Below are 72,089 nucleotides of genomic sequence, written 5' to 3' on the forward strand. Positions count from 1 at the left end.
GCACATGGAAAACTTTAGGTTGTGGATGGAGTGTCCTTAAAATACATTCACTGATTATATTTCATTGAAACTCAGCTACTGGCCTTATAAAACTCATTTCTATTTATAGACTGAGTCTGATTTCTTTATGTTGTTACCTCATCTATCCTCTTAGCCTAAACTCAGCCTTCAAGCCTCCCACGGAGTATCATAATATAGCACAAGAGGTTCTTTCTGCCTTCTTGCATTGTAAATAAGACTATCTTGAACTTTGTCCAAGAAAACGAAGTAAGTTAAAGGCCACACACCATCTTTGTCATTGTGATGCAAGTGTTCAGTTTGCGCTGTCTGCATGAGACCATTACCCGTTTTCTTCATCGTCCCTCCATACTTCTACAGACCTGTGGACTGGGAAGCTGTCCTACAGCTGGCCTGACAAATGCCTATTAACCACATGTGTTGATAATTCACAACGAGCCAAAAGACATTTTGCTGAAGCTGCTATTACTTATTTTTGTGATGGGATGAAGCAAAAGCCTGCAGACTTCTGTCTGAGGTTTTCTATGAGCTCCATGCTGTGCATCTAACTCCCACCCAAATCTCTAATAATTGGATAAAGGAAAGAACAAGTTTCCCTCTGCTCATAAGCCAAAATACTCTATTAACCCTATATTTTGAGTTTTAGATTTAGCCTAGAAAGGTTGTAAAGAGGTCGATTACTAATAGATTTACAGTTTTTTCTAGACTTATATATACATTAGGACCATTGAAATTTAGAGAGTAGGAAACTATGCAAAGAAATTATTCTTAGGGTTTAAAATATGAAATATTATAGATCTGTCTAGTTATTTTTAGACCGCACAATTAGAGATGAGCGAGCACTAAAATGCTCGGGTGCTCGTTATTCGAGACGAACTTTTCCAGATGCTCGAGTGCTCGTCTCGAATAACGAGCCCCATTGAAGTCAATGGGAGACTCGAGCATTTTTCAAAGGGACCATGGTTCGGGAATAAAATGTGTTATTTAATTGAAAAAGAATGTGTTCTGATAAGTTATCAGATGTATGCAAACATCTGCAATCTATTCTTCACTGTTCCGCGCGTATATTATCTCCCGACAAGTTATCAGATGTGAAGAACAGTGAAGAATAGAATAAAAACAGTGAACACAGGATCATTTAAGTGAAAAACACAGTGAAGAACACAGTGAAGAATAGATTACAGATGTTCGGCACATCTGCTTACTTGTCGGGAGAGGAGATACGCTGTCCCGGGATCCGCTTCTCTTCTTCCACTGAAGTCTCCCCGATGTCTCCCTGGTGCCCGATGTCTCCCTGGTGCCCGATGTCTGCCTGCTGCCCGATGTCTCCGTGGTGCCCGATGTCTCCCTGCTGCCCGATGTCTCCGTGGTGCCCGATGTCTCCCTGCTGCGCGCGATGTCTCCCTGCTGCGCGCGATGTCTCCCTCCTGCGCCCGATGTGTCTCTGCTGCGCCAGATGTGTCTCTGCTGCGCCAGATGTGTCTCTGCTGCGCCAGATGTGTCTCTGCTGCGCCAGATGTCTCCCTGCTGTGCGATGTCTCCCTGCTGCCGTTCCGCACGTATCTTCCGACAAGTAAGCAGATGTGCCGAACATCTGTAATCTATTCTTCACTGTGTTGTTCACTTAAATGATCCTGTGTTCACTGTGTTCACTGTTTTTATTCTATTCTTCATTGTTCTTCACTGTGTTTGTTTAATTAAATGCTCGATCTCGAGCAGGGGAAATACTCGTCCGAGCAACGAGCCGTTTCGAGTACCTTAATACTCGAACGAGCATCAAGCTCGGACGAGTATACTCGCTCATCTCTACGCACAATCTATTTAAAAATGGCATTAGGGATTACTTTTTCGGTTTATGATTTTGCTATTTTTGTCTCAAGCTTGTAAAGTCTAGATTCCATTTTCTTCTACCTAGTACTAAAATTCTTAACATTCAAGAATGTTTACTGTTTATCTCACTCGTTGGTGTAGATTTATCATATGCTGGCTCTAAGTGTGCCAATGTATGATGTAATCTCAGGGCCCCTGCCATGCTAAAGCCTCCTTATAAATCTGTGGGGTGACTGCAGTGGCAAGGGGACAGTTATATGCCAGGTCCGGCCTGAGACAGAATGACACCACAGCCTGCATTCGTTCAGGAAAGTGAAACAGAGAGGCTTTCATGCCACTCATATGAACGCCCACTTGGCTTGGAGTTGGAATAAAGGGCAGGGACATAACTACAGTGGTAGCAGCCATAGCAGCCCTGTGGGCCCTGTCATCTGACATGACACTAAAGAATGGAGGATATGTACCATTATATATGTATAATGCCGATGTATGTAACATATATGTGATGTATACGTGTGTGTATCTGTGATGTGATGTATCTGTACATATATATGGTGTATAGTGTGTATATACTGTATGTGATGTGTATATGCTCTATGTGTGCAAGTACAGTATATAAGTGTGTGTATGAGTGAAGAACTGTATGTTTGTATATAGGTCTATAAATATGTGTAAAAATATGAGTGTAACATGGACATTTTAAGGAGGCCCCATTCAGAAGTCTGCTATGGGGCCCTGTCTCTTCTAGTTATGCCCCTGATAAAGAGGGAATACGGGCAGGGGCGTAACTACAGTCAACTTGACTCAATAACGAATGGACGATGTGCAAAATTATGGTCTATGCTGCACATTGTACAGTATAATATGTATATAATATATTTAATGTATATATGCTGTATATGTGTGCATATCTGTGTTGTATATATGCTGCATGTTTATCTGGTGCATGGTGTGTATATACTGTATGAGTGTATACACTCACCGGCCACTTTATTAGGTACACCATGCTAGTAACGGGTTGGACCTCCTTTTGCCTTCAGAACTGCCTCAATTCTTCGTGGCATAGATTCAACAAGGTGCTGGAAGCATTCCTCAGAGATTTTGGTCCATATTGACATGATGGCATCACACAGTTGCCGCAGATTTGTCGGCTGCACATCCATGATGCGAATCTCCCGTTCCACCACATCCCAAAGATGCTCTATTGGATTGAGATCTGGTGACTGTGGAGGCCATTTGAGTACAGTGAACTCATTGTTATGTTCAAGAAACCAGTCTGAGATGATTCCAGCTTCATGACATGGCGCATTATCCTGCTGAAAGTAGCCATCAGATGTTGGGTACATTGTGGTCATGAAGGGATGGACATGGTCAGCAACAATACTCAAGTAGGCTGTGGCGTTGCAACGATGCTCAATTGGTACCAAGGGGCCCAAAGAGTGCCAAGAAAATATTCCCCACACCATAACACCACCACCACCAGCCTGAACCGTTGTTACAAGGCAGGATGAATCCATGCTTTCATGTTGTTGACGCCAAATTCTGACCCTACCATCCGAATGTTGCAGCAGAAATCGAGACTCATCAGACCAGGCAACGTTTTTCCAATCTTCTACTGTCCAATTTCGATGAGCTTGTGCAAATTGTAGCCTCAGTTTCCTGTTCTTAGCTGAAAGGAGTGGCACCCAGTGTGGTCTTCTGCTGCTGTAGCCCATCTGCCTCAAAGTTCGACGTACTGTGCGTTCAGAGATGCTATTCTGCCTACCTTGGTTGTAACGGGTAGCGATTTGAGTCACTGTTGCCTTTCTATCAGCTCGAACCAGTCTGCCCATTCTCCTCTGACCTCTTGCATCAACAAGGCATTTCCGCCCACAGAACTGCCGCTCACTGGATGTTTTTTCTTTTTCGGACCATTCTCTGTAAACCCTAGAGATGGTTGTGAGTGAAAATCCCAGTAGATCAGCAGTTTCTGAAATACTCAGACCAGCCCTTCTGGCACCAACAACCATGCCACGTTCAAAGGCACTCAAATCACCTTTCTTCTTCATACTGATGCTCGGTTTGAACTGCAGGAGATTGTCTTGACCATGTCTACATGCCTAAATGCACTGAGTTGCCGCCATGTGATTGGCGAGCAGTTGGACAGGTGTACCTAATAAAGTGGCCGGTGAGTGTATATTGTACATTGTATATGGCACTGTATGTTTGTGTATATGCTCTATATGTGTACATATGAGTATATAAATGTTTTTATGAGTGACAAACTTTGCGTTTCCATATATATAAATTTGTGTATGTATAGGAGTGTATAAATGTGTTAGACTGTAACCCGCATGTGTGAACATACAAATATGTATATTCTTTAAGTGGGAAGGGAAATCCATTCAGAAGTCGGCTATTGCCCAGCCTCTCCTAGTTACGTACCTGAATACACACAATTTCTGGCTCTGTGCCTCAATCCTTGATGGCCCTGAGAGAGAAACAGGCATGTTTCCTGTACGGCACCCAATCGAAAATCTTTGGAGGGAGCTGAAACTCAGTAGGGGAAATTAATAAATCTAAAAAGCTGCAGAGCTTCAAAGACTAACGTAGAACTATCGTAAAGAGCCTTAGTAATGATAAGTGCTATGGAATCATCTAAAATAAGGCCGACCAGCAATAAATCTACTGCAAATAGAAAACTATGTCTATAGTGAAAATACTATAAAAAGAAAAGTCCAAAGCAGCACAGCTGAAAATGGGTGCAATAGCCGTTGATTCCTTGGCAGTGAATCCCAAACAATCCCCTAGAAAGTGAAGAGGCAGCACTCCGAGATGTGTTGAAAGGGGTGAACCTTTATTCCATGTTTCGGTGTAAATTTACACCTTTTTCAAGTATGAAAATACTACACATATAAATGTATGCCAGAAATATTTACATGAAAATATAAATATATCCCTGAAATGAATATACCAAACACAGATTGCAATAGATACCAATGAATATGCTGCACATATAAATATATACTAAAAATTATTATACTTCAAACATAAATATATATATCAGAAGTAAATAACCACACATAAACATATACCTGCTGTAACGTTTGTGCCAAAACGTCACACTATCCGCAGTTGGCAGAATAGGAGGCGTTGATTTGTGTGTGAACTGTGGCTTGGATTTACTGAACCACACCCTGCTCCGTGCATTTCAGCCCTGCCCAGCAAGGGTTACTAGCCTGATTGACAGTTCCTCCAGTGTGCTGCTGGGAACTGCATAAATACCTGCCTGCTCCCATCATGCCTTGCTGGTCAAACTGCTATCTTGCTGTGTTCACTAGCTTCTCTTGCATTCTCTAGTTCTGGTTTCTGATCTCTTGCCTGTGTCCTGACTTCTCTATGTGGATTGTGATTTGGGTATTGTTATTCCCCGCTGCTGCTGACTCGGATTATATACCTTGCCTTATTGTGTTTGTTTGTCTGTATTGTTACGTGTTCACATCTTACCCAGGGAGGGAACGTCGCCCAGTTATTAGCCTCCGGTTAGGGGGGACCCAATAAGTATGTAGGGACAGATTGGGGGTCTCAGTGTCAGGGCTCACTGTCCTTGTCTGTGTCCTGCCATTACACCTGCATTAAATGTACTGCACACATGGGCTGCATTTGGATCGACACATTTATCACTTGAAGTTCAAATTGGGTTGCAACTGTTTATATATGTCTGTGTTGGCCTGATCCATCCCAGTCTTTTTCCTGGTTGCTTCATTGTTGGCAATCCTCTTGTCTATATCACGTTCCCTAGACAATAGCTAATGTTCACACAAATGTGTGCTCGGCATATATAGATAATACACTGTGACCCCTCAAAATATTATAATTTATACTACAGTACAGTTTCCCCCTCATTAATTCATAATTAACACTAGCATTTCCTCATTCATTTATATAGCACCAAATCCTTGATATATATGTATCACAGCAAATCCCCCCATTATATAGGTAGCCCCACCCAGCATATACAAGTATATAGGTTGCCCATACTAGCACATGATGTCAGTATATACTGACTATGATGTCCCCAGTATATATTTAAGCCAGCACATGCCTCCAGTACATAGGTAGCCCAGGCCAAAATATGCGCCAGTATATAGGTAGTCCAGGCCAGTACATTCCCCAGTATGTAAGAAGCCCAAGCCAGCACATGGCAATCTCCTACCCGCACCTAACCCTCATCCCGGCACTATGTATTCTACCTTCTTATACTGGAGGATCATTTTCAAATTAAGCCTTGAAGTAAGGGCACCACAAATGATACGGAGTCCTGGAACCCTTCAGTATAAAAAAAAGCAAAGTGAAAATGTAGTTACTAGTGCAGGATAAATCTCATATGTAGATGTACATGCAATGGTTTTTATTTCAGAGCAGAACCTGTCTGCTACCAAGGTGCAGATCTGCCAATATTATACAACTCTCTTACTCTTTGTGATTCTAATAATCCACCTGTGTGACATCACATGGCCATGGACCGTATTTTATTGACAGGAAGTAAATGATAAAGTTTCCTACAGAATGTCAGCAAGCAGAAATCTAGAAAACCTCAATGAATTGATACAAGAAGTACATTAGAAAATTGTATAAATTTTATTGTACAAACAGTAACATTTATTTTCTGAAACTGGACAACCTCTTTGAGGTAATGTAGCAAAGCCCGAGGAGTTTTGCTTTCTGATGAAACCTGTATATTCATGTTACCCAAACTATGTGCAGAATGCATCCTGCCCCATCATTACAGCAAACTTTGGGGCTCATTTACTAAGGGTCCGTGGAGCGCATTTTCGTTGGGTTTCCCAGCGATTTCCGTTTTGCACCAAATTGCCCTGGGATTTTGGCGCATGCGATCGGATTTTGGCGCCGGCTTGTACGCAACAGAAATTGGGGGGCATGGCCGTCAGACAACCCGACGGATTCAGACAACATACGGATTTAGCATTTAGAATTGTGTTGCAAGACACGCACATCGGCAGGGAAGACATGGCAGGGAAGCGATGGATGCAGGAGTTCGGCCACACGATCTTCATGAATCGCGCCGGACTTCATCCTCGTCTGACCGTCCGAATCGGGGATCGCGACTGGACCTGGTAAGTAAATTTGCCCCTATGTGTTACTTTTAAATGTATTAATGGGTTATAGAATTTATTTTTAAAAAAACCCACAATAAGTTTGGTGAAATATGTGAGCCTATTTGTCAGAAAAGAGACTTCGGGGGATATTTATCATACGCTGGCCCCACGCCGGCCCACTCCAGTCCGGCCGCGCCCCCCGCTCGGCCGGCCGCGCCCCCCCCCTTCACGCCCCTTCACGCCCCACTGGCGTGAAGGTGGCGGATTGAGAAAAATAATCGCAAAAGCTAGCAATAAGCTAGCATTTGTGATTATTTCAGGGCCTCTGCGCCACTGGCGGTGCGCAGAGGTCCTGATAAATATCCCCCTTCCTCTCAGAACACTAATGATACATTATACATTTCCCGGGCAGTCATGCATGCGGACAACAGCAGTGTATCTTATGTAACATACAGAAAATACAATGTGAATTCGTACGTCAACTACATCACTACATATGCTGTTTATTTCATAGCCTGCACCACTTGCCAAAAACAATATGTAGGTTGCATTACTGATCCTCTCAAAATACATAGTAGCAGACACCTGTCTGACATTATGAATAATCCCTCTGCAGTTTTCAAATGAAAGATAAAACAGAAAGAGGGTGGAGGCACCACATGGGTGGGTTCTGTGGAGCAGTAAAATTGGCAAAACAAGAAATGATTCTGCACACCTTTTGTTGTTGTACTATCAGTACAACACAAACTGCAGTGTTTCTGGTGCTAATGGAGGGCCCGGCGGCATGTTTGGAAAACGCAGAGAGTGGTAGCAAGCACAAAAAATAAAAATCCTCTTATTTAAGAATGGCCCCCATCTGAATCTTCATATTCAATGTTCATTTAAGAAAATGCCAAATAAGGCCTATTTACTAAAAAAAGAGAAAAAATGTTAATCTTAGAAAACCCTAGTAGACCATATTTTTACCATTTTCAAAAATTCTAATCACCCCCCATTTCCTATAACTGATATAAATCTTAATAAGAAGTAAAAATCATAAACATTAGATTAGGTATCACCGCGTCCCAATATGTCCATTCTATTAAAATATATTGTTTTTTTCCTGGTGTTTAACCTCGTAACGGTAAATAGTGTCCAAAGTTAAAAATGCCACTTTCTTGCCATTTTGAAAAATAGAAAAAATTAAATAAAAAATTATCAAAAGGCTGTACAGTCAAAATGGTAGCAATGAATATGTCATCAAAAGTTGCAAGGTATGAAAAAGTTATTAGCGCCAAAAGATGGCAAAATAAGAATTTATTTTTGTACAGTAGGTTTTAATTTTTGTAAATGTATAAAAACATTATAAAACCTATATAAATTTGCTATGACCGAGATCGTACTGACCCAAAGAATAAAGTAGACATGTCATTTGGGGCGCACAGTGAAGGCCATAAAGTCTAAGCCAACAAGAGAATGGCGCAAATGCATTTTTTCCTGCCTCTCAGTACATGGCATGGAATATTAAATACCGTCACTGTGAAGTGCAAGCAGAAAACAAGCCCTCTAACTGGAAAAATAAAAAGTTATGGATTTTTAAAGGTGGGTAGTGCAAAATTAAAATACAAAAAGGTAAAAGGGCCTGGTCGTTAAGGGGTTAAAAGCGTAGCTGTCAAAGGTTACCTTGAGTTTTATAGTCATCACCATAAAAAATGTTTACAGAATATTCTGTATAGCCAATGTAACTCATCTTTTGTACTCTGACATGGGTTGCTTTATATGGTTATAACTAGAGATGAGCGAACATGCTCGTCCGAGCTTGATGCTCGGTCGAGCATTAGGGTACTCGAAACTGCTCGTTGCTCGGACGAATACTTCGCCCGCTCGAGAAAATGGCAGCTCCCGCCGTTTTGCTTTTTGGCGGCCAGAAACAGAGCCAATCACAAGCCAGGAGACTCTGCACTCCACCCAGCATGACGTGGTACCCTTACATGTCGATAGCAGTGGTTGGCTGGCCAGATCAGGTGACCCTGGGATAGACTAGCCGCTGCCCGCGCTGCTCGGATCATTCTGTGTCTGGATGCCGCTAGGGAGAGAGCTGCTGCTGGTCAGGGAAAGCGTTAGGGTGTTCTATTAGCTTACTGTTAGGCAGGAGTGATTCTCAAAGAACCCAACAGCCCTTCTTAGGGCTACAATAACGTTCTACTTTTTTTATTTTAATTTGCATCTAGTACCATTTTGTGAGGAATTAGCAGGGGGACTTGCTACCGTTGTGTTTAGCTCTTAGTGGCACACATATCCATAGCAAAGACCGAAGTGGGAAAATTTAGTAGGGGTTGGATTTCAATTAGGCACGAAGTGTCATCTCATCTGGCATAGTAGTGTGCTTTGATACTTGGCTAGAAAATAGCCATAGGAGAATACAAAGAGCTTACTTACGCCTACAGTAGCGTTCTATATATTTGATTTCTGGTTGATCTGCTGGTGGCTGTACTTTCTGCAGTGCATGTACTAGCCAATTCTGAGCAATTTGTAGTGAGACTTGCGACCGCTGTGTTCTGCGCTTAGTGACGCACATATCCATAGCAAAGACCGAAGTGGGAAAATTTAGTAGGGGTTGGATTTCAATTAGGCACTAACTCAGTGTCATCTCATCTGGCATAGTAGTGTGCTTTGATACTTGGCTAGAAAATAGCCATAGGAGAATACAAAGAGCTTACTTACGCCTACAGTAGCGTTCTATATATTTGATTTCTGGTTGATCTGCTGGTGGCTGTACTTTCTGCAGTGCATGTACTAGCCAATTCTGAGCAATTTGTAGTGAGACTTGCGACCGCTGTGTTCTGCGCTTAGTGACGCACATATCCATAGCAAAGACCGAAGTGGGAAAATTTAGTAGGGGTTGGATTTCAATTAGGCACTAACTCAGTGTCATCTCATCTGGCATAGTAGTGTGCTTTGATACTTGGCTAGAAAATAGCCATAGGAGAATACAAAGAGCTTACTTACGCCTACAGTAGCGTTCTATATATTTGATTTCTGGTTGATCTGCTGGTGGCTGTACTTTCTGCAGTGCATGTACTAGCCAATTCTGAGCAATTTGTAGTGAGACTTGCGACCGCTGTGTTCTGCGCTTAGTGACGCACATATCCATAGCAAAGACCGAAGTGGGAAAATTTAGTAGGGGTTGGATTTCAATTAGGCACTAACTCAGTGTCATCTCATCTGGCATAGTAGTGTGCTTTGATACTTGGCTAGAAAATAGCCATAGGAGAATACAAAGAGCTTACTTACGCCTACAGTAGCGTTCTATATATTTGATTTCTGGTTGATCTGCTGGTGGCTGTACTTTCTGCAGTGCATGTACTAGCCAATTCTGAGCAATTTGTAGTGAGACTTGCGACCGCTGTGTTCTGCGCTTAGTGACGCACATATCCATAGCAAAGACCGAAGTGGGAAAATTTAGTAGGGGTTGGATTTCAATTAGGCACTAACTCAGTGTCATCTCATCTGGCATAGTAGTGTGCTTTGATACTTGGCTAGAAAATAGCCATAGCAATAGGATAGCATTGTTTGGTTTTAAAAACTCAAAAAAAAACAAAAAACACAAAAAAAAACAAAAAAAACAAAAAAAAACAAAAAACACAAAAAAAAACAAAAAAAAGTTAAAAAAAAAATAAAGTTATAACTCTCATTTTAAAAATGTTTAACCCGAGGGCTAGGGGTAGAGGACGAGGGCGGGGACGTGGGCGTCCAACTACTGCAGGGGTCAGAGGCCGTGGTCCTGGGCGGGGTGAGACACCACCTGCTGATGAGGGAGCAGGGGAACGCCGCAGAGCTACACTCCCTAGGTTCATGTCTGAAGTTACTGGGACTCGTGGTAGAGCACTGTTGAGGCCAGAACAGTGCGAACAGGTGATGTCGTGGATTGCTGACAATGCTTCGAGCAATTTGTCCACCACCAGTCAGTCTTCCACGCAGTCCACCCATGTCACCGAAATCGCCACTCCTCCAGCTCCTGCACCTCAGCCTCCTCCCCCCCAGTCTGCCCCCTCCCAGGAAAATTTGGCATTTGAACCGGCATACTCTGAGGAACTGTTTTCTGGACCCTTCCCACAGTCACAAACCACTTGTCCGGTTGCTGCTGAGCAATTTTCCGATGCCCAGGTTTTCCACCAGTCACAGTCTGTGGGTGATGATGACCTTCTTGACGTAGTGGAAGTGTGTAAAGAGGTGTCCGACGATGAGGAGACACGGTTGTCAGACAGTGGGGAAGTTGTTGTCAGGGCAGGAAGTCCGAGGGGGGAGCAGACTGAGGGATCGGAGGATGATGAGGTGACAGACCCAAGCTGGGTTGAGAGGCCGGGTGAACACAGTGCTTCTGAAACGGAGGAGAGTCCTCGACCAGAACAGGTTGGAAGAGGCAGTGGTGGGGCCAGACGGAGAGGCAGGGCCAGAGCTGGTGCATCAGCGCCAAATGTGTCAACTAGTGAAGCTCCCGTGGCGAGGGCTCTTGCGGCGAGGGCTAGATCTTCAGAAGTCTGGAGGTTCTTTAAGGAAACACCGGATGACCGACGGACTGTGGTGTGCAACATTTGCCAAACCAGGCTCAGCAAGGGTTCCACCACTACTAGCTTAACTACCACCAGTATGCGCAGGCATATGAATGCTAAACACCCCACTCAGTGGCAACAAGCCCGTTCACCTCCGGCCGTGCACACCACTGCTCCCTCCCCTGTGTCAGCTGCTAGTCAGCCCCCTGCCCAGGACCCTGCCACAAAAACCCCATCGTCGCCTCCACGATCCTCCACAGCATCCACCAGCGTTCAGCTCTCCATACCCCAGACGCTGGAGCGGAAACGCAAATATAGTGCAACCCACCCGCACGCCCAAGCCCTTAATGTGCACATCTCCAGATTGCTTAGCCTGGATATGCTGCCCTATAGGCTAGTAGAGACCGAGGCCTTTCGCAACCTCATGGCGGCGGCCGCCCCTCGGTATTCGGTCCCCAGCCGCCACTACTTTTCCCGATGTGCCGTCCCAGCCCTGCACCAGCACGTGTCAGACAACATCATCCGTGCCCTGACCAACGCCGTTTCTGACAAGGTCCACCTGACCACGGACACGTGGACGAGTGCTGCCGGGCAGGGCCACTATATATCGCTGACGGCACATTGGGTTAACTTGGTGGAGGCTGGGACCGAGTCTGACCCTGGGGCTGCTCATATACTGCCGACGCCGAGGATTGCGGGGCCTACCTCGGTCCAGGTGTTTCAGGCCTACTATGCCTCCTCCTCCTCCCACCCCTCCTCCACCTCCTCCTCCGAACTACCATCCGTGGGCACGGCGCCATCAGTCGGTAGCTCTAGGCACAGCAGCAGTGCCGTCGCTAAGCGACAGCAGGCGGTGCTCAAACTGCTGAGCCTAGGCGACAAAAGGCACACCGCCCAAGAGCTATTACAGGGCATCACGGCGCAGACTGATCTGTGGCTGGCACCGCTGAACCTCAAGCCGGGAATGGTTGTGTGTGACAACGGCCGTAACCTGGTGGCGGCTCTGCAACTCGGCAGACTGACACATGAGCCATGCCTGGCCCATGTGTTAAATCTGATAGTTCAGCGTTTCCTCAAGACATACCCCAATCTGTCTGATTTGCTCACGAAGGTGCGCCGCATCTGTGCGCATTTCAGGAAGTCCAGCCCAGATGCTGCCACTCTCAGGGCAGCGCAGCGCCGCCTCCAACTGCCCGCTCACCGACTGTTGTGCGACGTGCCCACGAGGTGGAATTCAACACTGACCATGTTATCCAGAGTTTACCAGCAGCGCAGAGCGATTGTAGACTGCCAGATGTCAACTTCCACCAGAACTGGTAGTCAGGTCAGTCAGCTTCCTCAAGTCTACAATGAGGAGTGGACGTGGATGTCTGATATCTGTCAGGTGCTGAGTAACTTTGAGGAGTCAACACAGATGGTCAGTGGCGATGCCGCCATCATCAGCCTCACCATCCCGCTGCTTGGCCTGTTGAAAAACTCTCTGGTCAGCATGAAGTCGGAAGCTTTGCGCTCGTCACAAGAGACAGGGGAAGAATATTCCCTTGTTGATAGCCAAAGCACCCTCAGGTCTGTTTCTCAGCGCATATCGGAGGAGGTGGAGGTGGAGGAGGATGAGGAGGAAGAGGAGGAGAATGTTGGCGAGACACAAGAGGGGACCATTGTTGAGTCCTTCACTGTTCAGCGTGTATGGGCAGAAGAAGAGGAGTTGGAGGAGTTGGAGGAGGAGGAAATGGACAGTCAGGCCAGTGAGGGGAGTGAATTCTTACGCGTTGGTACTTTGGCGCATATGGCAGATTTCATGCTAGGCTGCCTATCCCGTGACCCTCGCGTTCAAAGAATTTATTCCAGCACCGATTACTGGGTGTTCACTCTCCTGGACCCACGGTACAAGCAAAATCTTCCCACTCTCATCCCTGCAGAGGAAAGGAGTGTGAGAATGCATGAATACCAGCAGGCCCTGGTGCACAATCTGAAACAGTATTTCCCTTCTGACAGCGCTAGCGGCAGAGTGCGTAGTTCTGCGGGACAAGTAGCGAGGGAGAGTAGGCGAGCAGGCAGCTTGTCCAGCACTGGCAAGGGTACGCTTTACAAGGCTTTTGCCAGCTTTATGTCACCCCAGCAAGACACTGTCACCTGTCCCCAGTCTCGGCAGAGTAGGGCTGATCTTTACAGAAAGATGGTGAGGGAGTACGTAGCTGACCATACCATCGTCCTAAATGATCACACAGCTCCCTACAACTACTGGGTTTCAAAGCTGGACATGTGGCACGAACTGGCGCTGTACGCCTTGGAGGTTCTTGCCTGCCCTGCCGCTAGCGTCTTGTCCGAGCGGGTTTTCAGTGCAGCTGGTGGCATCATCACCGATAAGCGTACACGCCTGTCGACTGACAGCGCTGACAGGCTGACGCTTATTAAAATGAATAAAGGCTGGATTTCTCAGAATTTCCAATCTCCACCAGGTGAAGGAAGCTCAACCTGAATAATTGATCCACTCCTCCTCCTCCTCATTTTCCTCCTTCTCCTCCTCTTTGTACAGTAAAGCAGAGGAAAATGGCTATTTTTTGACAGGGCCCACTGGCTCTTGCTATAGTACTTCATGCATTTAATTTTTCTGGAGGGCCACCTACCCGGTCCTCTGTTTGAAACAATTTTTGTGAGTGCCACATACAGGCACTCAATCTATTCCATTTTACTGCAGGGCCACCTACCTGCTCCTCTGGTTTGAAACATTTTTGGGACTGCCACATACAGGCACTCAATCTATTCCATTTTACTGGAGGGCCACCTACCTGCTCCTCTGGTTTGAAAAATTTTTGGGACTGCCACATACAGGCACTCAATCTATTCCATTTTACTGCAGGGCCACCTACCTGCTCCTCTGGTTTGAAACATTTTTGGGACTGCCACATACAGGCACTCAATCTATTCCATTTTACTGGAGGGCCACCTACCTGCTCCTCTGGTTTGAAAAATTTTTGGGACTGCCACATACAGGCACTCAATCTATTCCATTTTTCTGGAGGGCCACCTACCCGGTCCTCTGTTTTAAAAAATTTTTGGGACTGCCACATACAGGCACTCAATCTATTCCATTTTACTGGAGGGCCACCTACCTGCTCCTCTGGTTTGAAAAATTTTTGGGACTGCCACATACAGGCACTCAATCTATTCCATTTTACTGGAGGGCCACCTACCTGCTCCTCTGGTTTGAAAAATGTTTGGGACTGCCACATACAGGCACTATCCAAATTAAATTGTCTCCATAGCAGCCTCCACACGTTGTCTCCATTGCTACCTCCAAAAGTCGTCCATATAGCTGCCTCCATACATCGTCCCTTTATCAAACGAGGTGTGTCAGGCAGAAATTTGGGTTGTTTTCATGGATTCCACATCAAAGTTGTTAACTTTGTCGCCACCCTGCTGTGTTATCCACAAAATATACTGGCAAACTTTTACCATTTAGGGATATTATTTCAGCGCTTCTTGCGCATCTGTTTACATTCCCCTCACCCGGCATATCCTAAACTTATAAGAACGCTACTACACTTGATCTTATACAAAAGGTTCTTAGAAGTGCTGTTTGGGGAGTAGCCTAGAGACAGGGGCTTGGATTGGCGAAAGCTCGCCTGGCAGCGGAGCGCCAGCTCCATGCGCATCATGCGCTTCTTGCGCATCTGTTTACATTCCCCTCACCCGCCATATCCCAAACTTATAAGAACGCTACTACACTTAACTTGGTGCAGGCTGGGACCGAGTCTGACCCTGGGGCTGGTCATATACTGCCGACGCAGAGAATTGCGGGGCCTACCTCGGTCCAGGTCTCAAAGGCCTACTATACCTCCTCCCACCCCTCCTCCACCTCCTCCTCCTCCGAATTACCATCCGTGGGCATGGCGCCATCAGTCGGTAGCTCTAGGCACAGCAGCAGTGCCGTCGCTAAGCGACAGCAGGCGGTGCTGAAACTGCTGAGCCTAGGCGATAAAAGGCACACCGCCCAAGAGCTATTACAGGGCATTCCACATCAAAGTTGTTAACTTTGTCGCCACCCTGCTGTGTAATCCACAAAATATACTTGCAAACTTTTACCATTTAGGGATATTATTTCAGCGCTTCTTGCGCATCTGTTTACATTCCCCTCACCCGCCATATCCTAAACTTATAAGAACGCTACTACACTTGATCTTATACAAAAGGTTCTTAGAAGTGCTGTTTGGGGAGTAGCCTAGAGACAGGGGCTTGGATTGGCGAAAGCTCGCCTGGCTGCAGAGCGCCAGCTCCATCCCAAGATCCAACTAACATAGTTGCAGCACCTTTAATCTACTACTAGTTCACTGCCTCCATAATAATAATAATAATAATCTTTATTTATATAGCGTCATCATATTCTGTAGCGCTTTACAAATCATAGGAAACAAATACAAATGTAATGTAACAGAGCACAACATTTGTATGGAACAACAGGAGTGAGGTCCCTGCTCGCCAGAGCTTACGGTTTATGAAGATGATGGGGTAACACGAGGTAAAAGAATATTTAATGGTCAAGCCATTCTTCTTAGGGAATAGAAAAAAATATAATAAATGGAATTGCTGTCGCTTGAACCACTCAGCCGTCATCTTATATACCAGGTCCAGGGTGAATGGGACTGCAGAGAAGTCTGGTGCCTGTTGGTTGCTGGATAACAGATGGGAGGACGACACAGGACGGGTTAGTAGAAGAGTTAAAACTTCATGCAGTTAATGAGTGTTATAGGCTTGCCTAAAGAAATGGGTTTTAAGAGCACGTTTGAAACTTTGGAGGTTAGGTATTAGTCTGATAGTCCGGGGCAGAGCATTCCATAGAATTGGTGCAGCTCTAGAGAAGTCTTGGAGACGCGAGTGGGAGGTCCGCACTAGGGTAGAGGTTAATCTAAGATCACTGGCGGATCTAAGAGCACGGGTTGGGCGATAGACTGAGATAAGAGAGGAGAGGTAGGGGGGTGCAGCATTATACAGAGCTTTATGGATGAGGGTTATTATTATTTTAAACTGTATTCGAAAGGAGACTGGCAGCCAGTGCAGCGACTGGCATGAACTGTAAGCATACATGGTCCCCTTATCAAACGAGCTGTGTCAGGCAGAATTTTGGGTTGTTTTCATGGCTTCCATGTTAACTTTGTCGCCACCCTGCTGTGTAATCCACAAAATATACTGGCAAACTTTTATCATGTACCGATATTATTTGAGCGCTTCTTGCTCACCTCCTTTGGTTCCTCTCTGACACCCATTGGTTTGAAGCCTGAGTCCAATTAGGGTATGTCGCCATGCCACTCTCTAGCCTGCTGCCGCTGCCTCTGCATGCCGTCCCCTATAGTGTCAGGGTCAATTATTGGATGTTTTAGATGCTATCTAGCTTCATTCTGTCACTCTGTCATGGCCATGCTGTTGCCCATAATTTTGGCATAATGGTACGATTAAGCAGCCTCAGAGGCATCCATGCATGCTGCCCCTGCTGTTTCCTGTCCATTTCCGTGGTGTTTCCATCCTTTTCTGAGGTTCCCAGGTGTTTGGCCAAGCTTCCCTGTGCAGAGCCTTGGTCCCCTTGAAAAATGCTCGAGTCTCCCATTGACTTCAATGGGGTTCGTTATTCGAGACGAGCACTCGAGCATCGGGAAAAGTTCGTCTCGAATAACGAGTACCCGAGCATTTTAGTGTTCGCTCATCTCTAGTTATAACTTTTGAACAATGTTACTTATCAAAGCGATTCTGAGAATATTTTTTCTTCACATGTTGTACTTCATTTTAGTGGTAAATATTGGCTGATTAGTTTTGCATTTATGTACAAAAAAAAAATTTGATGAATTTTTTAAAAAATTTGCCATTTTCGAAATTCAAAATAATTGTGTTTTCAGGCAGATAGATTTACTACCTAAATAAGTTTCTGAATAACATTTTCTATATGTCTACTTTACATTTTCATAATTTTTGAAATATCTGGATAATTTATTTTGATGTCACGCGGCTTACAAATCGAATATGGTTTTTCCGTATTTTTGGAATTGACTATTTTGGGGATAAATACTGTTTTAAATTAAATTTTACATGTTAAACAACCCTCTATATAATCAACCCATTTTCAAATCTGCACCCCTCAAACTATCAGAAACAGCTTTTAGGAAGATTGTTAACCCCCTGAGATATTCATATTATCAGGGCCGGTTCTAGACAAAGTGGGGCCCTGGGCAAAACTAAAAGTGGGGCCACAAAATTAAACTATTTTATGACCAGTCACCAGTCAGCAAGAGGCTCCCTTTAGTATGGTAAAACAAACTGTAATTTTGGAGAATTTTATAGGAGATAGATAGCCGATAGGAAGATTGATGGGCAGCACGGTGGCTCAGTAGTTAGCACTACAGCCTTGCAGCGCTGGTCAACATCTGCAAAGAGTTTGTATGTTCTCTCTGTGTCTGCGTGGGTTTCCTCCGGGTCCTCCGATTTCCTCCCACACTCCAAAAAATTACTGGTAGGCTGATTAGACTTGTGAGGCCCATTGGGAAGAGGGACCGATATTTTCTGAAAGCAGACACTTGCCCCATTTTCAAAATAGCATCAAAGAGTTTATAGACATAGGCGCCTTCATGCAACTTTGATTCGAAATGAAACATTCTACAAAAAAAATACTTAAATTTTCACTTTGATGGCAAAAAATGTGCTCCAAACAGAAACTATTTACCTTCACATCTCCTAAATGTAATAGATGTGTAGAGTTCACAAATGTCCCATATTGATATGTTCACATAAATAAATAATCATAATATCACTAAAACTGTAATAACTAGATATCTGCTTTTCAGCTAGAAAATTCACACAAATCTATCATTGTATGTTCCTTACACAATGGTCACCCAAATAAATAACTATATATCCATAAACCAAGCTAATGAGATAATAAAGTCACTTTTAGATGTGCACCATTGTATTAGCTGCACAATAACAGAACCCTCCGCGGATCATAAGAATGAGAGTGAAAACATCATAACATAGGTGTAAATAATGGAGGATGGTGTGAAATAAAAACTTTATTCCAGAACATGTGTGTGTTTTTGGTGTTACATATAGCTTTATGGACATGTTCTGGGTTTGAATGTTCACAAAATATCACAAAATAAAAGGGAATGAGAGAGAAAGTGTGTTCTTAGATAGTTCTGCATAGAGAAGGGTTAAAAACATGAATATTAGTTGATATTATCTCTTCTCTGAATGTAGTAACATTTACAGGCAGTCCCCGGGTTACATACAAGATAGGGTCTGGAGGTTTGTTCTTAAGTTGAATTTGTATGTAAGTTGAAACTGTATATTTTATAATTGAAGTTCTACACAATTTTTTTTCTTTTGTCCTAGTGACAATTGGAGTTTTAAAATTTTTGCTGTAATTGGACCAAGGATTACTTTTTTTGGCTATGGAGCTGGTTGATAGCTTGTTTTTTGCGGGGCATGTTGTACTTTGCAACAGTATCATTCTGGAGTACAAATGTTTTTTTTTGCTCACTTTTTATAGCATTTTTTGTGGGAATCAAAAACTAACTATCACTTGCAGAATTCCACAACACACAGTAGAAAGGCGAGTCATTAATAGGTTTCTATCTAAATTCTGGGTCTTTATGAATCAACTTGACCATGTACAAGGTATGTATATACTAAATCTGCATTTCTAAACAGTGTTGTATTAATTATCTTGAAGAGCATCTTATTAAGTATACATCCCCCATACAACAGTAAGCACCAAAAGTGAACTATAAGTTTATCACACACACACTCACCATACAGCATATACATGTATACAAAGATGCATATATATATATATATATATATATGTATATATATATATATATATGACAAAGTAGGGCGATGAGACTGCCGCGGATGAGATGGACAGGCCGTGCTGCCGCAAGCAGATGGCAGATGGCAGGAGTGGGCCGGGCGGCTTCAGATGTCTTAGGCTGGCCACAGAGAAGATGGACGAGTGAGGTGGCCGGTGTTCAAATCATTGGGGCGGTCGCCGTCTGCGACAAATGAAGTGGTAGGCCAGGTGGCCACAAATGAAGAGGAGCGAGGCAGGCAGGCATGGATGGCAAAGCGGCCCGTGTTACTGCACAAGGGCCCCATTCCGCAGGGAGAGATGGAACTCAGAAAAAAGCATTTATATATTTCGCCTCCGCAGTCCATCTGTGCTGCTGTAGTAATATGACGTCTGTTTACACATAGAGTGGCACACTGTCAATTACTAAATCTGGGTTTGATATGCGTCTTGAAGACCTATTTGTAATTGCTTATATGTTAGTCTTTTAAATCAACTTTTAAAAACACATCACGAGAAGCGGATTTTTTTTTTTTTTTTTTGCTCTGCAGTGTCCGAGCACTTCTGTGATTTAAATGCAGGAGTTGCATACTCTCCCATGAAAAGGAATTGAAAAAGTGTGCAGACCAATAAGAGGGGTAAACCACAGAAGAAACTGTTTTTTATTGGACTGTTGACAGAGACATGGCTTAAATCTGAGACCCAATTTGATTCTTCATTACTAAGCGGTCTCGACATACTTTACCCTGTTATACTTTATAGATGGGGATAATGGGCTGGTTATGTTGTGAACATTCAATTTTATCATTATGAATATTTATAATTTCGCAATATCTCTGGCTTCATGTATACATTTGGAAAACTATTAAATCTGAATTCCCCTTAAAGATAAAATGCGCTTTCTTACATATATGTTTACACCATTAAAGAATTTCCTGATGTTCAGAGCATATTCTTCACCTTTATTTATATATTTATATTGTATGAAGCTACGACATGTTTGGTCAGCCCCTTTAGTTTGACTCATTTATGCCATTAGGTTATAGCCATGCTCTATGCATGCCTTTTAATGACATATTCTTCTTTATATTTTCTCCCTTTCTTCATATATGTAATCTATCTTTTTCTATTTGCATATTTCCTCCTTATCCTCCCATAATACATCTGTGTCCCATTTACTCCTCATCATCTTGTCCCTCCAAACTAACTCCCAGATGCATATCACTGGAATCTATTGAATTACATTTAACTGTGTACATACTCATATTACTGTATTATAAATATATGTATACATGCAGGGTCGGACTTGTGAATACAATACTGATCTGACACAGAAAGAAGTAGGATCTAGTACCTCACAGGTGACATGTCTTCTCCTTCATGTCCAGAATCATCTTAAAATCTGGTTGCAGAATTTTTTGGCAGATGTATTCAGCTCTGGGAAGCAGATCCCCCTCACTGCGCCCCTAAAAATACCACAGATACTTACAGTATAATGTCACCTAGATAAGACAATGTCCCACACTGTACTTCTAAAGAATCTACATAAGAAACTTCTCTGTGCCCCCAGCATATGAAAAATTACTGGGGTTCCCCTGTGAACTATTTTAATGAATTGATTTATCTTTTTAATGTCCCTTCTAATTATTTTTATACATTTCCCCTACTAAAAATGTGTTATATAACAATCTACTTGTTATTTATATACAAAATCTATAAATAGGTTTTTTTACATGTCCTAATTATTATTATACATATAACCCCCTCCAAATTAATAATGAGCATATAACACCCCTTCAATTATACATTTATACAACTTTCCTCCTAGTTATTCATTTACACATAGTATCTACACATTATTTAATTCTATTATTATATAAAGTGGATAACTTGCTGCACAGAGCGCTGGGTACTGGGAAACTCCCTGCTGGCAGGTTCCCTCTACATATAAATAGTTTTTTTTTCTGTATTTTGTCCCCAAACATCTTATATGCTGTCACTTTTATGCATTTTCCAAACTAGGTCTTGTATTCTATATACTGGACCCCCTCATTAATTCTACACATTGCACCCCCCCCCAAGTTTTACATAATGGGCCCCTCATTATAGGGTCTCATAATGGGTGCCCCGAATGAATTTTACATAGAGCCTTCTCATCGTACACTGAGCTCCCCCATGAATTTTACATTGGGCCCCCTCATACACACTGCCCCCGTCCTTATTATACAACCCCCAAAAGAATTTAACATTTGGCCCCTCCAGATTTTAAATAGGCCACCCATACACATTTCCACCCCCCCTCTTCATATTGTAGTTAGCCCCCCATACATATTTCCACCGCCCTTCATAATGTAGTTAGCCCCCCCATACACATTTCTAACCCCTCCAGATTCTAGTTAGGCCCCCCATACACATTTCCACTCCCACACCAACCCTGCATACATGTATATACTTACCCTGGTTGTTTTTTAGTGATACCCACAGATTATATACATTAGGGGTAAGCAGTATTTTGTACAACACATTTTGAAGAGGCTTCTGTATATGTATTTATCCCTATTGGTCATGTGATCTAGATTGAGCAAGTGATAACTAATGTTGACTTTTTAACCCCTAGAAGACCAGGTATTTTTACGAGTACTTGCATTTCCATTATTCACTCTGCTCTTTCTATAAAGCAATCTTTTAGAAATTTTCAGTTTACATAGCTATATTAAGGTTGTAGTGTGTATATACTGCAAAGAATGCAGAATGACAATTATGGGCTATAAGAGGCTCCCAATCGGTGCCCCATTGATGATATCACAACAGGTGGAAGGTACAAGTGTCGAACGTTCATCCAATATGGGAGTCATCCAAGAAAGAGTGAAATTGTATGACTTCCGTCACCTGTTCAGACCATGACTAAGGCCACATGCCAAAATCCATAGGTCTTCCTTTTGTTTTGTTTAACTCCTTTAATGATTGAGCATTTATATTGAATATGTGGATGTACGGATGTAAGGACCATCATTTTTTTTTTTTGTTTGCTACCTAATTTTTAAGGCATTTTTTGTTGACATTGTTAAAAAATTAATAATTGTAAAAGGATATTCTTTCATTTTTAGTTTTTTGGGGTTAGAGAGGCCCCGTCCCAGTACCTCTTCTGACTGAAGATTGCACATAAGGTGGGCCGGCTGGACTGGGCTGGTGACTTGTCATCTGCAGTTAGCAGAGGTAGTTGGATGGACCTAGGGGCACATCATTAACAAATTATAATACAGCTGTCCATCCCTTCCCACTAACCTCTTCTGCCTACAGCTGACCAGCCCAGTCTGGCACGCCCACCTCATACTCGGCCTGCCCTCATTTCTACTTTCACTTTCTCTCTCCACCACCACACAACGGTGTGTATTTTGTGTGTATACTGGATGGAAGTGTCTATATATGCTGTATATAAGCATGTATGTTGTGAATATACTGGATGGGTGTGTGCATATGCTGTATATCGGTGTGTGTGTTGTTTGTATATTGGGTGCGTGTGTATATATGCTGTATATCAGTGTGTATGTTGTGTATATGCTGGATGCGAGTGCATATATGTTGTATATATTAGATGTGTGTACATTTGCTGTATATCAGTATGTATGGTGTGTATTTATGCTGTATATCGTTTGTTTGTTGTGTATATACTGGATTGCGGTGCATTTATGTTGTATATAATGGATGTGTGTGTATATAGGCTGTATAGCTGTGTGCATGAGTATATAAATGATTGTGATTGTGTAAACATGTGTGTACAAATATGTATGTGTATAAATATGTATAAATGTGTATTTTTAAGGCAAATGGGGCCCCATTCAAAGATCTGATTTAGGAGCACTGCAACAGACACTCCTTAAAACTCTGGTATGGTTGCAAAATGCCCCTAAAAAGTCCCAAAAAACAACCTGCAAAAAGAATAGAAAAGAATGATCAAAATAAAGATACATGTTCCCCATAAAAAGAAAAATACATAAAACAATGTGCAAGATACTTTATCAACCTGGATAAATGACCTGAAAACTGCTGTTGTGAATGTGAAAATACACCAAATACCCAGTAAAAAGCCATTTATATACCATGCACACATCGTAACATATATTTGGCTTAAGACAACGCACCTAACACAAAGACTACAAATCATTGGGCAGCAAATAAACAATTTTCTCACACAAATGTTTATTTGATTAGATTTTTTTCAATGCAAGTCCTCTGAAGTGTAAAGATTTCCCTTTCATTGAAACCTGTAGCTAATTGGGCTGGAAGGCGTCCAGCCTCTGCTTGCTTTTATCTTTAAATTCACATTAATTGCTTTGGCAACTCATGGTGTTATGGATGTAAGCGCTGCACAGCTTCCCAGAACCTGAAAGGAGATGTGTAACTGATTAAAAGAAAAAAGGTCTCTGAAAAGTTATTAAGGAATTACAACATAAAGGTACTCAAGGAATGATCACTGATTGCAAGTTGGAATTGGTGCTTTTAATTTAAAACAAGTGTTCTTGTTTCTTATGGTCTATATGATAATGTATTCTCTATTATACATTTATTTATGCTTATGCTTCCATGATGAGTTTATTTTATGTTCCATATGTACAATATTTTTTCAGAAATGGTTGTCGTAGTAAGAGCACCATGAATCTGCAGACTGGGTCATTGGTGGAGAATTGATTAATAATTTCCTTACCAGCTATTTGTCATTATTCCTTTTCCACTTTTTACTCTCCAGAACCTATACCGTTTTTATTTTTCCATTTACAGAGATATATATAAGGGCTTATTATCCACAACTTCTATTAATCCCTACAGTTCATTTGAACATTGTAAAGTGCAACTTGCAGTTCATTGTCAATGTGACCACTACATGAGAATGCTAGTATACTATATAGAACTTTTAGATAAACATAAAAGTATTTGATCTATATTTCTATAGAATCTAATATTTAAATACTAAGCATTAGATTTCGGAAAACCCCTTTAGGGAGTAAATGTGGCACTTTCAGACCAGTTACATATTTGTAAGCTGTGTATAAATGTATGCAAATTATGCATTTTCAATATTTGAATTTTTCATTTTTGGAATTAACTGTCTTTTAATGAGTAACAGTACTCGTACATGGTAGTAAACACTTTCCATATTCCTGTAAATACTGAGTCTGAAGAGTATACTGATTTCATTAATAACATAACATGAGCCGTTTATTGCCAGACAATTTAATTGAACTCAGTCTTTGCAATACAACATTGTTCTTTTTAAATAAGAACAGTGCCAGTAAAAACACAACTCATAACAGATGCAATTTTAAACTAAAAGCCGTGGGAGGAACTGTTGTGTAAAAATAGCTATAGACTTGCTACATTTTCCAAATATAAATGTCTGTAGTCTGAGGTGCAATTTATTTGCAAAACTTTCCATATGAGGAATAAGACAATATTAACTTTTAATGAGTCAGAAAAACTTAGCAATTTTAATAGATATTAATGTAATACTTTCTTTCAGAAGAACAAAATCTTTATTAAAGGCATGCTCTTGAAAAGATCAACCAGACCCAGTTTCAAAGTAATCTTAGTTTATCCTGCTGCTGAAACATCAGTGATCATCAGATTTGGAGAAGCCTATGCAACACCCCTGCCAATACAAGGCAGAGGGGTTGTTGCGGATACGTCCCAATATGTAGCTTGCAACCTGTGTGGAGTCTGATCAACCCCACAGCAGGTCACTACACAACACGGGGAACACTGCAACGGTAGATCCTGCCTGGTAAGGCAGGAGTTAATTGTTTAATGTGATGTCATTCCATCAGCCAATCACACCTGTTATAATATTGTATTGTAAGCTGGGATGCAATTGCAGGAGTAACCACCACCTGAGCAGTGGGAGTAATAAAACCCCTGTCAGGAAAGTTCAAGAAATCAGAAGAAGACTGGAGTTAATCCAGTCAGAGCAGTCAGATCAGAAGACTGACAAGTGTCAGGTTAGTCTGACAAGAACAGTTAGTCTCTGAGAGATACTGTGAGGGAACATAATCCATTTTTATATTCTGTTCTTCTATCATGTATCTATACAAAGATCTTTGGCTCTATTGATCATTTTACACTGATAGCTCCTCTTGAGGGCTATTGGAATGTGGGCATGGTCAATAGGTTCCTTTGTCTCAAGAACCTATAAAAACTGTCTGCAACCTAAATAAACGGGAATTCTCTCAAACATGTGAAGGTCTGAGTGATTCACTGAGCAGCTCGTACTATACAATGATTTGGAACCACACATCACATCGAGATATGGGGATATTTCCCTGACAAAACATGGCGCTCGAACAGTGACCTGGGTTTGCATGACGCCTACCGGACAACTCAGGGATCATCCTTTCAGGACAGACAGACCATGCAGCTGCACAAAAAGGTAAGAAGCTTTTTCTTACAAAATTGCTCTGTCGCTCCTTGATTAGATTGTTCCACGTCCGGTGAGTTGCATGCCTATATTGCCCAGTCCAAAGAATCTTGTTAGTTTATTTGAAAACTCCATGTGATGTGTGGTAGTGTATATGGGTATTGTGTGAGTTTGAACATGTGTGTTTGATAGCGCTATTGTGATACTGTACTGTACTGGTTTTAAGAACGTTACATCCAGGAATTGCCCCTACCTAAAGAGTCTCCTAGACGAGCTACTTTTTGGAACGTAATTCGCTTGAGACAAAGTAGACTGAGTTTGGACAGTCGGACTTTATAAATTTATTTTGTGTGGTAGGTTCCAGAGCTGCTTCATGGAAGGGGACTGCAGTCATTTCTTGACGGGCAAACGGTTTAAAAAAAAAAAAAAAAAGAAAAAAAAATTTTTTTAGAATTAGAAGTGGTTAAAACTGCCCTAAGAAAGAGTGAGGGACTGCGAGTGTGTTCCGGCACTAGAGATATAATATAGAAAATTATGGGGAAAAAAAATAATTTGCTAGGTAGGATGAGAGGCAATTCAGAGGGAAAACCAGACGTACGGATCTTGAATGATAAAAAAAAAAAAAAAAGAGGCTGTAGAAGTATGAGAATGTTGGAAAAGGAAAAGTATGCCAAAAGATGGTTGTTTGTATGTTGGTAAATGGAAAGGTTCTTAAAAGAACAAAGGCTGGTTGCATGATAATGATATGATGGAAATTGCAAGTGGATAGAAGAAAGTTACAGAGGAAGTGACCAGAGGAGGTTATAAAGAAACAGCCATAGGAAATTGTGTGTTGTATGAGTGTTATGACGATGACGGACAAAAACGTTGGACAGACAAAGACAACATTCAGGAAAAGTTCTGCCTCCACCCTAAAATGGTGGATGAATTGATGTATGGAAACAAAGAAACAGACTGGCGGAGACATGTGCATGCAATGTGGCACCTAGACCCAACCCCCACACTGGAATATATCCGGTCAAGACTAGATTTGAAAAAGTGCGGGCTCCAACAGGACAAAGAAGTAGCGTTCAGATGTTTGTCCTGTAGGGGGCAGATGTTTCTCACTTTGATATACTTTAGTAGACCAGTGGTATGGGTAATGATGCATTGCCTAAAGATCTTTGGATTTGCATCTCACAGTCCGCTCAGCTGTATTTAGCTGTATTGCTGTAACTTTAGAAGACAACTAAGATATAGTACCCAGGGAATAAATGTAGGAGACTGTGCCTGCTTATCTAAGACTCACCTCTCAGAACTACAAAGTCCAAAAACCCGGGTAGTAACATATTTGTTACGGATTTTGGTCTTCTGTGGGGAGAGCTCCTGGACGGTTGTGCAGTCCCAATTGGATTCCCTGAGCTGACCCTTGCCAGATACTGTAGATGTTCTATGAGTTTATTCCTTTATACAGTCCTGCAGATTATGGCAAATATATAAATATGTGTTTTGTCTATATCATGTATAGTGCTAGTGGTATTTCATCAGTTACCAGATGTGAGGAAAGCACAGCACACAATTGTGGACATTGTTCATTGTAGGCTTGGACCTGAGAAATCTTGTGATTTATGTTTAATAACATCAGAAATGTAGTGTAAAACTTTATAATACACCAAAAGTTTGAAGGGTGTGGTCAAAAGTTTTTGCAATTTGTGTAGGATGATACAGTGATCTTAGATGTTACAATGGTGTGTTAGATTCCTTCTTTGCTCTCTTGGTATGCTGGGACATGTAGTACTACAGACACCACAGGGAGAAGGAGGGGGCTGCCTCCCCCCTTGTCTCAGTGAACACAGGAGGGGGGGAGGGGAGGGGGAGCACATGTTGGAATGTTAAAAGAAGAAAGGAACAATGAGAATGTGTGTTCATGATAACCCTCATGGCCCATGGCAGATTTTGGGATTGATTCAGTGCAACATCTGTAATTTTATTGTTTTAACCAGGAGTAAAAGCTCCCTATGATCCCATACTATTAGTCCTATTCAGTAGCTATGACTGAGATTATTATTAGGAGCTTTTTAGGCAGAAGTTATAACACACCTAGAAGCCTCCTACGTCACTGTCTCTAGTGATGCTTCTGCTCAGTATGTGCCCCTAGTATGTGCCCCTAGTATGTGCCCCCAAGCATGTGCCACTAGTATGTGCCCCCAGGATGACTGCATAGTTTTATAATTATACATCATTGATACATCGGCATTGGTCCCAAAAACTGTGTTTTTCTGGAGTATATTGTTCACTTTCTATTGTTCTCATTTAAGTTTAAGCCAAGCACCTCAGAGGAGAGGACACAGGCCGGAAGCTCTGCTGATCGTGTGTCACATGACAACCTGGATCCTTCTTGGTTTTGTATCCTACTGCTGCCTGTGTATAAAAAGCTTCTGTAGTAGTTTTGGACTATCCTGTTACTATAATTTCACCTCTTCATGACTAGAAACCTTGGTTATAATGTGCCCTCTTTATTACATTGAATCCAGCTCCACTACTTTCGCTAGATTCAAAGGGGGGAGACATGAGGTAGACAGGTTGTATTTAAAATTTTCTATTAACTTAATGATAAATGAACCAGTTACCTTTTTGTAATGTCAAAACTGAATATATCATTAATCTGCATTTTGAGTATTTTGTAGATGGCTTTAGAAACCAGGAATGAGGTTAATTCTACATCAGATGTGCAGTGGTCACACAACATGAGGTAACAGCAGCAGAACCACTCCTAACCTACCTGTCTGTACAGGAGGCGGAGGTGAAGGCACTGATGGAGGGGTGTAAAGTGGCAGAGGGTAAGAATGTGAGTCTTTTGGGATTCCTTATGATTTCTAACCTCATATAGTAAGTTTATCAACAACTATGAGACTTTGAAATAGCTGATAGAGGCCTTAGTGGTACATAAAGGTCCATAATAGAAGGTAAAACCTATACAGCTATAACACATGAAGTGACCATACTGGTTACTAGAAAGCCTAGGGGAAAGGAGCCTGGATCAGTACAGTCCGTGACCCTCGCTGGCCCAGTAGGGTTATCTATACTCCTGTCTTTATAGAAACAGGCTTCACAGGTGAGGAAGCAAGACTGGAGTAACTGGGACCCCATGGATGGAGGGTGGACTATGGCAAAAAGGTGACAAGCAATGTCTGCCAAGGGCCCTTTACCCTATGATGGTTCAGTGCACCCACCGGGTGAGACACCAGTCTAACACTCTATATGCTCCGTGGTGGATAACTATTGAGTATCACTTACATTCACTTTTGCTACTGTCCAATTACACAAGTATGTTTATATATACCTAGTACAATGTAGGGAGAGTAGTGAAGACCCTCATATATACACTCCGAAGCCGCTCTACCCCTTCCAGAGGTTGCAGATTGGCTAAGTACAGCTACCAAAGGTAAGTAGCTCTGAACATGTACTTATGTGTGTGTGGACCTCTTTTCTGGGTAATCTGAACCCTATCCTGTAACTAAAGCAACTGTAAAGACCACAGCCAGGGATTGAGGGATATGTTAGTCCACTTATTCTAGAGACTAAAGTAATAATCCCTATTGGGGCAGTAATATAGTTGACGAGAGCTCTAGGGATTAAAAAGTCTTTTCACCTACTGAGGTTGTTTTTAGAATTGCCCCATGGATGAACATATACTTCCCTAAGGTTGTTCAGAGGTGTCATAGAGAACTGGTGGATGTCCAAAAACCTGCAGATACATTTTTTTTCTTAGGTGCATAACCAAGTATCTGTTTCAGTTCCAGAACCTAAAGTATCTAGAGCAGATGACCTGCACCCAGGTGATGAGATGGTCCTGATGTGACACCTGAGAGTCTTTTGAAGGGTCATCCCATATACCTGTGACATATCAACGTATAGAAACTACAACGAGACAGCGACAGCTGAAGAAGAATGGTGCTGGACCCAGAGACTACAGAACATGAATCTGTGTAGCTTGATGCTGCTATGGACATTACCACTCCTACTACAGTGTGTGCGCCGTATACCATGTCTAATAGTACTCAGGGGTTGGTAGGGTGACATGTATAAGGATATACACCAATAGGATGTACAGATTCTACCCTTTACAATGGATTTACATGAATTGTGTTGTGATATAATGTTCAGGATGCTCAGGAGGGAAGCAGGTGAAGGGTTAGATAAGTCCTGGATGTGTGATTAGCATATGTCAATGTACCACCTGACCAGTACCTGAAATTATTCACAAAAAGGGAGGAATTGTGAGGGAACATAATCCATTTTTATATTCTGTTCTTCTATCATGTATCTATACAAAGATCTTTGGCTCTATTGATAGAAAAGATCCCTGTGAATAGCACCACCCCCCGAGTACACAGATCATTTTACACTGATAGCTCCTCTTGAGGGCTATTGGAATGTGGGCATGGTCAATAGGTTCCTTTGTCTCAAGAACCTATAAAAACTGTCTGCAACCTAAATAAACGGGAATTCTCTCAAACATGTGAAGGTCTGAGTGATTCACCGAGCAGCTCGTACTATACAATGATTTGGAACCACACATCACATCGAGATATGGGGATATTTCCCTGACAATACCAGAGCAGTTAATCAGAAGACTGACAAGAGTCAGTCAGACAGACTAGTTCAGTTGGTCTCTGAGGGAGACCAGTACAGTGCAGCCAGTAAACCAGATCAGACCAGTCTGACAGGAGTCAGTCAGACAAAGCAGTGAGACAGTAGAGTCAGTGAGGAGTTAGTGAGAGTAAAGGGATATCATCCTACCTTCAAGGGTGATATCTGAAGTAACCCAGGACAAGCTGAAGCTATCTCCCAGCCTGCCCCTGCATCCAGGCTGGTGATCAATCCCTGTGGTTCCCTCTTCAAGTGCATCCCCAGCCTGTTACCATTGTCAAGATTTGTTTGGCATGTTATCCACTGTTCCTGTACAACTGTACAACGTCTGCCTCCGTCTGATCCCTGCTACTACGGCTGTCACCATCACGGGCACCCTATCCACTACACAGGGACTCATACTCCAGACCCCAAAGGATGGCCCCAGGGAGAACTACTACAGCAGCCTCTCCCTCATCATTTCTTGCCAACAACACCTGCTGGAGACCTGCCAGGCTGTAGGACAGCCCTCCGGTCCCCATACCAAGCACCGTGACACTAGCATGCCTAGGCCGCAACCGCCAGCCACTCCTGTATTCCGGGCCCCGGCTGTCTCCAGGCCCCAAGAAGAAAAAGGCTAGGCCCCGATGGGGGATGTTGCACCTACAACAAGTCATCAATATCACATATCAATATAACACAGGATGATCACAGGCAATAATACAGAATTACACATCTCCTATTGCAATTAATATGGTGTCTGTATAATCCAGACAAATCCTGTGTTAAAAGAAATCTGCCATCTAAATCAAGTTTATAATAAACAAAGGAACACTGTTATAGATCCAGACACCCTGACTTTGGTAATATTCAGCTTTTATAATTATGCTAATGAGTCTAATGAGCCCTTTGGGGGTCTTTACCAGAGCCTTTGTGTGATGTAACTTTACAGGCTGTTACACTGTATAGGGGCACTTCCCACTAACACTGTATGAGATTAAAGCATGCAGAGGGAGGGGGAAGGGGAGAGTGAGCAAGGGGAGACTAAGACAGTTTAACAGCATATGATGCAACAGCATGGAGAAGCTCCAGTATCACCCCCCCAGAGCCCTTTAAGCTCATTAGCATAATTATAAAAGTTGATTTTAGACGAAAGAAGGCCATGGATAATAAATATAAGATTAACACAATCACAGTGCCTGGATCTATGAGCAAATGGGCCCTGATTATAATGGTAGATTTTCTTTAAAGCGTTCTAGCTATCTTCAGACTCAAGTCCAACCTATGGACTGTGGACTGGTGAATAAAATATGGGGCGGTTTTTCGGAATCCGTCGGGTTTTCGTTCGGCCACGCCCCCGATTTCCATCGCGTGCATGCTGGCGCGGATGCGCCACAATATACAATCGAGTGCGCCAAAATCCCGATGCAATTCAGGAAAAATCGGCGCTAATCGTAAATATTCGGGTAACATGTCGGGAAAACATGAATCGGGCCCTTAATAAATGACCCCCACTGTCTTTAATCTTTGATGAGTTTTAAAATGTCAGATATTCACCTCATCTACATCACATACAGAATTACAATAAAAAAAATAACACCTCTTTAAAATAAAAAAAAAAATATTATTACAAATGCTACTAAAAACAGATGTCACAGCTCCAATCTATACTCAAAATATCTAGAAAACTCTTCATAAATCTCAATAGGTCAGCTGTAAGCTATTGCTTCCTATGGCAATTAGGTTTTTGCAAAAAATACCGGTAAATGCTGTTCAGTTAAGTTAGCAGCCCCCATTATAATGGATATAAGATTAAATAGAAAAACTTCTTAAAGAAACCTCCTGAAATAATGATGATAATTTTAAAAAAGTACCCCAGTCCAGAAAAGTAGGCTGATATCCATGATCCTTTTAGCTTAGAAAAGTCCTCAAAACACTGTAATCCAAAGCAAACTATTCTGGAATAAAAGAAACATTAGATAGGAAATGTATCCCATAGTTATGACACATTACCTATAACTTGTCTACAGTCAATCTAAACACCATCACAAAAAATTAAGAGTTTAATACATACTATACAGATTTCAATTTCAGTTTTCTCCACAACCAGAAGATGTTATAATTAGAGATGAGCGAACAAACTCGTCCGAGCTTGATGCTCGTTCGAGCATTAGCGTACTGGTAACTGCTCGTTGCTCGGACGAATACTTCGCCAGCTCGAGAAAATGGCATCTCCCGCCGTTTTGATTTTTGGCGGCCAGAAACAGAGCCAATCAGAAGCCAGGAGACTCTGCACTCCACCCAGCATGACGTGGTACCTTTACACGTCGATAGCAGTGGTTGGCTGGCCTGATCAGGTGACCCTGGAATAGACTAGCCCCTGCCCGCGCTGCTCGCATTATTCTCTGTCTGGATGCCATTAGGGAGAGTGCTGCTGCTGCTGCAGGGATAGCGTTAGGCTGTTAAATTAGCTTACTGTTAGGCAGGAGTGAGTCTACAAGAACCCAACAGCCCTTGTTAGGGCTAGAATAGCGTTATATATATATTTTTTTTGTTTGCTTGTGGCTGGGGTTGCTGGCACTAGTAGTGCAGCTAGTACCATATTGTGAGGAATTTGCAGGGAGACTTGGGAACGTTCTATTTAGCTCTTAGTGACACACATATCCATCTCAAACACCTAAGTGGGACAAAACTTAAAGTGACTTAAAATCCAGTTGTTGTGTGCTGTTAGAAACTAGGCATACAAGAACCCAACAGACTTTCTTAGGCCTACAATAGCGTTATATATATATATATATATATATATATACACACTCACCGGCCACTTTATTAGGTACACCTGTCCAACTGCTCGTTAACACTTAATTTCTAATCAGCCAATCACATGGCGGCAACTTAGGCATGTAGACGTGGTCAAGACAATCTCCTGCAGTTCAAACCAAGCATCAGTATGGGGAAGAAAGGTGATTTGAGTGCCTTTGAACGTGGCATGGTTGTTGGTGCCAGAAGGGCTGGTCTGAGTATTTCAGAAACTGCTGATCTACTGGGATTTTCACGCACAATCATCTCTAGGGTTTACAGAGAATGGTCCGAAAAAGAAAAAACATCCAGTGAGCGGCAGTTCTGTTGGCGGAAATGCCTTGTTGATGCAAGAGGTCAGAGGAGAATGGGCAGACTGGTTCGAGCTGATAGAAAGGCAACAGTGACTCAAATCGCTACCCGTTACAACCAAGGTAGGCAGAAGAGCATCTCTGAACACACAGTGCGTCGAACTTTGAGGCAGATGGGCTACAGCAGCAGAAGACCACACCGGGTGCCACTCCTTTCAGCTAAGAACAGGAAACTGAGGCTACAATTTGCACAAGCTCATCGAAATTGGACAGTAGAAGATTGAGAAAACGTTGCCTGGTCTGATGAGTCTCGATTTCTGCTGCGACATTCGGATGGTAGGGTCAGAATTTGGCGTCAACAACATGAAAGCATGGATCCATCCTGCCTTGTATCAACAGTTCAGGATGGTGGTGGTGGTGTCATGGTGTGGGGAATATTTTCTTGGCACACTTTGGGCCCCTTGGTACCAATTGAGCATTGTTGCAACGCCACAGCCTACTTGAGTATTGTTGCTGACCATGTCCATCCCTTTATGACCACAATGTACCCAACATCTGATGGCTACTTTCAGCAGGATAATGCGCCATGTCATAAAGCTGGAATCATCTCAGACTGGTTTCTTGAACATGACAATGAGTTCACTGTACTCAAATGGCCTCCACAGTCACCAGATCTCAATCCAATAGAGCATCTTTGGGATGTGGTGGAACAGGAGATTCGCATCATGGATGTGCAGCCGACAAATCTGCGGCAACTGTGTGATGCCAGCAAAATCTCTGAGGAATGCTTCCAGCACCTTGTTGAATCTATGCCATGTAGAATTGAGGCAGTTCTGAAGGCAAAAGGGGGTCCAACCCGTTGCTAGCATGGTGTACCTAATAAAGTGGCCGGTGAGTGTATATATATATATATATATATATATATATTTTTTTTTTTTTTTCTTTTCTTATTTGCTTGTGGCTGGCCTTGCTGGCACTAGTAGTGCAGCTAGTACTATATTGTGAGGAATTTGCAGAGAGACTTGGGAACGTTCTATTTAGCTCTTAGTGACACACACATCTCAAACACCTAAGTGGGACAATTTATTAGGGGTTTGATTGAATTAGGCACAGTCTGACGATTTTTTTTTTTACTTTTATTTTTTTTTATAACTCAAAGTTATCAGGCACAGCACAAAATCCAGTTGTGTGCTGTCAGTGTAGGTTAGAAACTAGTCATAGCAATAGGATAGCATTGTTTTGTAAAAAAAAAAAAAAAAAATCCCCAAAAATTTACAGTTTACACCTTAATTTTGAAAATGTTGAACCCAAGGGCTAGGGGTAGAGGACGAGGGCATGGACGTGGGCGTCCAACTACTGCAGGGGTCAGAGGCCGTGGTCCTGGGTGGGGTGAGACACCACCTGCTGATGAGGGAGCAGGGAAACGCTGCAGAGCTACACTCCCTAGGTTCATGTCTCAAGTTACTGGGACTCGTGTTAGAACACTGTTGAGGCCAGAACAATGCGAACAGGTGATGTCATGGATTGCGGACAATGCTTCTAGCCATTTGTCCACCAGTCAGTCTACCAAGAGTCCACCCATGTCACCGAAATCAGCACTCCTCCAGCTCCTCCACCTCAGCCTCCTTCCCCCCAGTCTGCCCCCTCCCAGGAAAATTTGGCATTTGAACCGGCGTACTCTGAGGAACTGTTTTCTGGACCCTTCCCAGAGTCACAAACCAGCTCTTTTCCGATGCCCAGGTTTTCCACCGGTCGCAGTCTTTGGGTGATGATGACATTGTTGAAGCAGTGGAAGAAGTGTGTAAAGAGGTGTTGGACGATGAGGAGACACGGTTGTCAGACAGTGGTGAAGTTGTTGTCAGGGCAGGAAGTCTGGAGGTTCTTTAAAGAAACACCGGATGACCGACAGACACCAAAATCAGCAGGGGTTCCACCACTACTAGCTTAACTACCACCAGTATGCGCAGGCATATGAATGCTAAACACCCCACTCAATGGCACTAAGCCCGTTCACCTCCGGCCGGGCACACCACTGCTCCTTCCCCTGTGTCAACTACTGCCTCTGCTAGTCAGCCCCCTGCCCAGGACCCCGGCCCAAACACCTCCCATGCGAAAACCACATTTTCGCGTCCACGATCCTCCACAGCATCCACCAATGTCTTCATGCGAGGCGTTCAGCTCTCCATACCCCAGACGCTGGAGCGCAAAAGGAAGTATAGTGCAACCCACCCACACGCCCAAGCCCTCAACGTCCACATCTCCAGATTACTTAGCCTGGAGATGCTGCCCTATAGGCTGGTAGAGACCGATGCCTTTCGCAACCTCATGGCGTCGACCACCCCTCGGTATTCGGTCCCCAGCCGCCACTACTTTTCCCGATGTGCCGTCCCAGCCCTGCACCAGCACGTGTCAGAGAACATCATCCGTGCCCTGACCAACGCCATTTATGACAAGGTCCACCTGACCACGAACACGTGGACGAGTGCTGCCGAGCCTGGCAACTATATATCGCTGACGGCACATTGGGTTAACTTGGTGGAGGCTGGGACCGAGTCTGACCCTGGGGCTGGTCATATACTGCCGACGCCAAGGATTGCGGTCCAGGTCTCTCAGGCCTACTATGCCTCCTCCTCCTCCCACCCCTCCTCCACCTCCTCCTCCGAATTACCATCCGTGGGCATGAAGCCATCAGTCTAGGCACAGCAGAAGTGCCGTCGCTAAGCGACAGCAGGCGGTGCTCAAACTGCTGAGCCTAGGCGACAACGGCCGTAACCTGGTGGAGGCTCTGCAACTCTGCAGACTGACACATGTGCCATGCCTGGCCCATGTATTAAATCTCATAGTTTAGCATTTCCTCAAGACATACCCCAATCTGTCTGATTTGCTCACGAAGGTGCGCCGCATCTGTGCGCATTTCAGGAAGTCCAGCACAGATGCTGCCACTCTCAGGGCAGCGCAGCGCCGCCTCCAACTGCACGCTCACCGACTGTTGTGCGACGTGCCCACGAGGTGGAATTCAACATTAACCATGTTATCCAGAGTTTACCAGTAGCGCAGAGCGATTGTAGACTGCCAGATGATGTCAACTTCCACCAGAACTGGTAGTCAGGTCAGTCAGCTTCCTCAAGTCTACAATGAGGAGTGGAGTGACAGCGCTGACAGGCTGACACTTTTCAAGATTAATAAAGTCTGGATTTCTCAGGATTTCCATTCTCCACCAGGTGAAGGAAGCTCAACCTGAATAATTAATTTTTTTCCTTCTTCTCCTCCTCTTTGTACACTAAAGCAGAGGAAACTGGCTATTTTTTGCCAGGGCCAACTGACTATAGATATAGTACTCTATGTATTTTATTTTTCTGGAGGACCACCTACCCGGTCCTCTGTTTAAAACAATTTTTGGGAGTGCCACATACAGGCACTCAATCTATTTAATTTTTCTGGAGGACCACCTACCTGCTCCTCTGGTTTGAAAACTTTTTTGGACTGCCACATACAGGCACTATCCAAATTTAATTGTCTCCATAGCAGCCTCCACACATCGTCTTTTTAGCTGCCTCCACACGTTGTCTCCATTGCTACCTCCACACGTCATCTCCATAGCTGCCTCCAAAAGTTGTCCATAAAGCTGCCTACATACATCATCCCCTTATCAAATGAGCTGTGTTAGGCAGAATTTTGGGTTGTTTTCATGGCTTCCACATCAAACTTGTTAACTTTGTCGCCACCCTGCTGTGTTTTCCACAAAATATACTGGCAAACTTTTATCATTTACCGATATTATTTCAGCGCTTCTTGCGCATCTGTTTACATTCCCCTCACCCGCCATAACCCAAACTTATAAGAACACTACTACACTTGATCTTAAACAAAAGGTTCTTAGAAGCGCTGTTTGGGGAGGAGCCGAGAGACAGGGGCTTGGACAGGCGAAAGCTCGCCTGCCAGCGGACCACCAGCTCCATCCCAAGATCCAACTAACATAGTTTTAACTGCAGCACCTTTAATCTACTACTACTTTACTGCCTCCATACATCATCCCCTTATCAAACGAGCTGTGTCAGGCAGAATTTTCGGGTGTTTCACCAGATACATAATGGAACTCGGCCCATCTGTCGCCGCCATGCTGGAGACCTGAAGTTTCAATCATAGCAGCGCAATATGGATGCCCCATACTGTCGCTCTTAATCATGGAACCATTTACGAAAAAAAACAATTAAAAATAGAACCGCTATGCTATTCCATTATTCCTAGGTGAAATATTCAAACGACCCCGCCTGCTTTGAAAATTATAATTTTTTCAAAGTAAACGCTTCTGGCTCCCAGGCCCAATTTGGGTGGGGAGGAGCCGAGAGACAGGGGCTTGGACAGGCGAAAGCTCGCCTGGCAGCGGACCGCCAGCTCCATCCCAAGATTAGGCAGCCTCAGAGGCATCCATGCATGCTGCCCCTGCTGTTTCCTGTCCATTTTGCCTCCACGATCCTCCACAGCGTCCACCAATGTCTCCATGCGCAACTTTCAACTCTCTATACCCCAGATGCTGGAGCACGAGAGGATATACAGCTCATCATCCCCTTATCAAACGAGCTGTGTCAGGCGGAATTTTCAGGTGTTTCACCAGATACATAATGGAACTCGGCCCATCTGTCGCCGCCATGCTGGAGACCTGAAGTTGCAATCATAGCAGCGCAATATGGATGCCCCATACTGTCGCTCTTAATCATGGAACCATTTACGAAAAAACAATTAAAAATAGAACCGCTATGCTATTCCATTATTCCTAGGTGAAATATTCAAACGACCCCGCCTGCTTTGAAAATTATAATTTTTTCAAAGTAAACGCTTCTGGCTCCCAGGCCCAATTTGGGTGGGGAGGAGCCGAGAGAGAGGGGCTTGGACAGGGGAAAGCTCGCCTGGCAGCGGACCGCCAGCTCCATCCCAAGATTAGGCAGCCTCAGAGGCATCCATGCATGCTGCCCCTGCTGTTTCCTGTCCATTTTGCCTCCACGATCCTCCACAGCGTCCACCAATGTCTCCATGCGCAACTTTCAACTCTCTATACCCCAGATGCTGGAGCACGAGAGGATATACAGCTCATCATCCCCTTATCAAACGAGCTGTGTCAGGCGGAATTTTCAGGTGTTTCACCAGATACATAATGGAACTCGGCCCATCTGTCGCCGCCATGCTGGAGACCTGAAGTTGCAATCATAGCAGCGCAATATGGATGCCCCATACTGTCGCTCTTAATCATGGAACCATTTACGAAAAAACAATTAAAAATAGAACCGCTATGCTATTCCATTGTTCCTAGGTGAAATATTCAAACGACCCCGCCTGCTTTGAAAATTATAATTTTTTCAAAGTAAACGCTTCTGGCCCCCAGGCCCATTTTGGGTGGGGAGGAGCCGAGAGACAGGGGCTTGGACAGGTGAAAGCTCGCCTGGCAGGGGACCGCCAGCTCCATCCCAAGATTAGGGAGCCTCAGAGGCATCCATGCATACTGCCCCTGCTGTTTCCTGTCCATTTTGCCTCCACGATCCTCCACAGCGTCCACCAATGTCTCCATGTGCAACTCTCTATACCCCAGACGCTAGAGCACGAGAGGATATACAGCACATCATCCCCTTATCAAACGAGCTGGGTCAGGCAGAATTTTCAGGTGTTTCACCACATACATAATGGAACTCGGCCCATCTGTCGCCGCCATGCTGGAGACCTGAAGTTGCAATAATAGCAGCGCAATATGGATGCCCCATACTGTCGCTCTTAATCATGGAACCATTTACGAAAAAACAATTAAAAATAGAACTGCTATGCTATTCCATTATTCCTAGGTGAAATATTCAAACGACCCCGCCTGCTTTGAAAATTATAATTTTTTCAAAGTAAACGCTTCTGGCCCCCAGGCCCATTTTGGGTGGGGAGGAGCCGAGAGACAGGGGCTTGGACAGGCGAAAGCTCGCCTGGCAGCGGACCGCCAGCTCCATCCCAAGATTAGGCAGCCTCAGAGGCATCCATGCATACTGCCCCTGCTGTTTCCTGTCTATTTTGCCTCCACGATCCTCCACAGCGTCCACCAATGTCTCCATGCGCAACTTTCAACTCTCTAATGGAACTCGGCGCATCTGTCTCCGCCATGCTGGAGACCTGAAGTTTCAATCATAGAAGCAATATGGATGCCCCATACTGTCACTCTTAATCATGGAAGTCGTCTCCATGGCTGCCTCCACATGCCGTCCCCTTATCAAACAAGCTGTGTCAGGCTCATTTTTCGGGTGTTTCACCAGATACGTTATGGAACTTGGTCACTATGTCGCCACCATGCTTTGTTATCGACTAAATATACCGTCAACCTTTTGTTGACATAGGAAATCATTTCAGCGCTTCTTGCTCTCCTCCTTTGGTTCCTCTCTGCCACCCATTGGTTTGAAGCCTGAGTCCATTTAGGGTATGTCGCCATGCCACTCTCTAGCCTGCCGCTGCTGCCGCTGCCTCTGCATGCCGTCCCCTATAGTGTCAGGGTCAATTATTGCATGTTTTAGATGCTATCTAGCCTCATTCGGTCACTCTGTCATGGCCATGCTGTTGCCCATAATTTTGCTATAATGGTGCATTTAAGCAGCCTTAGAGGCATCCATGCATGCTGCCCCTGCTGTTTCCTGTCCATTTCCGTGGTGTTTCCATCCTTTTCTGAGGTTTCCAGGTGTTTGGCCAAGCTTCCCTGTGCAGACCCTTGGTCTCCTTGAAAAATGATCGAGTCTCCCATTGACTTCAATGGGGCTCGTTATTCGAGACGAGCACTCGAGCATCGGGAAAAGTTCATCTCGAATAACGAGCACCCTAGCATTTTAGTGCTCGCTCATCTCTAGTTATAATATAAGGAACACAGACCCTGATACTAAACCCTGATACTGGGCCGCCCCCCCACCCCCCCCCCCCCCAAAAAAAAACTGAGACTGAGATAGCAACTACAAAAACCACAAAAGGAGTTTGGTCTGAACAGGAATTCAGTTCAAGTTCAAAATATTCAAAAGGTAAGGAACCAGTCTAGAAAAACTATCATTGGAAATTAACTGAATGTGATCATAATCCTTTTGGTAAACCAGACCACATGCTTCACCCCAGTTAACAGTTCCTGAGCCACAGCAGACTATAGGAGGATAAGGGTGTAGTGCAATCAACTCATAAACAACAAGCTAAGTTCGTGTTCGCACAAATACTATAAAATGCCTATAAGTCACATATCATGGACCAAGGATGAAATAAATGCAACCGTACTCCCCCCTTCTCTGGACACTCTTTTAATTTACCAGGTTTAGAAGGATTCTGGTGATGGTTTAACCTGAGGAGGCTGCATGAAGTTTTCTGTCAGAAACGCATGTCCTATCCTCAGGGTGATATCCCAGCTAATGAACTAGATACTCCGCAGAGTACTGAATCAAGGATTTTTTCCACTTCAAACTCTAATTCCACCTGAATTACCACTAGAGCTGGAGAAATAAATTTGACAAGGAGGGGAAAAAAACTCTTTAACATTATGGATACGGAAGGCAGTTTTTTAAAGATTAAGAACATTATTAAATGTTATTTTCCACAATGCAACATTGATGCTCTTGGTGGAACAAGGCATTAAATGTGTAGCTAAAAGGGCTTCAACTATAGGGACTAGTGTGTCTCCTAGTCTTTTTAATAGTCAGAAAGAAGAAAATAGAAATTATACTTGGCTTCGTTTTCTAGGAAATCACAAATGTGGACATAGACAGTGCAAGGTGTGTACCTTCATAAAAACTGTATTTACTCGAGTATTAGCCGACCCGAGTATAAGCCCCCTATTTTCCACCAAAACCTGGGAAAACCTATTGGCTCGAGTATAAGCAGAAGATGGGAAATGCATTGGTCACAGCCTCCCAGTAAATAGCCAGCAAGCCCCCAGTAGTATACAGCCAGCCCCCTGTAGTATATAGCCTGCCAGCCCCCTTTAGTATATAGCCAGCCAGCCCCATGTAGAATACAGCCAGCCCCCTGTAGCATACAGCCAGCCTCCTGTAGCATACAGCCAGCCAGCTCCCTTTCGTAGACAGCCAGTCCCCTTTAGTATACAGCCAGCCAGCCCCATTTAGCTTTTATTCAGCCCCTTTTGTAGCCAGCCATCCCCCTTTAGTATACAGCCCGCCCCCTTTAGTGTACAGCCAGCCCGCGCCCTTTCCTAGCCAGCCAGCCACCTTCCTTTAGCAGCCAGCCAGCCCCCTTTAGTAGCCAGCCAGCCCCCTTTAGTATACAGCCAGCCAGCGCCCTTTCGTAGCCAGCCAGCCAGCTTCCTATAGCAGTCAGCCAGCCCCCTTTAGTAGTCAACCAGCCAGCCCCCTTTAGTAGCTAGCCAGTCCCCTTTAGTAGCCAGCCAGCCCCCTTTAGTAGCCGGGCAGCCAGCCCCCTTTAGTAGTCAGCCCCCTTTAGTATCCAGCCCCCTTCACTAGCCAATGAGTCCTCAGTTTGCCCAGCAAAATATAAACTTACATACTCACCTTTGGGCGGTCCTGATGCTCACCGCGGCTCCCATATGCTCCCATCTGCATGGCTCCTCTTCTGTCTTTTCTCTGCTGTAACAGCTGGCAGCAAAGTGGCCATGCGCTCTGCTGGCCAGTGCATACTATGACGTCATCAGAAGCGGCATCATAATGTGTGTCAGTAGAGCGCCGGCTCTGACGGCTGTTGCGGCAGACAGAAGATGGAAGAGGAGCCGCGCCGAGCATCGGGTCGCAGGAAGGTGAGTATGTAAGTTTAGTTTTTTATTGACTTGGTTCTTATTGACATTTTTGTGCTGAAAAACTCGGCTTATACACAAGTATATATGGTATGTAATGTTCTATATGTAGCAAGCAATATGTGTGTCATACAGCTGGACCCCTGAAAATTCGTACTAGGAGACATCTATCTGACATTGGTAAGGTAATGGTTAATGTGTCTGCTGCTTCAAGAAACTTCAGGAAATACCACCAAAGAAAACCAACAGGTTTTCGCTGGATGGCTACTTAAAAAAGTCACTCAACCAATCTGTGGTGGTGACATGAAAAGGAAACTTTTAAATCGTGAATCCTGTTGGGTTTTTGTATTAGGTAGCTACATCCCTAATGGCATAAATAAAAGATTGGATCTTATCCTCCCATATTAAATATTGAATAATAAGTATATGTTTAATGTTCTAATGTTCCAATTGGGGATTGGATCTTGTCTATACATTTTTGACGATACAAGTCTTGCCCTATGTATGGAATTATGGAACTCGTGATTACCGTATTTTCCGGGCCATTAGGCGCACCGGAATATAAGGCGCAACAGTCCGATGCGCCTTATATATGTAATAATTCCATATATAAGGCGCATCGGACAATAAGGCGCAGGGTCGGGGGCGTGGCGGAGGTCCGGGGGCGGAGCGGAGACCCGACGGGACACGACGCCGAGAAGAGACGCGGCGACGCGGGGAAGGTGAGTGGGGAAGGTGAGGGGGAGGTGGAGGAGGGCAGCGGACCATACTTACATAGGTTCCCGCTACCGGAGACAGCAGATCTCCAGCGGGAACTGCAGACCACGCGGCAGAAGTTGTTCCTGCCGCGTGGTCTGCAGTTCCCGCTGGAGATCTGCTGTCTCCGGTAGCGGGGACCTATGTAAGTAGGGTCCGCTGCCCTCATATAGGGCACACCGGACTATAAGGCGCACTTTGGATTTCCAAGGAAATCCAAGGCTTTTAAGTGCGCCTTATAGTCCGGAAAATACGGTATATTATATTATATTATATTATATTATATGTATCTATTTGTGTGGGATATGTTATCAACTAGAGATATATTGAATTAAATTGTTTCTGATGTCTCGATTCGTGTCACCAAGCATTAAATTTCTACTATATCTCTGGCGTATTACATTTTTTGTCTGCATATTATGTACATATCTATTAAAACCTTCATTGTTTGCTTTTCTATGATGGGATTTGTAACTTTGTTTAATATCTCACCATACTTAGTATTTTTACAAGTTTACATGTTTTTATATTACCTTTTTTTGAGTGATGTTGATGGTGGTTGCCAAGGGGCGTTTCTGAGTTTTGGTAACCTTCTTCATTTATGTCACTAACTGGTTTTTCTAAATTCCATCTATTAGATCTATCAGATCATGACTAAGACGCTTTGTGTCGAAATGCATTAATCTTTTGCACATGGCTGTTACATTCCTAATAAAGTAGAATCATTTGATGATCTTCCTGTGACAGTTGAGCATTCTCCTTATTTTCTACTTTTGTGACCTGCAGTTGTGGATGGTTTGCTGCGTGCACCTGAGCTGATACTGAGAGGATTTCAGTCTGGACTGTCTGGGTGAGCTGGTTTTCCACCTGATGGTGGTTATTCTTTACAATAAAAAGCCATAATTACAGAAGAATGGAACCTTAGTGGAGGAGTTAACTCTTTTAAACAAACTGCGAGTCACAGGCACATCCGTGCCCCTCTCCGTGGCGGTGCTCGGTCCCTGCCTCACTCACTTCTCCGTGTTCCCGTTCCCATCATAGCTGGTCAGCGGGCGCATCCCAGCTCCCTAGGGCGCGAGCGTGCTGGTACTTGCAGATTTAAAGGGCCAGCGTGCAACTGATTGGCGCTGGCCCCTTCCGGGTTTTCTTTAAAAGCCGGCTTCTCCCAGCAACCCCCGCCGGATCTTATTGCTCTGTGCCTATGAGAAAGCTTCCCTCAGCATTTGTTCCCTGCCTTCTGACCTCCTGTTCTGACCCTGGACCTGACCCTGACTTTTCTCCCTCGCTGCCAGCCCTGATTCTGCACCATTGCCACCAGTCCTTACAATCAGCTTGTTCCTGAGCATAAGAACACCCAGTGATTCTGTATCTCGAACTTGGCTGCCACCGCAGGCAAGTCGCACCTGTAGAATGGCATTACACTGCAGCAAGACCATCCTGCTTTGCGACGGGCTCTGGTGAAGACCAGGTGCCACTTAGATTTGCTCCCAGGCGTCGGCTTGTGTCATCGTCCACGACGGTCCAGCGGGTTTCCTAACCCCAAACCCTGACAGTTAGATCCGGCCATGGACCCTGCCAAGGTTCCGCTTCCAAGACTGGCTGATCTTACCACTGTTATGGTTCAGATTGCTTTGCAATCGGCAAATTGATTTGCAAGGAGAACAGCTTGGACAAGTTACTGCCAAGCTGCAGCAGTTGATTGCCACTCCTGCTACCACTCCCGCTACCACTCCTGCTACCCCAGCTTGTCTACCTGCTGCTGAACCAAGGTTAAGACTTTCTATGCCTGACAAGTATTATGGGGACCCCAAGTTGTGCATGGGCTTTTTCACTCAGTGCTCCTTGCACATTGAACTTTGTCAATGCGCAATCTAAGGTGGTATTCATCGTAAGCCCCCTCTTCGGGAGGGCCCTGGCCTGGGCTACCTCTCTTTGTGACAGAGGTGATCCGGTCATGGCTATGCACACAGCCTTCCTGGCAGAATTCTGGGCAGTGTTTGAAGAACCTGCAGAAGCTTCCTCAGCTGAATCTGCGCCAAGGGACTTGTCTGTTATAGAGTGGGCAGTTCAGTTCCGTACCCTGACCTCTGAACTCTCCTAGTATGATGCAGCTCTGTCAGCGACCTTTCAAAAAGGACTTTTGCCTCATGTTAAGGCCGCTCCAGATCCTTCGTTGGGGACCAGAGTGTCAGTCTCGCTGCATGGTGGTGCCTCTACCCGTCCTGGCTTCCTCCTGGCCCTTGGAGGGTCTACCTATGTGTTACCAGGACTTTGCCGATGATTTTTCCGAAAAACATGCAGAGACACCGCACCATCCCTACGATTGTCCTTTGGATCTCCTCCCAGGTGCCTCTTTTCCCAGAGGTTATGTGTATCCTCTTTCAGTTCCAGAGACTGCTGCTATGTCAGAATATATTAAAGAGAACCTGCAGAGAGGCTTCATAAGCAAATCCTCACCAAGACAGAGGCATATTTTGGAGAGTTCAACAAATCCTATTTTTGGAGGGGTTAAATAAATGGCAGGAATGTTGGGAGAAGTGTATCTTTCTAAAAGGAGACCATGTTGAATGGTCTATCCAATTATGGATAGAGGGAGATTTTAGAAAGGACGTTACAGGTAACCAAACAGTCATAAGCCCCTGGGCACAGATTTAGGTTGGATTTTCTCATTAACATCAGTAATATTCAGCAGCAAATATGACCCACTGATAGTCAGGTCCATTACTAGGGTCTTAAAAACTTAAGGGTATAGGCCAAAGATGTGTTTTTTCCCCTCAGCCCCAAAAAATGTATGCGTATCTAGTAAATAGAATATCAATAAGACATAATTTAAGTAGGCAGCTTAAAAACTAAATACATTTACCCTTAGATACAGCAGCTCACCTGTATGTATGGTAGTGCTTACACAGTGAGAATTGACTGCACTTGATCTTGAACTTCTCTGAATGTAGTAATAAGGGAATAAATACAGATTACTGTAACCCTTGCAGCTGCAAATTTTTATATAGCCTCAATTAATTGACTATGTAAAGGCAGTCCCCGGTTTACGTACAAGATAGGGTCTGTAGGTTTGTTCTTAAGTTGAATTTGTATGTAAGTCGAAACTGCATATTTTATAATTGTAACCCCAGCCAAAATTTTGGTCTCTGTGACAATTGTATTTTAAAAATACAGGAACCAGGATTAACAATAAAGCTTAATTGCAGAAACCTTTGATAACTGTTACAACTGATTATTGTAGCCTGGGAATAAAGTACAACAAATTACCAATGTCCAGAGGTCCGTTTATTACTAGGGGTCATCTGTAAGTCGGGTGTTCTTAAGTAGGGGACCGCCTGTACTGACCTATTCCTAAATTACAATACTATATTGATTAAAATCACATTACATGAAAAGGTTACCAATCTCCTAATGGGGCAAAGCATGTCTGGAAGCTTATTTCCTAAATGGCCTCTTTCATTCTGGGGTGTGGAGCAGCCATAGCTTACACTCCACGGTGCGGCTACTCCACGCTCCAGTAGCTTTATGAGAAAATTAATATATATATCAGACTATGTTTTTAGACAGTTCTGGGCCCAATATAGTTCAAAAGAGTAAAGGGCTTGTTCAGAGTAAAAGAACCTGCCATCGGATCTACCTTATTAAGTAGATCCATGATGGTAGGTTTTCTTTAAAGATTTAATACACGCGTGTGCAGTGCAGACCCAAAAAGTACAATACAGATATAAACAGTTATAACATAAAAGGGAATAAAAAAACAGACTTTACTACTGTAATAGAAGACTTATCCAATCAGGAGGTTTGGCAGAAGAACATTTAAACAGCCTCTCCAGTTGAGAATGGCTCCTCCAAAGACTGACAATGAACATTTGTATAGTCCAATAATTTATGTGTTATAAATATAATATATATATATAAATTATATTGTGATGTCACTGAGTGAGGTTAGTTCATATGTTAATGCAAACTGTACCACTCCTCGGTGAGGTACATTTTGTAAGTGTATTGTTATATAAATTATAAATATTCATTGAAAATGGTTACAATGATGCAACCATCTTTTTATTGGCTGGGCACCCCATTCTTTATCACACTATACCAAACTTGGAGGTGTTACTCTTAAAATAAGGGGGAGTTATATGATCTGCCCATGTTTCTAAATAGATTTAGTCCTCAGATTTGGAAGGAATGTAGAATAACCTTATCCTATTAACAGTGACTGATAACTACTTTCTATAATCTTCCTTTATCTTAACTTTTACTATCTTTGTTGCACTTAAGTTGGGAACAAAACTAGCCCAGGCTATCTACTTTACATACTAATGGATAATCCATCTGATCCTATGCATTGGTCTGAAGGGTGAGAACGCCCACAATTTCTGCATAAACAGCTGAGTACTTTGAACTCTATGCCCCCCTGGGGTTGACAGGACCATGGCCCTATATTGTAATTAGAATTGTACTAGAAAAGGTGGACTACAACAGTAAAAGATTGTATAATTTCTGTAATATTAGCAAAAAGTCCCTTATGCTTATGGTTTGTTGAAAAGTTAGTGACCATTCAATCAGACTAGTGCATGTGTCCTAGGTGTCCTACTGATCTGCTGTGCAGATGTTAATATGTTGACATTAAGTTTCAAATTGTTCATCTTGACTACAACTACCTCACTGGATAAACATGTCTACAATGAAAATTCAGACAATCACAGACAATTACATGCAGAGTAAGTAGGTGTGAGTCAGAGCCTAAGAAACAGTAGTGGCAAGAGCTACATTCCACCACTTGCCTTGATAGGATAGAGTGAATTAGACATCTGTGAAAGATAATCCTCAATATAATAAGTCAACATCTTTTATAGAATGTTCTCGCAGTGTTCAATATCTGGGGGTTATTTTAATAGAATTGGTTAAACAAAGCATTTTAATAGAAGTATTTAAGCAAATTAGTCATATGTCCTAAATGCATTCTTTACAGAAGAGGTAACAAATCAAAAATAATTTTTACTGCAATGTGTCCTTTGTACTAATTATTACTTCAAGACACTTAACCCAGATAACCCCTTTTAATGTTATCATCACTTTAAGAAGTTTCTTAGGGCCGGACTGGGGCAACTGGGACTTATTGGTGCTGGCCATTCCCAGGAAATTGGATAAAAACTGGCCTCTCCCAGCAATCCCTGCCAGATCTTTGTGCCTAGTGCCTCTGAGAAAGCTATTCCATGCGATTTCCTGTATTTCTGATGTTCTGTTGTGACCCCAGTTCTGTTACTGACATTAACTCCGTGCTGCCTAACCTCCTGCTTTGTTCCTGATGTTGATCCTCTGCTGCCTGTCTCAACCTTCTGCCTGTCCCCGACCACGATTCTGCCTCCCAACTTAGTACCAAGCCTTGGCCACCACCGCAGGCAAAGTTGCGCCTGTGGAGCGACCTAGTAGTACCTTGCCACGGCAAGTCCATCCCGCTTTGGAAAAAACCAGGTGCCACTTAGACTCCGCTCCCACATGTTGGCATACGACATTGCTCAGATCTCAGATGCTGACAGTAAGATCCGGCCATGGATCCCGCCGAGGTTCCGTTACCTGCTCTGGCTGATCTTACCACCATCGTGGCTCAGTAGACTCAGCAAATTGCTGTGCAAGGTCAACAACTTGGACAAGTCTCCCCCATACTACAGCAGCTATCGTCATCCCGGCAGCAGCAGCAATATTCCCTCCACAACTGTGGGCGTATTGTCTTCTGCAGAACCCAGACTGCGTCTATCCATGCCATCCAATTACGATGGTGATCCCAAGTTGTGCGGAGGGCTCATCACGCAGTGCTCTCTGCACATCGAGCTGATGCCCACGCAGTTCATCACAGAGAGATTGAAGGTGGCTTTCGTAATCAGCCTTCTATCTGGGAAAGCTCTGGTATGGGCTCAACCCCTCTGGGACAGGAGAGACTTGGTCATGGCTGACATCTCATTCCTCGCAGAATTCCGATTCATCTTTGAGAAACCAGCCCGGGAGTCATTTGCTGAGACTGCTCTGTTGAACTTACACCAAGGTGACTCTTCTGTTATATGACTATGCAGTTCAATTCCATACCTTAGCCTCCAAGCTGGACTGAAATGGGGCAGCCTTTCCGGACAGATCAAAATGCCTTGTCTGCACGGGACCTGCCATCTTCGCTGAATGAGCTTATCTCCCTGGCTACTCAGATAGACATCCGGTTCTCTGAGCGCCTCAAAGAGCAATGTCTTGATCAAGCGCCGGTCAGGACCCAACGCCTTCCTCACCTGGCTCCATTTTTTCAAAAACCACCTCTATTTTCCTCCATGTCTGCTTCTGAGGAACTCATGCAGCAGGATAGAGCATTGCTGACTCCCCAAGAGAGGACAAGAGGACTTCTGGAGAATCTCTATGCCTTCCATTTCTCGGATATATCATCTCCAACAGGGTCTTACAGATGGATCCAGCCAAGTTGTCTGTGGTACTTCAGTGGCCTCACCCAGTAGGACTCCATGCTATACAGATATTCTTGGATTTTACAAATTACTATCAGCAAATTAAACCACACTACTGCCTTTGCCTCTGCTTCTGTCATCTCTCTGCCTGATATGGAGAAGCCGTTCCACTTGGAGGTCGATGCCTCCTCGGTAGGTCCCGGAGCTGTTCTCACCCAGAAAGAGCCAAAAGGCTGAACTCTCACTTGTGGGTTTTTCTCTAAAACCTTCTCCACTGCTGAAAGGAATTATTCCATGGGAGATCGTAACTTCTGTCTATTAAACTTGCCCTGGAAGAGTGGTACTATCTTTGAGAGGGAGCTTGTCATCCGGTCTGTGTATATATGGACCACAAGAACCTCCTGCACCTACAAACTGCTCAGCGCCTGAACCCATGACAAGCTCGCTGTCTAGGCGAATGCACTCTCTCATGCCTCCGATGTTATTGGGGAAGAACCAGCTCAGCAGCATGTCATTCCTCCTGAAAGACTGGTTCTTCCTGCTCCAGTGGATCTGCGGCAGCTTCCTCCTGGCAAGACTTATGTCCGACCTGTCCTTCAGAAAAAAATATTGACTTGGGGACATCGCTCTCATGTGCCTGGGCCCCCTGGGGTGCAGCGCTCAGTAGCCCTTATTTCCCGTTTATATTGGTGGTCTGGTCAAAGATGTATGGGATTTTGTGGGTCCCTCCACCTCCTGTGCTCGTAATAAGCCATCGTGCCTCAAACCTGCTGGTCTCCTATTGCAGTTGGCAATACCCAGCTACCCGTGGACTTACGTGGCCATGGACTTTATCTTGGCTATTCCATCTTCCTCTGGGAATACTGTCATCTGGGTAGTAACTGATCGGTTCTCCAAGATGTCCCATTTTCTTTTGCTGCCAGGTCTGCCGTCAGCTCCCCGCCTTGCCAGCCTGTCCTTTACCCACATCTTTCGGCTTCATGGACTTCCACTGCACATCTTCTAAGACAGATGGGTCCAGTTCTCTATGTAATCAACTTCAAGTGAATTTGAACTTCTCCTCTGTGTACTGTCCATAGCCAAATGGACAGGTAGAGAGAGTTAACCAAACTCTGGGCTGTTATCGTCGTCATTTTGTCTCAGCCCGTCAGGACGACTGTTTACTGTGGGAGTTCTCCTACAACTCCCTGGATTCTGAGTCTGCTGGCACTGCCCTTTTCTTTATTGTCTATGGATGAATTCCAGACCCACCTCTTCCTCTTACCCCCTTTTTTTGGGGCTGTTCGAGGTAGTAAAGCGCATAAATCCTGTGGCCTATAAACTCCGTCTTCCTCCCACTATGCGCATCCTGAACTCCTTCCATGTCTCTCTCCTAAAGTCTTTCATCTTGATCCGCTACTCTCTGCAATCTCCTCATCCTGCTTCTTTGGTTGACTCCTCTGATGTCTTCGTGGTAAAAGAGTTTCTGGACATGAAGATGATAAGCAGAGGTAAGCTGCTTTGTTCCTGATGTTGATCCGGTGCTGCCTGTCTCAACCTTCTGCCTGTCCCCCGACCACGATTCTGCCTCATCACTTCGTACCACGCGTTGGCCACCACTGGTGGTACCACCTGGTGGTACTTTGCCGCAGCAAGTCCATCCCACTTTGCGGCGGGCTCTGGTAAAACCCAGGCGCTACTTAGACCAAGTCTACCAGATTCTGTGTTCTCATCTTAAGTCTGAACTATATAGATATAAGAAAACGCTAATAACATTTTCTGTTATAGTTCTAAATCTCCAGCAATGCAGACTAGCATTACTAACATCTCTTTTTTGTTCAAGCTTAGAAATATAAGGTCTCCCCCCAAAATAAAACTACCAATATAGGTATATAGGACAAAAGTCACCAAAAGGTCCAAGATCATAAACTAAGACACAATGAAAATATAATATCAATTTTTATTTTTAACACCAAATACAGTAATCAAGAAAACTTCATTAAAAACTATGATAAAAGGTCCACAAAAACACAACTAAATGTGGGGGTGGTCCTAAATAAACCAGTACATATGCATCTCCTATAACATGTCCAAATGGACACAACCAAAGTATGCAAATATAGATATATGTAGTCAAATTACCAACCCTGGTGTAAAATCAAACAAACTTTAGGAGAGAAGATGGACCACCAGCACAGCACCCCGACGTACGTTTTGCCGTCGCTTCCCCCTGGTGTCGGGAAGGGCCAATGATTTCAGCATGAAATTCAGAGTTTGGATAGTCATAAGATAAATAAAATTGTTGCTTTTTGTTAATAAATTCCAGGATCATTAAAGGACATCTACCACCAGGATGAAGGATTGTAAAACCAGCACACTGACATACTGGTGTGTGACCAGCAACAACAAACAATAATAATAATATAATAATAATCTTTATTTATATAGCGCCATCAAATTACGTAGCGCTTTACAAATCATAACAATCAAGCACCTTATCGCATAGTGTGTACACCGGTCAAGTTCGCGGGCTCTCCACACCGCAATCTAGTAATCAGTACAAAAAATACTTGAACCATCCATGTAATCCAATCAAATACTTTATATAAATCTTTGGATGACAAATTTAGACATAAGGCATATGTATACTTCACCAGTTTATGTCTTTCATGTTTTTCTATAGTCTATTGTATTGGTTAATATATATAATTGCTGTATTATTGTTGTTATAGGGTTTTGTAAATGTAGTATTATGGTACTGCTCCGTTTGTATTTAAACCCTCATCTGACCGGCACTGCGCATGTCTGAAGAAGGAGGGGTTACCTCCGAAACGTCATAGGACACACCGGGCGTTCGGCGTCTCAGTGGAGCCAGGTTTGCATAGCGTGGACTTTTAAATGTGGACTTCAGCATATTGAGCCATAAACTGGTGAAGTATACATATGCCTTATGTCTAAATTTGTCATCCAAAGATTTATATAAAGTATTTGATGGTTCAAGTATTTTTTGTACTGAATACTGGTGTGTGACCCCTCTGGCAGGATATTCTCTTCTTTTAGGTTTTTATACACTTGCTTTTAATGAAAAACAAGGCTTTCAAATTCATGCAAATGAGCTTGAGATGCTCCAGGCTCCATTAACATCTATGGGCCCTGAAGCATTTCAGGCTCATTTGCATCATTTTAATAGGCTTTTAAAAAAAAAAAAAAAAAACAAGGGCATAAGAAACTAAAAACATATCCTGCCGAGGGGGCACATGCCAGTATGTCAGTGTTCTTGGTTTACAATCTATCATCCTGGTGGTAGATGTCCTTTAAATGAACCATAGATTGTTGTACACGGAAATAGAGCCATTGATGGAATTCAGATGGTTTTGCTTATGTATGTGATGACACAACTACAGTATATTAATAAATGTTTGTTTATTGTTTGTTCAACAATAAATGTAAATTGTTCATGGAAAAATACGACATCCCCTGAAAATAAGAAAATTAATATAAGACACTTATTTTCTTCTCTTATTTTCGGGGAAACAAGGGACCAAACGAGAATACAAGCAACTTGGTTTGCGTTTTGCACTAAAAGGCATCCTTTCATGTTAATTTATTTTAGTTGGTTGGTACAATTTGTTATATGAACTGTTCAGATAATTTATTGGTTTTGTAATTAAACAGGAGGAAGGCTTCCAGAGTCAAATTACAAAGTAAATATACATCCAAAATTTACTCTAAGCCACATCATTAGATATAAAAATGAATTTACATGCAGGAATTATATATCCAATAATCTACATGCAGCTTGCTTTTAAAGTGGATTTCCAGAATATTAAAAAACTAATGGGAAATGAAAGTCCCTATTGCACAGCAGCATAAAACATTCTGTCTATCATGACTATGTTATTACATTGCTGTTCTTTATCTCATAGGAATGAGCAACAAAGGAACGGACGGTTTTGGCTTCAATTTACCAAGGCCCTCTTTAATTAAAAGGAAACTTTTAAGGAGTAGTGCTCCTTAGTCAGCTTTACCATTTACTATGTTTTTACTGGCTTATTACCTTAACATTTCACTTTTTTGTAAGATGTTTTTATGTAGTTGGATTCAAGTATTCCATTATTTTAGCATGTGTTATATTAGCTACTCTTAACATTTTCCGTTAAATATTCTCAATGCCACACATGTGCTCCAGCTTTAAAATGTTTATGTTTCTCTATCTTTATTATTAGGCATTTACCAGTGCACTTTATGTTTTATGTTTGCATAAAGATTCTTTATATGTTTGCTTAATGCTACAACATGAAAAAGGACAAAAATAGATACATAGATGGCTTAAAATAAATAATAATGGAGAGAGCTATATTGAAAGCTATCACCAAATGAAGTTGCAATGTAATTGTTTTATTTATTATTATCTTACTTTAAACCATACACATAATATTTAATACTCATATTATGTAGAGTGATTTAATCTTGCTTACCTAGTACAGGAATATGACTGGCACTGCCACCAAAGGGGAGGTTAAAATAATAACGTTTACCATCCTATTCGGCGTGTGATTAAAATCAATATACTTGAATATCATTTTAAGAATGTTATCCCTACCCACAGAGAATTAAGAGAAGTGGGATTCATGAGGTTATGCATGAATTGTGGTTCACTCTGGGCCAATTGCATGCTCTCTTTCTGAGCTTCAATGTCCAGTGTGCCCCACATAGGGTCACATATCCCATGAAGCGAGCTAAGTAGTTAATTTAAAATGACAGCTCACATGTTCTTTCTTGCAGCAATAGTACCTCTATTTTAAAGGAGGAGGGATAACTATTGTGTCCAGTAGGTGGCAGCATCACACTAGCCCATTGATATTGAAAATGTGTTTCCTGGAGGAGGAGGGGGGAATGGTACAGGTAGGACTATAACCATGGTCAGACATGTGACCACTCTTTTGTGTGGGAGAAGTCATGAAGTTTTACGAACTACTGCCTGCTTCTCCTCAGTGGCCCTGAAACCCACTACTTCCTTGTGCTTCCCCAACTCATCAAATTCTCCTCTTGCCCCCCACGATACTGTGCCACTTGATGTCTCCCACAGCACACCCACTGCTTTCCTTTGTAAGCCCAGACATCCAAACACCCAATGTAACCCAAGGGCTCCTGCAACCTACTTTCACTCTCCCGCATATTTACTGCCTCCCCTTAGGGCTTTTACCACCAAATGTCTTCTTACACCTACTGTTTCCCAGGTCAGGACGCTACCTGGTACCTCAAACTACTGAGTACTGAGAAAACAGCAATGCATAACTGAGATTGCACCTATGGAGTTAGTGTATATGGCAGTGATGGCGAACCTATGACACGCGTGTCAGCATTGACACGCGTAGCCATTTCCAGTCACACGTGGCTGCCGTACGCTTGGCAATTATTTCCTGTAGCGCACAGGCTTGAGCGTTCTGGTGCGCGCTGCAAAAAAGGGGAATGTCAGTAGCAGGATCGCAACGCGCGTAAGACCGCTCAGCAGGACACGTGATACAGCAATCCGTGTCAGCGCTGGAGAGACCCAAACTAATCATGGAATGCTAGAGGACAGCAAGATAGTTTGGCAGAAGTTCACGGGGAGACGCTTTTGGATTTTTTTCCCCACTGACTTGTGAGGCATTGAGGCTGAAGTTTTCCTACCAGGGAAGAAGGTGCATTTCATCGCTGACCTCTGGAGCGGGCTCAGGCAGCGACGAAGACGAGGTGTCTGAAGTGAGTGCTGCCTCTGTGCTGTGCCGCTTCTTCTTGGCCTGTAATGATCTGTCCTATTTTGGGAACTCCCATTCCTCCTGGCAGAGAGTATGTGGGAGCCCCAGTATAACCTCTTCTTCTAGGATCTGGCTTACTTGCAGTACTTACTCGCAGTACTTAGGCTTGTCTGCCTGGTGGCCTGTCCAGCTACTGGGAAAGTGAAAACATCACCTGAAAGGACTATTAAACACTTTTATCATAGTCTTTACCTCACTTACTGTAAAAAGAAGTGACATTGGCAAGAAGAAGTCCTTGAACCGACCTCTTCTGCCAAGTTAAATTTTGTGTTTCTTAAAGGGATTGTCCAGTAGGCTAAGACATTTTAGGAAAGGTGACACACCACCCAAGTTATGCTTGTTTTTTTTGGCGAATTTTGACACACCAAGCTCGAAAGGTTGCCCATCACTGCTCTAGGAGAAGGCCTCACTGCCTTACAGTTATGCTTTAATAAATTACAATGCCTGCACTAATGATTAAGGGGAAGGGGGTTCTTTGCATATTATCATTTATTATAATAGTAATAGATAATACAATTCATTAATTATGAGTGTTCACTGTGCTTATTCTAATTCATGGAGACAAAAAAGAGATGACCTATGGCCCTTTAACTGTTTTAGTGAACTCGGTCAAAAGGACGGTCACATGTATTATCTAACACTACAAACTGAGTTAACACTTCTGTTTAACAACAGAACCAAGTAATAAGTAGTGTGTCACAAATAGGCTTAAAAAAATAGATATCTTTATTGAATTGCAAAAAATGTAGCTCTAAGACACAGACCTAAAAATATTTAAAATAGTACAACCAAACAAGTATAGAAATCAAGGGGTTTTTTTAATATTCGGTTGCCTGTGGATGCATACACACGGCCACTCTTAATTTATTCCTTTCTCTATGTATGCTACGGATATTAATTTTAGTATCAGAGTCATATATTTCGACAGATTTATATCATGTATTAATTTAGTTTTTTTTTTCTGCATTATAACAACAGATTGGCGTCCTACACCTCGCATATCTCCGCCATCCTGAATTGATGCTGTGATTTTTTGATCCTACCTACCGCTGCCTTATCTGTAATGTATAATAGGGTTATTTAATTCATGACTGCCATTTTTTCCTGCTATTATTTTGTCAGGCTTTACCATACACCTAGTACTTGATCTCTCATCTATTGGCTTGTCAGTATGTTTTACATTCCAGCGTTTTTTTACACAGTATGATTATGCATACAACACTTTAATTATCCTGGCATGGTGAGGGTCTCACTTGACCTAATAGGAGGTGTTTTGTTGCTTTGCATACCAATTTAAAGCAACTCGTGCTTTTGGAGGTACTCTGGTACGTTTTAATTGTTTTTATTATTGTCTGTGTGGTGTGTTTTTTGTATCTCTTCAAATAAACTTTATTATTTACTGTTTGCCTCATGACACACAGCGTTTTCTCTTGTGTTTCAGAAATCATGGTTGTATGAACCATTTCTTGTAAAAAAGTACCACTGTGCACCCAAATATTATGTCCGACTGATAAGTAAAAATATATAGACCAACTAGCGTGCTGCACCTGACTAATACAGTACAAAAGCCACCATAAATATCACATCCAAAGGATAGTAAATAACAAGGTACAAGTATAACAAGGATGCACAATAATATACCCATAAGCATTCATGTAGTATAGCAAGGCATGAACCAGCAGACACATCATCAATGTTTCAAGTATAAGACAGCGGGTGGACAATGGTCAAAGAAAGGAGATGGAGTGCTACCCACAGGAGGCTACCCAACAGGAGGCGCAAAATGTTTGTTCTATCTAAATGTAAAAAATATTATTCTCGCCGCTGAAAACTTTAATGGAATAGCACCCAATTGACTGAATCATAACTTTTTTCTCCATTTTTCCATAAATATTTGAATAAAAAGTGATCAAACGGTCATATAGGTCCTAAATATATATAAATAAAAATGTCAGCGCATACCGAAAAAATTAACACCGTACAAAGATGTTTATACAGACCTTACTTACTGTTTTAATTGGTTTGTAACTGTTCCCTTCTTTCTTTGAGCTAGCCTCGTCCATCCTGGTTTTCTTAATGGTGGGCTCCTGCCAGATGGAAAGGTAAAGAAAGTCAAGGGGATGTCTCCTGGTCATGACTTATCACTGCATAATTCACTAGCTGGTAATTTGGCCCTGAGGAGAAGATCTCCACACAATATCCAGAAATTACGTCCGTTTCTTTTTGCCCTCCATCTAAAAGTCCAAAATAAAGGCCCATTTATGATAATATGACATTCCTGTGCTTGTCTTAGAATCTTGTCCCGATCCTGGCACTCGATGTGCCCGCTCTACCATGAAGACAGGGGTCAGATTGTCATGACCGAACACCTCAATCAACCATTCCTTGAAATAATCCTCTGCCACTGTTTTTTAAAGTGTCACAGAAGCACCCTCGATCCTTGTAGTGGATCGCGGGCAAACTCGTGCCTCTCGGTGTGGCGAACTCATCTCTCCACAAGCCTGCTTCCCATCTGACTAGGCCGCACACATCCCCGCTCCTAGGGCGCGTGCGAGCCGGCTCTCCTGGACTTAAAGGGCCAGCATCCCCCTGATTGGCGCTGGCTAATCCGGCTCACCCTTATAATCCAGCAGTTCCCTTCCTGCCTCGCCGGATCTTCTGCATCGTTTCCCGCTAAGTGAAAACCCTCCAGTGTTTCTCTGTGTGCTTGAGATTTTATTATCGTGTTTCCTGTGTTTCCAGTGCCTGCTGTGTTCCTGTCATCCATTCCTGCTTACCTTCTGCCAGTTCCAGTGTTCCTGTTCCGTGTGCCAGTCCGTTCCTGCCTGCCTGTACCATGTGCCAGCTCCTGTTCCTGCTGTGAGTTCCAGGGTATCCTCCCAAGCTGTTCTCGTGCTGTCACCCTAGGCTCGGACTGTGTCCTGCATCTCCGTACTACCTTGGCTGCCACTGCAGGCCTAGTAGCACCCGTGGAATGACCTGATGGCACCCTGCTGCAGCAAGACCATCCCGCTTTGCGGTGGGCTCTGGTGAAAACCGAGTGCCACTTAGACTCCAGTCCCAGGTTCCCAATGGTACCATCATCTCTCGCGGTGGTCCAGAGGGTCCACAGACTCCTCCACCTGGTACTCCCTAGTACGCTCTGTGACAGTTGTCCCTATGAACTGTGCCAGTACCCTGACATCCAGTACCCTAACCAGCCTGACATTATTGCAGAGCAACCAGTTTTCAAGATTGCCTGCTTTGCTTATATAGCTAACACCGCTTGTGACTGGTTGTACGCTTCTAGTTTCAATAGATGGGGTACACTCTCTACTTTCTTCCCCCTATTTTCCACAGCAGTCAATATTTCAGACACTTTGGAGACATAATTTCTGACCAGAAGTATATCCTCTTTCAAAATCAATCCAGGGGGGACGTCATGTAGGAAGTGCCACTCCTTCTGCTTTTAGGGCGCTTTTTGCTGTTTGGGACCAGTCATAACATCTCAGAATGAAATCATTGCTCCTCTAACACCTACCCCACAGTGCAGAACAAATTGTTTGCTGGGCCAGGGGGTAGAGCAGGACACTGCAGTAGTATTGTAGTGGAGCACCAGCACTTTGCGTCCGGTCACTTACGCAGCATGGCCACTCACCTCAGGTTAGTTGTATTGTGACTGTATATATTTTGTTTTGGTCAGCTGTATGTTGAGGGATAAATATTATTTAGTATGGGAAATATAGTCATTCAGGTGACATTATACTGCAAGGGATTCTGGTATTTTTAAAGGCACAGTGTGAAGATGTTCTGCTGGGAGCTGAAGATAATGCTGCAACTATATATCACAGGTAGAAGTCATCATGCAGTTCTGGATGCAAAGGAGAAGACCTGTCACCAGTGAGATACTAGATCCCACTTCTTCATGTGTCTGATTAGACCTGTAGTCGAAAACTAATCATTTAAACAACTCTCAGCCTGTATAGTATCATTTGCATAGTGTCCGTGAGCCAAGGATGCCTTCTGTATGTAGTATGGGAAGTTCAGGAAACCATGAATAATACTGCCTCACTTCATCGAGACATGCCCTGAAAAAATGTCACTCTCCAACCTCTCTTTACAAACTAAGAGCTGTGTACTAAAAGAGAGGCAAGGATAAAGGGATTTTTTTATTATTTAATTCATTGGTGCTAAATAGGGTAAATGTGCAATTATACAAATCTGCATGCACATTACTTATACATAGAGCAAATAATAATGGCTTCTAGTGTTGTTTAAAAATGGGAAAGAAACTGTTCAAATACATATCAAGCAGATACATGATATAAAAACAGTGTGATTACAATATTGCAGATCTTTTCGTGACAGCAAATGACTATTCTTCACAAAATAAAGTGCAAATGTGACTTGCACTACAACAGCAGTATTTAATACTTCAATAAATTAATCATATCTCATCTATCAATTCATTGTTATAAAGTGCAAAATAAGCACTGCACAGCAGCAAAAAAAAAACTGCATAAAGTGCCCAATACATGTTATAGTTAAAAATTATAAGTGTAAAGTGCAAAGAAGAACGGATTCAATCGGTTTCTTTCAAAGAACCCGTACATACTGTATAAAGTGCAACATCTTCAAGTGTATATTGGAATATGTGTGATGCCCACAGCTAAAAGTGAAACTAACCTTAGTATAAATAGTATGTACCCATAACCTATGTGCAAAATTGGCATTGTCCACGCCACATTGAAACCATGTTCTTTACAATAGCTTAATGTTATTATGTGCTTGCCCAATAAATAAATATTATCTGTCATCAAAAATGATAGTATGACGGCATAGTACTGTACCACCCATGTGTCAATATATCCCATTTTGTCCATAATAAGACCATGTTTTATTTAGCTTTTTTGATAAATCCATAAACTACAAATAGTTCACAAGTAGTCACAAATAATTTAAAAAATTTACAGATTGCTCTTACAGGGGTATTGATTAGGAGCATCCCAGATAAAGATCAACTCTTCTTAACAGAAATATTTATGAGACTGGAAGAAGAATAGATGGTCAATGTTGCAAGACATATATTTCCAGATTTTGTGTCTCTATGACTGTAAATAAATAGACAGAAATTAAAATCTAGAAACAACAAACATATATAAAAAAGAACTATAAAAACCCAACTCCCTGGGTGGGATCAGAGGAAAGGAGCGAAGCTGAGGGATTCATTGAGTCCACAAGGACTAAGTGTACCCAATGTCCAAATCCACTTGGATTCACACTGTGCTTAATGTGGACAATATGGCCTTCTCTGATGTTATTTCTTATATGGTCAATGCCACCTACTCGCAAGATGCTAGAATCACAATTGTGCGATTCTTTAAAATGTTTGGCAACAAGTAATCCATCAATACAGAAATCGGGTTTTGGTTTGATATCTCTCATGTGTTCTCTAACTCGTACCTTCAATTCCCTGGAGGTGAGGCCAATGTAGATCTTGCTACAGGGGATGTTTGCTACAAAACCACTGCTTTTGTTGAACATGTTTTAGAGTGTGTAATTGCAAATTTGTCAGTTCTCACTATTTTAGGGCAGGCAATACATTTTCTGCAGGTTTTACAGCCCCATCCTGGGTCCCGGGTATTTAGGAAAGTCTAAATCGCTTTCCTTTCATAGTGACTCGCAACCAGAAAGTCCCATAGGTTATTTGCCCTACGGGCAGTAACTCCTGGGTTGGAAGGAAGGTATTTCGCAAGAACTTTCTCTGATCTTAGAATGGGCCAATGATGTTCTAATATATTTCTCATGTTGCCTCATTGAGAATGATATTTAGAGATGAATCTTACATCCCAATTATCTTGTGATTTTGGTTTCGGATACAATAATTCTTATCTGGGAGTGGTTTTAGCCAGTTTGTATGCTTTCCTCAGACAGCGATGGCTTGATTTTGGAATCTTCGCCTTAGTTCATCAAATTGCTTTTCAAAATCTTCTTCTGTTGAGAATATTCTGCTTATATGCAAATACTTTCCTACTGGTATGACATTGTTTGTATGGGGTGCTATGAGGAAGCATGTAGAAGGGCATTTACTGAAGTGTTCTCTTTGTAGCTGAATTCATCACAATTCAAAATGACATCCAGAAATTCAACTTTTTTCTTACCTGCATGGTGAGCTAGTTTAAAATGATTACATGTCAGCCTTTGGATGAGTAACTCCAGCAGCTGAGTTGTACGCCTCCAGATGACCAAGGTGTTGTTGATGTAGCAAGTCCAAAGAATGGCATGGTCCATAATGACATCCCAGTCATCTATCAGGAGATCCCTCTCCCTAAGCCCCAGGAACAAATTGGCATATGATGGGGCACATGCCGCCCCGATAGACGTGCCCTGATTTTGTAGGTAGAAGGATGCTCAAAGCACAAAATAATTGTGGGAGGGGATGGACTAAAGCAGCTCCAAATTTAAATGTTTCATTCTAACCTCCTTACTGGTAGTTGATAAAAAGAATTTAACATCCTCTCAAGTCATGTCTGATGCTAGTATATAATGATTCTACATCAAGTGTAGCTAAGATCATATTCTTATCCAGATGTATGCCTTCTATTCTTTGGAATAAATCTAATGTGTGTCCCTAAAATAGGACTGTAAACATTCTGCAATGCTCTTGAGGTGATAATCAATGAACTTGCCCTCCGTGAGTCCTTCCCTACCCGAAATGGGGCATCCTTATGGATCTTCAGTAATAGATAAAGGTTGGGGACGCGTGCTGTTTGGAATATCAGGGCATCGGCAAGTTCCTTTGAGATCACCCCATTCTTAGTTGCCCTCTTGAGGATTGCTGGTTGAATTTTTTGAATTGGTTGAATTTTTTAATTGACGGTAAGCCTCCTGCACAGCCTCCTGTTCTGCTGTAGTGGGGAATATATATATATATATATATATATATATATATATATATATATATATATATATATATCCCTCAAATCTTCCTATTGGAACCAAGTATGATGGATCAGTGAACGTGAGAACACGGCCGTGAACGTGAAAATGGCATCAGCATAGTTATAAGTCCAAAACCTGATGAATGTGCTCCGCTGTAGCAGGCCATAGTATACCCACAGTGTAGACTATATCCGGGATATATTTTAGCCTAGGCCATTTTATACCCAATAGTATACCAGGTGTAATCTGTGATAATCTGTGATAACACAGTAGCAGGACACTAGGTCCTACAAACTTCTGATGTGGCCGTTATACTGAACAGAAGAGGAAGCAGGTGTCCTGGCGATAAAAGCCGCAGGTAATTCTACACTAATAACTAACATCATTAACCTAACTAATGAAACTCCCACTAATGACTGTGTATCTTTACTCTCTAAAGGTTTAAATTTAGAGAATGTAGAGGGAGAGGTACCAGTTAACCACTCTAATATTAAATTATGTTTGCCCAGTAGGTAGGTAGAAGGTATTATATGAGGTGAGGGCGCTGGGTTATCCTACCTCTCCCAAGAACCTCCCCCATGGTGAGGCCTTTAAATGGCTTCGTTTTAGGGTAGAGATTATAGTAAAACCAGCCGACCAGGTGGTCGATGTGGTCTTGATGACCAGAGATTATTATGTGAACAAAGCCAAAAGACAGTTTGGAGATAATGTAACCTGTGCTGGTATTTTTTGCCAAAGGTTTATAAGACGCTCTACAATCCTCCTGGCCAGGCAATTGTGGCTGGGATTGGGTCTGTCTTTGAACCTTTGTCACAATTTCTAGATTGGCTCCGGTGTCCTCTACTGACAGAGATTCCATCATATTTAAAAGATACCAATGACTTCTTAGAAGTCGTTCAGGATAGACATTGGCAGGGGAGTTATAGCCATGCATCTATCAATCTGGAGCGCCAATATACCTGTATTCCCCAGGATTTTGGAGTTGAAGTTTTCGTGATGTTTTGTTTAATGCCAGCAGAGAGAGTAGGTATGTGGGTTTTATATGTGAAGTACTCTGCTTGGTCCTTTCTAACAATACCTTTACTTTTGACAGAGGGTGGTTTGCCGAGAGAACTAGCACAGCAAAGGGAATGCCAGTGACATGTAACCTGTCCAACATCTTCATGGCCTGCTTTGAGAGCCAATATGTGTTTTCTCTGGGCAACCCATATGCCGCATATTTGAGCGCATTCCACAGATATGTGGATGATGTTTCCATTGTTTGAGAGGGAACACAGCTTGCCTTTTTTGAGTTTGTAGAATATCTAAATGAGACCACTTAGATGAATATGTGGTTTATTGCAGTGCTTGTAGGAAAAGAACTCACATTTCTGGATGTCAGAGAGAAGGAGATAAGAGGTAAGCGGTGTACATCGGCTTTTAGGAAGCCCACAGCAACTAATTGCCTCCACTACACTAGTTCTCATGCTAACCACACCAAGGAGAGTCTGCCTTTAACCAATTTTTGAGGTTAAGGAGTATTAATAGTGAGGAAGGACAGTGCTATGTGCAGGCGGGGGAACTATAAACCCGGAAACTGTCCAGGCTTATAGACCAAGGGTACCATTTGGATCTTCTGTATAAAGACCTTAAAAAAGCATTAATTGTAAAAAAAAGACTTGCTTAAGCTTAACAGATGCCTGGGGACAAGGAGGTTTAATAATACTAGACATTTTGCATTTTCCTTTGATTACCACCTCCATGAGGCAATTATCAGAGCTGCAATACAAAGTAATGGGCACATTCTTAAGAGTTAGTGGAGTTAACGGTGACAAGAGCCCTAGTCTCTATTAGAAGGTGAACTACCCTAAGATACTCTTCACCACAAGGCACATGGCTCAAGAGGATTCCCTAGGAGGAATTATAAAAGTGGCTCATGCAATCTTTGTAGTTTCAATAGCCAGGCCAAATGTATTAATTTTGGAGGAATTATGCAGACAGTTGACGGATGTATTAAATGCAGGTCCACTTTTGCCGTGAATGTGGTATTCTGCTAATGAAAAAGATAGTACATTGGGAAGATTATTAGGAGTATGTTAATCAGGTTTATGGAGCACAAAAGATCCATCACAACAGGTGAGTACTATAATGAAAATGCAGATGTGCTACAATTTGCAGGCATTGTCCAAGAAGAGGTGACTGCTCCCTTAGAAGAAAAAAAGAAAAATGGGTTTTCAGCTCACCGTTTGTTGTTCATTCTTTGTGCTGGCTGCTGCTCCAGGACCAGGAGAGTTGAGGCAGAAGAAAAATCGCATGCCGCACCAAAGTTGTAGATAAAAGCGGGTAATTTTATTCCAAAAAATTTTTTTAAAAACATTGACAACAATAGTAGTGAAAATAGCGAGACAACCTGATTGGCGCAGAGTGAAAAAAAGGCTGACAAAATCGCCTACGCGTTTCGGGCGTGAAAACCTCCCTTACTCATGGCTGGTTTCTAGACAAATGTGGTGTGAATATATAGTCTCGTTCACCTGCCTCGCCAGTGTGCTAATGATATGCACCTGGAGGGGGGAGGCGAACTTCCGACCTTAAAAACATATATAATAAAACCTTTAATGGAAACGAAACAAAAATACCAACAAATTGTTAATTGAATGCATGGTATATATACATACATTTTCTTAGCTAGAGGGATGTTCACTCACGTAAGTATCGCAGCACTCGCGTGACCTTTCCGGAAATACATCACTGTTTACGTAGCAACATGGACAGGAAGTGTGGTTCAGTTGTTTCCATGACAACGTAAAGTCACAGTCGTCCAGGCTGGTATAGACAAGAACACCTGGTCCCGTGTGTTTAAGGGATATATGGTAATATCAATACTGATTCTGAATTTTAGTTTTTAGTGGCCCTAATTTATTCCAACGGGAGAGTAATAAAAAACTGAATTGAATACTGGAAAAAACGGACTGGCTACTATCAGAAACGCTATCAGATGACTAAAAATGGAAATTAAGGATCGATAAATTGTTAAAAACATTTTTGAGGGGAGAAATACACTTATATGCAGTATCCTGTGTACTGTATTCTAAACATTATCGTTGCATATATGCAGTATTCTACTTGTTATGATAAACCATACAGATAATACATTATGATAATATTGTTGTATCCATATACGTATGAGGTATTAGGGTCAATAATGAAACATAAATTCCCGTCTAAAATTCATGCCTTCCGGAAATCTAGTGTTAAGGGCAAAGATCCAGTATGTCTCCCTGTCTACTAACATTTTATGTCTGTCCCCACCTCGTTGGGATAGATGTACCTGCTCAATGGCAAAGGTTTCCAGAGAGGACACCCCTCCCTGGTGGCAGTCAATAAAATGTCGTGCCGCTCCAGAGAGAGATCTCTTCCTATCTATTTGTTGTAATGCATTTAGTTTATTGCAGTTGCATATGTCTCTGAGATGTTCTAAGAACCTCTGTTTGAATTTTCTGGTTGTGCTACCCACATAGAGCTGGGTGCACGAAGTACATTTGATTATATATACTACATAATTTGAGTTACAATTCAAAAATCCCTGTATGTCATATGATTGTGTATTTGTAGTATCAGAAAAAGTTTTGGTGGGTGTGGCATAAGAGCAAGTTTTACATGGATGGGAGCCACATTTGAAAAAGCCCTTGTGGTGTAGCCACGTTCGTTTATACTTATTTTTTGTACCAAAATAGCTAGGAGATATTCTGTTACCTATTGTGGGTGATTTTTTAGGTATGACCCTGACACCGTTAGTCAGTAAGCGTGATAATTTTTCGTCACTTTGTAAGATGGGTAAGTATTTGGTAAAAATATTTTTGATGTCGGTGAATTGGTTGGAATATTGTAACGTTAGACATGGAGTATTCATATTATTTTTTGATGGTCTTCGATTTCCCTTGCGTTTGAGCATATCTGTTCGACTCTTGTCACAGACAGCGGCTTCAGCCCTATTTAACATCCACTCAGGATATTTACGATCCTTGAGTCTGTTTTTAATTTCAGAAACCTCCCGCATGTAGTCCGTTGTGTGGCTACAGTTCCGGCGTGCCCTGTTCATTTCTCCTATGGGAATGGCTTTGATGACATGTGTGGGATGCGCGCTATGTGCATGTAAAATGGTATTTCCGGCCGTTTTTTTGCGATAGGTACATGTGGATATATTTCCATACTCATCCACTTTGAGTTTTAAATCAAGAAATTCTATATATGTCTTGTTTGTGGAAAACGTAAACCTTAAGTTATATTGATTATGATTGATAAAATCCATAAACACTGGTACGGCAGACACATCTCCGACCCACACCAATAGTAAATCGTCGATGTATCTGCCGTACCAGTGCAGAGCATCACAAAAAGGATTGTTGGTTGAAAAAATAAATTCTTCTTCCCACATTGCCATAACCAGATTCGCTAGTGAGGGGGAAAACTTGGCCCCCATCGAAACTCCCTGGGTTTGTAAATAATAAACATCATTAAATATAAAAAAATTATGTGTCATCAGGTACCATGTCACTTGTTTGAGAAACAATTGTAAATCGTCTCCGTACCCACTATATTTCGTGATGTGGAGATCCAGGGCCTGCATTGCAACATGGAGGGGTATAGACGTATATAGGGAAACTACGTCGCATCCGACCCAAGAGAAGTCCGGCTGCCAAGTAATTCTCTGTAAACCCCTTAGTACATCTCCCGTATCTTGCAGGTAACCTGGTGTCCTCTTGACCAGGGGCTGCAGGAATGTGTCTAGCCATTGGCATAAGCGTTCGTTAAGGGAGCCTATTCCCGAAATTATGGGCCTCATGGGTGGGGGGTTGATCCCCTTATGTATTTTGGGTAGGGCATGCATAATCGGAGTAATGGGATTTTGATTTTTAAGGTATTCTGCCTGTTTAACAGTTAATACCTTTAAGGCAATGCCATCATCCACAATATTAAATAATTCACGGGAGAAATTTTTAGTGGGGTCTGCCGGCAACGTACGGTATGCTTGTTCATCTTTCAATAGATTCTCGATGTTCTATAAAGGTCGCGGTCCATCACAACTACCGTGCCCCCCTTATCCGCCATCCTAATGACTTTATTTTCGTCCTCCCTCAGGGACTTTAGTGCCATACGCTGTTTAAAATTCAGATTTGAGGGGGCACGGGAGTTGTTTGCATGGAGTTCTTTTAGTTCCCGTTCCAGGACCTCCTGGAATCTATCCATGACATCCACCCTTGCCTGTATGGGGTAAAAATCAGGGTTAGGGACATCAAATATGCATGATTTAGCAGTAATACGTGATTTATCATCATTATGATTATTAATGTCCGATAAAGTGATCATTGTAAGTTGATCTGCAAAATTCATATCAGAAAAAATATTGTCATGTGATGAGTGTTCATTCTCGTTTACGGGAGTTCCAGTGTCTCGGTCATCCGAAGGGCCTGTATCGGAAGAAAAATGATTTTTAATCGTGAGGCCCCTGATAAATTTATTTATGTCCTTCAACGTCCCAAAAAGGTCAAAATTCGACGCTATAGAAAAGTTGAGGCCTAGGGACAAAACTTGGATTTGATCAATCGTTAAGGGAGAGTCGGAGAGGTTTAAAACATCCATATCCTTTGTTTTATTTTTGGTATCCATCGGTGTTATATTGGAAGCTTGGCCATCTCCAAAAATAAAACAAAGGATTTGGAAGACTTGTTGGTACAGGAATGTAGGATTTGGTGGGATCGAACCACCCTGGATAATTATTTAAACAAAAATATGATCCCAAGGGGACTAAGGCTGAAGAAAATACCAACATATATTTATTCAGAAAAATTCATTGAAGAGTGGAACCACACATTATCCAAATGTTCTAGTGAATTAATGAAACTCATTATATCATACGAAGACGAGAAACTACAAGAAATAAAACTGGACATTGACAAAGTCAAAAAAGTCATATCGGAAAACATTGACGAATCCGGCATGGAAACTCTGATTAACAGGCTGCAAACCAATATTGATAAAATGGAGCAGGAAATCATGGAGAAAAAACGAAACAAATTCAGACGGGACACATACGACTATACACATGACCAAGTGTATGAATGGGGAAGATGGGAGCAACAACGACCCACTCCCCGCTCCATCCTCAAAAAGCGCTTCCACAGAAGACGTTTTCAGGATAATCCAAGAGTTAACTTCAGTTCATCTGAGGTGGAGACCTCAAATGTCGACACGGACGCATCGGACCTAGAGTCTTCCCAAGTACAAAGAAACACACAATTATCATACTACAAAAAATCCAAAAATAACAAGCAACAAACGTCAAAAAACGAACGAGGAGGGGAGGCAGGAAACATCGAAAAAAACTCCCAAATTCAGGACAAGAATCTGAGGAGTCAACGTCAGAAACAGTAAATCCGTTAACAGCTATGGATGTTTTAAACCTCTCCGACTCTCCCTTAACGATTGATCAAATCCAAGTTTTGTCCCTAGGCCTCAACTTTTCTATAGCGTCGAATTTTGACCTTTTTGGGACGTTGAAGGACATAAATAAATTTATCAGGGGCCTCACGATTAAAAATCATTTTTCTTCCGATACAGGCCCTTCGGATGACCGAGACACTGGAACTCCCGTAAACGAGAATGAACACTCATCACATGACAATATTTTTTCTGATATGAATTTTGCAGATCAACTTACAATGATCACTTTATCGGACATTAATAATCATAATGATGATAAATCACGTATTACTGCTAAATCATGCATATTTGATGTCCCTAACCCTGATTTTTACCCCATACAGGCAAGGGTGGATGTCATGGATAGATTCCAGGAGGTCCTGGAACGGGAACTAAAAGAACTCCATGCAAACAACTCCCGTGCCCCCTCAAATCTGAATTTTAAACAGCGTATGGCACTAAAGTCCCTGAGGGAGGACGAAAATAAAGTCATTAGGATGGCGGATAAGGGGGGCACGGTAGTTGTGATGGACCGCGACCTTTATAGAACATCGAGAATCTATTGAAAGATGAACAAGCATACCGTACGTTGCCGGCAGACCCCACTAAAAATTTCTCCCGTGAATTATTTAATATTGTGGATGATGGCATTGCCTTAAAGGTATTAACTGTTAAACAGGCAGAATACCTTAAAAATCAAAATCCCATTACTCCGATTATGCATGCCCTACCCAAAATACATAAGGGGATCAACCCCCCACCCATGAGGCCCATAATTTCGGGAATAGGCTCCCTTAACGAACGCTTATGCCAATGGCTAGACACATTCCTGCAGCCCCTGGTCAAGAGGACACCAGGTTACCTGCAAGATACGGGAGATGTACTAAGGGGTTTACAGAGAATTACTTGGCAGCCGGACTTCTCTTGGGTCGGATGCGACGTAGTTTCCCTATATACGTCTATACCCCTCCATGTTGCAATGCAGGCCCTGGATCTCCACATCACGAAATATAGTGGGTACGGAGACGATTTACAATTGTTTCTCAAACAAGTGACATGGTACCTGATGACACATAATTTTTTTATATTTAATGATGTTTATTATTTACAAACCCAGGGAGTTTCGATGGGGGCCAAGTTTTCCCCCTCACTAGCGAATCTGGTTATGGCAATGTGGGAAGAAGAATTTATTTTTTCAACCAACAATCCTTTTTGTGATGCTCTGCACTGGTACGGCAGATACATCGACGATTTACTATTGGTGTGGGTCGGAGATGTGTCTGCCGTACCAGTGTTTATGGATTTTATCAATCATAATCAATATAACTTAAGGTTTACGTTTTCCACAAACAAGACATATATAGAATTTCTTGATTTAAAACTCAAAGTGGATGAGTATGGAAATATATCCACATGTACCTATCGCAAAAAAACGGCCGGAAATACCATTTTACATGCACATAGCGCGCATCCCACACATGTCATCAAAGCCATTCCCATAGGAGAAATGAACAGGGCACGCCGGAACTGTAGCCACACAACGGACTACATGCGGGAGGTTTCTGAAATTAAAAACAGACTCAAGGATCGTAAATATCCCGAGTGGATGTTAAATAGGGCTGAAGCCGCTGTCTGTGACAAGAGTCGAACAGATATGCTCAAACGCAAGGGAAATCGAAGACCATCAAAAAATAATATGAATACTCCATGTCTAACGTTACAATATTCCAACCAATTCACCGACATCAAAAATATTTTTACCAAATACTTACCCATCTTACAAAGTGACGAAAAATTATCACGCTTACTGACTAACGGTGTCAGGGTCATACCTAAAAAATCACCCACAATAGGTAACAGAATATCTCCTAGCTATTTTGGTACAAAAAATAAGTATAAACGAACGTGGCTACACCACAAGGGCTTTTTCAAATGTGGCTCCCATCCATGTAAAACTTGCTCTTATGCCACACCCACCAAAACTTTTTCTGATACTACAAATACACAATCATATGACATACAGGGATTTTTGAATTGTAACTCAAATTATGTAGTATATATAATCAAATGTACTTCGTGCACAACCAGAAAATTCAAACAGAGGTTCTTAGAACATCTCAGAGACATACGCAACTGGAATAAACTAAATGCATTACAACAAATAGATAGGAAGAGATCTCTCTCTGGAGCGGCACAACATTTTATTGACTGCCACCAGGGAGGGGTGTCCTCTCTGGAAACCTTTGCCATTGAACAGGTACATCTATCCCAACGAGGTGGGGACAGACATAAAATGTTAGTAGACAGGGAGGCATACTGGATCTTTGCCCTTAACACTAGATTTCCGGAAGGCATGAATTTTAGACGGGAATTTATGTTTCATTATTGACCCTAATACCTCATACGTATATGGATACAACAATACTATCATAATGTATTATCTGTATGGTTTATCATAACAAGTAGAATACTGCATATATGCAACGATAATGTTTAGAATACAGTACACAGGATACTGCATATAAGTGTTTTTCTCCCCTCAAAAATGTTTTTAACAATTTATCGATCCTTAATTTCCATTTTTAGTCATCTGATAGCGTTTCTGATAGTAGCCAGTCCGTTTTTTCCAGTATTCAATTCAGTTTTTTATTACTCTCCCGTTGGAATAAATTAGGGCCACTAAAAACTAAAATTCAGAATCAGTATTGATATTACCATATATCCCTTAAACACACGGGACCAGGTGTTCTTGTCTATACCAGCCTGGACGACTGTGACTTTACGTTGTCATGGAAACAACTGAACCACACTTCCTGTCCATGTTGCTACGTAAACAGTGATGTATTTCCGGAAAGGTCACGCGAGTGCTGCGATACTTACGTGAGTGAACATCCCTCTAGCTAAGAAAATGTATGTATATATACCATGCATTCAATTAACAATTTGTTGGTATTTTTGTTTCGTTTCTATTAAAGGTTTTATTATATATGTTTTTAAGGTCGGAAGTTCGCCTCCCCCCTCCAGGTGCATATCATTAGCACACTGGCGAGGCAGGTGAACGAGACTATATATTCACACCACATTTGTCTAGAAACCAGCCATGAGTAAGGGGGGTTTTCACGCCCGAAACGCGTAGGCGATTTTGTCAGCCTTTTTTTCACTCTGCGCCAATCAGGTTGTCTCGCTATTTTCACTACTATTGTTGTCAATGTTTTTAAAAAAAATTTTTGGAATAAAATTACCCGCTTTTATCTACAACTTTGGTGCGGCATGCGATTTTTCGACTACTCCCTTACCCTGCTGCGACATGAAAGTAGATGCATAATGAAGTTTGGAGCATTGGGCACACTGGGGCACATTTACTTACCCGGTCCATTCGCGATCCAGCAGCGCGTTTTCTGCGCTGGATTCGGGTCCGGCCGGGATTCATTAAGGTAGTTCCTCCGCCATCCACCAGGTGGTGCTGCTGCGCTGAAAAGCATTGGAACACGCTGGAGTTCACCGAGCCGGGCTGAGTGAAGGTAAG

The 72,089-nt window shown here is 42.7% G+C and overlaps 1 long non-coding RNA gene across 1 annotated transcript; it reads right to left on the reverse strand.

Annotated features, from left to right (window-relative positions):
- Nucleotides 1-23,496: 23,496 nt before the first annotated feature.
- LOC140134093 (uncharacterized) lies at nucleotides 23,497-42,046 on the reverse strand. Its single transcript, XR_011856082.1, has 2 exons — nucleotides 41,963-42,046; nucleotides 23,497-23,697 (listed from the first exon to the last, which is right to left on the reverse strand). It is a non-coding gene; the product is annotated as an uncharacterized lncRNA (long non-coding RNA).
- Between the last annotated feature and the right edge of the window lie 30,043 nt (nucleotides 42,047-72,089).

This window comes from Engystomops pustulosus, chromosome 5 (assembly GCF_040894005.1).
Source record: "Engystomops pustulosus chromosome 5, aEngPut4.maternal, whole genome shotgun sequence".
NCBI lineage: Eukaryota > Metazoa > Chordata > Amphibia > Anura > Leptodactylidae > Engystomops > Engystomops pustulosus.